Raw genomic sequence first — 72,089 nt, forward strand, 5'->3', positions numbered from 1 at the left:
GACAGAAGGTTTCTTATCCTACAGTGAAAACCAGCTGCACAGGAACTGGCTGTCTGCAGGGAGAAATGAGAATGTATTCCTCCACAGACCTGTTGAGCCTGCTCTTGTTTCACAAGAAGATGCCAGACAGCTGGACACCCTGGACATGTATGGGCCCCCTGGCCTGGCAACACTTTGTTGATTAAAGTTACAAGTACACGCAACACCCCCATTTCTTCAAATAAACTCCAGGCCAAAACAGGAAAACCAATCCCCACTTTCTTCTTGCAAACATCATGCTGTGAAAACAGCATGGCTGGGAGGCTGCCTGGGGTGCCAGACCCAGGGTCTGCTAGGCAGCTCCACAAGGGTTCTCTTCCACTCTGCCCACCTGCTCTGCCCTGCTGCATGCTGGTTTGTGAAGGTGTACTGGAACAAGATGTCCTAAGCTCCACCCCAGGGAGAGGCAGCCTTCACTCCCCAGGGTCTGAAGCAGGAGGTTAGTTAGCTTATATAGACAGAAGTCCCTGTCCTTGGTCTCTAATTGGTCAGAATAGAGCCATTCTGATCGGTCAGGGCTGCTCAGCGCCAACTGGAAAGCCTCAGTCCTATTGGTTGGAATAGGATTCCAGGAACTGCTTTATAAGGGCTGGCTCAACCAGCAGAAACACAGTCAGGCAGGCAGTTCTCTGCAGTGCAGTTTGTGTGAGGGTCCCTGGTGCAGAAATGGCTGCTAGGCTCTGCATTTTTTTCTGGAGCCAAATTAGCCATCAGGAGCCCTTCTGAATCCTCAGGGTTCATGTTCTGCTCCCTTCCAAGAGTTCGAGTGCCCAAGACTAGCCTGAGACTGAGCCAGAAAGTCCTGCCAGGGGCCTGCACCTTCCTTCTAGCACCCCAGCTCTGGAGGGGCAGGGGAAGTTTGTGAAGGTCAGGATGTGGCTCTGTAGAGTCATCTGAAGCCATGCCAGTTTCCAAGGCCCCCTCCCCCCTCTTCTTTGCCACTGACACACCCTCCCCAAATCCCATTATCAAATACTCCCTTGAGGGATATTGGATCAGGAAAGGAGCCCACACTTTTTCCATTGGTAGACTGGCCAGAAAGGTGTTTAGAGGTCTTTCTGTGAATATGCACAAGTGGAGATAAGTCATAATGTGGGGTACTTTCCAGGGCTCATCTGTGTGGTGTCCTGAGTATTTCCTTTCTCCTTAATTCTCACACTGGTGTTCCAGAGCATTTTTCCTTCCTCTTCCTCCTCCTTCCTTTGCAGAGATTGATTCAAAAGAGCCAGAAGCCTAAAGGCAAGGATAAAATTGAAAGTGTTTCCACTCCTAAAGCTAGAAAAGCAGAGGTGTAGGAATACAGGGTGGAGGAGGGGCAATAGGGATAACAGGTAAGATCAGGGTCCTCCTAGAAATTGGAGAAAAGGGATCCCTCTTCTCTAGTAGCCAGAAAACCAGCTCCCAAGTGAGAAAGAGAGGATTAAGGATGCCACTTCCCCTGAGTTGCCAAGAGGGATATGGAGGAGCAACTCCTGCCATCACCAATGCAAAAGCACAGAACAGGTGAGACTGTCCCATGGTTGTCTAGCTGCTGCCACTTAATAAACCAAAACAACCATTTGCAACACAGGTGGCAAAGAGAAGAGTAAAATCTTATTGCATATAGAGCTCTGACAAATCCTCCTGCAGTAATTATGAACACTCCAACAGGAAAATAGGCATGGGATAAAAACACACCTCCCCCAAAAGTAATACAATACATTATAGGTAATATGTGTATGGTAAACCGTTTAACCCCATAAAAATGAAAAAAAAAAAAAAGAAAAGATAAAGCAAGATGTCTTTTTTGTGTGCATGGCTTGTCAGATTGTCAGAAATTATTTTAAAAGTTGTCTGCTGCCATATGAATATGGGGAAACAAACCCAGGCACCTGGCCCATGGGAACTTCCATTGTCCCCTAGTCCCTGGGTTTCTGGTTCCTCTCATGAAGGCAGACATGCTACTGGGTTGGCAGGCCTGGAGCCAAAGGCAAAGAGGCATAAATAAGAGAAGGGTTTCTGGGCACAAGAAGGTGGCAAGGATTATTATAGCAATCGAAACCTGAACAGCAAGGATCTCTCACTCACCAGCACCTTGCCCTGGTGTGGGCTTGAAATCACCTCCTTTGCGCACTCTCACCCTAAGTTTCCTTATGGCCTCTTAAACAGCAAGAATTAAAACAAAATCTGTTTGATTTGTTTATCCTGGATCTTTGTACAAGGATCCTGGACTTTGTAGAAAACTACAGTGTGGTGGTGCAGAGCCAGGACTATAGAACTCATAATTAGCAAGATGATTAAGGATAAGTTGCCTTTGTAGCAAGAAGATGCACTTGTTAGGGGGAATGAATTCCCCTGGTGGTGGGGAGTCCCAACTTGGGGGTATACAGAGGGGCCCAGAGGCTTCTGAAAGGTGGTCCAGACAGAGAACAGCTAGTATTTGTTCAGTCAGCAAAATGCTGCATGCCAGGTGCTTTTCCAGACACTGGGATGGACCACTGAGCTTGCATGATAGCAGGGTGACAGACAGATGCTAAGCATGTGCCAACATGATATGCAATATGTTGATGGTTAAAAAGGAAATTAAAGCCTGAGAAGAGCACAGAGTTGGAGGAAGTAGGGGAGTGGGGCTGTGATGGCTGTGGAACTCTCTTGAAGAGATGACTTTGAATTGAGAAAAAAAATGAAATGAGGACCAGAACCTTGAAGCTTGTCCAGACAGAGAGCAAGGACAAGGCTGGGTAGGAACATGTGCAGTTTCAGCTTCTCTGATTGCCCAGGTGAGATGCAGCATTAGGATGGCATTAGGATGTCCCCTGACCTCTTGCTTTTTACCCCCGGGCATGGAGGGTAGACTTGGTCTCCACAGATTTGTGTAAAAAAGACCCTCTCATCAGGCTGTGAAGTCAGTTAGAGCCAGAGGCAGAGGCCCTTGGGAAGGCCTGTTTTTGGGTTAGGGCTGCTTGTGAGGTCAAGGGCACACCTCCAGCTTCACCTCAGTGCCTACTTGAAGGAGAAGAGGTGCATAGCTCCTATGGGGGTGGGATCCATCCACCCTGCAACCAGAAGATATTCTGAAGCACCTCTCTGTGCAAGGGTCTTGGTGGGAGCTGGAAACAGATAAATCAGCCAGGGCTCTGGTCTTCCACATGAAGCTGTTCTACAGTGTCTCTGCTAAAGAAGGAAGAAGCTATTCCTTTTGCAATTTGGTGCCACCAGGTGGCAGTTGTTGGCTCTCACTTAAATTGATAAGGGTGTGTGGGCAGCAGGCAATTTTGGGTTGGGTGGCTCCCTGTGACTTCAAGACAGCTACAGTCATTTTACAGCTTGCTCAGTTGGTCAGTACCTCCTTCTCAGCTTAGTCTGAGGAAATTGGGCTGGAAGAACAGGTGACTCAGAGATCCTCCTTCCTCTACTTCTTTGCTTCCAGAGATGGGGTTTCCTAGGGTTTTCCCTATCCATCTTCCTCCTGTGTTCTCCATTTGAGCACTAGTTTCTATTTTGTGGCATTTACAGAACTGACTTGTGACCCAGGAAGTATGGCCACCCTGGAGGAGCGTAAGCAGAGAGCTCTATCTGCTGATGGCAGCCTCCCATAAGACCTCTTGGAGGAGCTAAATGGGTTCCTGAGGACCACTGTTAAATGACTCTAACTTCGGGAGAAATCAGCCAGTGGCCTGGCATCTTGACTCTGCTGTAATTTAATATTGTGAATGAATATCTTCCTTCTTCACTTTGGAAAAAAAAAGCCCTGATTTTATGCCTGCTCTAGGACCTCTCTCTCCCCTCAGCATTCCCATATCAACTCCAATGTTCTTATGCCTTGGGTTTCCTGATTTTAACCTCTGCCCTCAACCAACCTCTTTACCCAAGAATCTGTGTGGAGGATCAGGGGCTTCCATTCAGACCTCTTTCCCCTGGCCTGTGTGTGGTCCTTACCAGAGGTACTTGACACCCCAGATCATCTCTGTGACTATGTCTGGTTGCAGTTGTGCCACCCTCAGATAGAGGGGGCTGATTCAAGCCTATGGAATTTGCATTATGGACCTGGTTTTCAGTTTGGGGTTACTCTTATTGATGTCTACTACCCAATGCAAACTGGTTCTCTTGGTAACGGATGGAGAACTGTAGGGTGCTCAAGGTGAATGGGAAGCCAAAAAAAAAATGTTTAAGTAGGTATATACTTTCACGGAAATAGGAGAGAGTGCAAACAATTCTCAGGAATGCTCAGTCTTTGCTCAAATAGCTCATCTACTAAAAATTTATTTTAAGAAAATAATAATGGGACTACAAATGTTCCACAACAGTCCAGATACTGACAGTTGATTCCTGCTCTCCATTGTAGTAGGTCTGAGAGCTGCCCTTCAATATCCATTCCCTTTTCTCCCATAATAATAGAAACTGATATTTGTCTGGGCAAATGAATGCCAAGATAAAAAACTATTTCTAAGCCTCCCTAATGGCTGTGTGTGACCACAGTTTGGCCAAGAAGATGACAGCAGGGGTAACACATGCAACTGCCAGATCCTTAAAGGGCTGTGCCCTCCAAGACAAGATGTGCCACCAATACCCCTCCTTTTCTATCCTTCTTGGTAGCTGCAATGCAGATACGGTGTGAGGTCCCCTTGGCCATGTGGATAAGGACCATAATGGAGGGGTAGTGGAGAAAGCACATTAAAGGGAGCCCTGTAAACAGTCTTGCGCCACTCTTTTGGATCTCCATTATAGCAACTGGGTACATATCCTAACTATATATAGAAACTCTCAGACTATTATGAAAGAATTCTGAATGACATGAAAAAATATTTACAACATATTGCTAAGTAAATAAGAAACTATAAAACCAGGTTGTGGTGTGATCTTGTTCTTTTTTCTTTGAAAAGTATCCAATAAATCATATAAAAATTAGTAAGCTATAGAATAAAATGATAATAATGATTGTCTCTAGGTTGTGAGATTATGGATGATTTTGATGTTGTCTTACATGCTCTTCAAAAACATTTTAACATTTAATTCATTGATTGATTGATTTTTCCTTTAGACAACTTTTTCTGAAGAGCACAATAAAAGGAAAGTCAGCCATAAACCCACAACTATAAAAAACCTATCCACCAACCACAAGGAACAATATTTTGTGGATAAGCTAAACTGGCATTCAAAAGCAAGTCTCCTGGCTTTGGTTTTATAATAGTGGAGTAGGAAGATCCTAAGTTCACCCCCCATTGACACCAAAACTATAACTACATATAGAACAGTTATCTCTGAGACTAGTAGAACAGATTTTTTCCAACTATGCACATTAAAAAAAAAGCCACATTGAGATGGGTAGGAAGGGTGGAGATTCAGTCTAGTCAGGATCCATCTTATCCCTTATTCACCATGTGGTGACCCACAAGTGGGAGGGATATCACAACCATAAAGGTCTGCCTTTGAAGATCAGGGGTAGGGGGTACTGGGCCCAGCCTGGGGAGCTGAGCCAGGAAGAGGAGACCCCATAACATCTGGAAACCACCAGGGTTTACATCTGGGAGAGCCAAAGGGCTATGGAAAACTGAGGTTGTGCTTTTTTCAACACCCAGCACAGAGGCAGCAGTTTGAAAAGTACTTGGGTCATGTGCGAAGGTGATACATTGACTAATTTTAGGGCATGTGCTGGAGGAATAGGTTTTTGTGATTTGTTGGAACTTTATCTAGAGTCTACAGAGTCAGAAGTGCTGGTGGGAGCCATTTTTTTCCCCTTTCTTTATTCTCCTTCCATCCAACTGGCCTGATGCTGTCAGCTGCCATTGCTGACACTTTCCATTAAACTTTTTAACACTACCCCACCCTGGCATTTCTCTGAGGACATACCCAGGCTGGCACCCTTCCAAAGTGATTCCTGCATTGCCACACTTGGTGGGCAGCCCCAGGAGGCACCAGCACACAGCAGTGTGTCTGAAATAGTTTAGGCTGGGCTGCACAGGCATATACACTGAAGTCCTGTCCTCTACACTAGTGTGCCTATAATGGTTGCAGCCAGCTCTCCCAGCCAGCTCTCCCAGCCAGCTGGAACAAGGACCAGTCTTGCTTGCCAGTGTGTCCATGGAAGTTGTGGCCCAAATACAACAGCAGGCCATACCTAGTCTACAAAGGAAACACCTCTGGAACACTTGGCTCAGGAGACAAGGGGGAAATTTCACCACTGCCCACAGGATACCTTTAAGTAAAGCCACTTTTTTTTAAGACTAGAGGACATAGCTAACCTACCTGGTACATAGAAACAAACAGGTAAAATAAGGAAAGAAAACAATATGTTCTAAAGAGCAAAAGACAAAACCCCAGAAAAAGAACTAAATGAACTGTAAGTAAGCTGTCTACTAGATAAAGAGTTAAAAGAAAGATGCTTACCAAACTCTGCAAACAAGTGGATAAACTCAGTGAGAACTTCAACAGAGACAAAAATTTAAAAAAAGAACCCATGAGAACCAAAGAATATAACAACTGAAATGAAAAATACACTGGAGGGAATCAACAGCAGATCAGGTGATGGAAAATAATGGATAAGCAATCAGGGATACAGGATAGTGAAGACTGTGGAAAGCCAAGCAGGATAATGCGTGCCAAGGGAGTTGGAAGCAGGCTTCGAGTTCAGCACAGCTGCTCTAAGCCACAGAAGACTGCCTGATAGATTGTTGTAAGAAAAGAATGACTTGGCTGTTTGCTATATCACTGTATCAAGAAGGAACAGCAAATATTAAAAAAAATAAATGTACCTAGCTTTGCAGTTTGTCTTTCTCACACTCTGCTTCAAAGCTGGCTCAATATATACAGCCTGACTTCACCAATAAACAGTTCCCTCCTCTGCATCCCAGAGAAGGGATTCCACCTGACCCCACTTTGACTCTGTCTCTTTATTTCTCAATCCCCCCTCACCTTCCGTCAGGACCTGACCAATCTAGCCACACTGGTCATGGCAGAAGTTCATCCACTAGGAAGATTAAAAAGAATGTGATAGCATAAGGGACCTCTGTGGCAATATCAAGTGTACTAACATTCAAATTATAGGGGTCTCAGAAGGAAAGGAGTGAGAAAAGAGTACAGAAAATGTAGTTAAAGAAATAATGACTGAAAGCTTTCTTGACCTGGGAAAGGAAACAGACATCAAGTCCAGGAAGCACAGACAGTTCCAAACAAGATGAACCCAAAGAGACCCACACCAAGACACATTATAATTAAATCATTAAAAGTTAAAGATAAAGAGAGAATTTTAAAAGCAGCAAGATAAAAACAACTAGTCACATATAAGGGGATGCCCATAAGACTGTCAGCTTACTTTTTAACAGAAACTTTGCAGGCTAGAAGGGACTGGCACTATATAGTCAACATGATGAAAGGGGGAAGCCTGCAACCAAGAATAATCTACCCAGCAGGGTTATCATTCAGAATTGAAGAAGAGAGCAAGGTTTTGCCGGACATGGAGAAGCTAAAGGAGTTCCTCACCACTAAACCAGCATTACAAGAAATGTTAAAGGGAATTCTTTAAGTGGAAAGGAAAAGGCCAAAACTAGAATTAGGAAAATATATGAAAGCAAAAATCTCACTAGCAAAGGCAAGCATATAGTAAAGGTAAATATAAATATAGTATAAATATAGTATAAACATATTATAAATATAGTATAAAAACAATGAAAATTGCAATAAATACATACATATCAATAATTACTTTAAATGAAAATGGACTAAGTGCCCCATTCAAAAGACATAGGGTGACTGAATGGATAAAACAAAAACAAGATCTTTACATATACTGCCTTCATGAAACTCACTTCAGATCAAAAAACATACACAGACTGGAAGTAAAAGGACAGAAAAAGGTATTTCATGAAAATGGAACCAAAGAAACAAAAAAGCTAGAATAGCAATACTTATATCAGAGAAAATAGACTTTAAAACAAAGGCTATAACAAGAGGCAAAGAAGGACTCAGGAATTCCACTTCTGGGCACTTATCTGAAGAAAATGAAAACTAATTCGATAACACACACACACCCCTGCGTTCATTGCAGCATTATTTACAATAGCCATAATATGGAAACAACCTAGGTGTCCATCGATAGATCAATAGATAAAGAAGAAGTATATATGTGTGTATGTATGTATGTATATAATATATTTTTCATGGCTGATTAATATGCCATTATATATATGAATGAAATCTTACCATTTGTGACAATATGGATATACCTAGAGGGTATTATGCTAAGTGAATGAGTCAGAGAAAAACAAATATTCTATCATTTCACTTATATTTGGAAAATAAAAACCTAAACAGGACTTCCATTCAAGATGGTAACATAGGTAAAGATGCTCACCTACCTGCACAACCACATCAAAATTACAACCAAACTACAGAACAACCATTATGCAGAGCTGCTAGAAATAGAGCTGAATGGAAGCCCTACAGCTACAAAATTAAAGGAGAAATCACATCAAGACTGGTGGAGACGTGAATAGACTGGTTTCTCACCCACGTGTGAGAGATAACAATCCAGAGAGATATCTCAGGAGTGAGGGATTCTAGCCCTACAACCAGACCCTCAGCCCAGAGTTCCAGTGCTAGGAAGAGAAGTCCTCATAAATTCTGGCTATAAAAACCTGTGGGGATCGAGGCTGTGGAAGATAAACTGCTCGAGTCCCAGGCAGTTCCTCTTAAAAGGCCCATGCACAGACTTACTTGGACTCACTCTCTCAGAGCTCCATCATAGAGGCAGGAGATTGAAAGGCACCAGAGACTTATGGAGAGGTACTGAAGTATCTGGCATCAGGGTGAGACTGGGGGGCTGTTTTCTCCCAGACAGAAGTGCTGGCAGAGGCCATTGTTCCTTTCTGAGCCATCCCCCAATGGAGTGGCCAAGGCAAGCACCATATCTGAGACTACATCAACCAGGCTCACACTTTTTGCCCCACCCTGTTGATTCCCTGAGGCTCTTCTCCACCCATCTTCCAGATCCACTCAAGCTGTTTCCAGTGGCTTTTCCACACGATAGGCTTGACTTGGATCAAGCTTCAAATTTTCCTAAATTCTTGCAAACAAGCAGTATCAGGCCTCAGCGTGCCCTCTGCCTATTGCTAAGTGACTCCAGGCCCAGCATTAGTAGCAGCTGGCCTTGGTTCACAGCTTGAACTCACTTGGGCACCTCTAAGCCCAGTACAAGTAGCCCCCAATGGCAGATTGCTTTGTAGCTTATACTGGTGGCCCCAAACAGAACACAGATAGTGGATGACCTTGGCCTGCGCCCACTGGGAGGCCCAGAGTGCACACCCAGTGGACAGCTACAGACCACATCAGAGTACCACCACCCAACCACCTCCACAAATGACACCTCAAGGGGTGGACTCAGCAGGCATTAGACCCTGCTGAAGTAAGTCATGCTCTGTGGAGTGGGCCTCTGTGGAGCTGAGCCTCCATAGTGGTTGGAGGTTGGTGGTTAGTGGTCACAGCCAGTCCTTGCAGCTGATTGCTCTGGGTAAATCCCTCCCATTGACCTGCTAATAATGATCAAGTCTCAACTACAACGAGGGTGTATATAGCCCACATGGTGGGCAAACTTTAAGTACCCAGATTGGGTGATGGGGGAGGCTGTGCCACTGGACCCCACAGGACACTTAACTACATTAGGCCACTCTTCCAAACCATGGAGTTGTAACAGCTCTACCTAACACATAGAAACAAACACAGAGAGACTGCTTAAATGAGGAGACAAAGAAACACAGCCCAAATGAAAGAACAGAACAAAACTCCAGGAAAAGAACTAAACAAAATGGAGAAAAGCAAAGTTCAAAACACTGGTTATCAGGATATTCAGTGAACTTAGCGAGAACTTCAACAGCATAAAAAAGATCATGGAAACCATAAAAAAGATCCAGTCAGAAATGAAGGCTACACTAACTGAAATGAAGAACAGTTTATGGGGAATCAATAGTAGAGTGGATGAAACAGAATCAAATCAGTGATTAAGAATAAAGGAAGCAGGCCTGGGTTGTGTGGCTCAGTGGTACTGAACATTGGCCTGTGAACCAAAGGGTCACTGGTTTGATTCTAGTCAGGACAGTTTCCTGGGTTATAGGCCAGGTACCCAGTAGTGGGTGAGTGAGAGGCAACCACACATTTATGTTTTTCTTGCTCTCTTTCTCCCTTCCTTCCCCTTGTCTAAAAATAAATAAATAAATCTTAAAAAATATAAGAAGAAAAAAAAACAATCAAAACATCAAGAAGAAAAAAGAATAAAAAAATGAGGATAGTGTAAGGAGGCTCTGGGACAACTCCAAGCAAACCAACATTCACATCATGGGGGTGCTGGGAGGAGAAGAGAGAGAACAAGAAATTGGAAACCTATTTGAAAAAATAATGACAGAAAATTCCCTAACTTGGTGAAGAAAATAGGTATACAAGTCCAGGAAGCACAGAGAGTCCTAAACAAGATGAACTCAAAGAAGCCCACATAAAGACACATCATAACTATTAAATGCCAAAGGTTAATGACAAAGACAGAATCTCAAGAGCAGCAAGAGAAAAGCAGTTAGTTACCTAAAGGGGAGTGCCCATGGGACTGTCAGTTGATTTCTCAACAAAAACTTTGCAGGCTGGAAGGAATTGGCAAGAAATATTCAAAGTGATGAAGAGCAAAGACCTACAACCAAGATTATTCTACCCTGCAAAGCTATCATTTAGAAGGACATTTAGAAACTATCATTGAAGGACAGATAAAGAGCTTCAGACAAGCTCTTTATGTCTTCAGACAAGCTCCAAGACAAGCTCCAGACAAGAAAAAGCTAAAGGGGTTCATGATCACCAAGCCAGTATTGTATGAAATGTTAAAGGGTCTTCGCTAAGAAGAAGAAGATTGAAAATATGAACTATAAATGGCAATAAATACATACCTATCAATGATTGAATCTAAAAAACAAAATAAACAAAGAATCAGAACAGAAAAATATCATAAATGAAGAGAACATTTTGATGGTTGCCAGAGAGAAGTGAGGTTGAGAGGATGGGCAAAAAGGTGAAGGCATTAAGAAGTACAAATCGGTTGTTACAGAATAGCCATGGGGATATGAAGTACAGTATAAGAAATAGAGTAGCCAAAGAACATACATGCATGAGCCATGGACATGGACAATGACATGGGAATTGCCTGAAGGAGTGGGGAGTCTGGGTGGAGGGGGACAGAGATGGAAATATTGAGACAACTGTAGCAGCATAAACAAGAAAATATAATTTAAATTAAAAAACTAAACAAATGAACAAACAAAACAGACTCATAGATATAGAGAACAAACTGATAGTTGACAGAGGGTTGGGCAATGAGGGATGGGCAAAATGTTGGAGGGGATTAGGAGGTACAAACTTATAGTTTTAACATAAATACCTTAAGTTTCAAGGATGTAAAGTACAGCATAGATAATATCACAGTAATTTTGTATGGTGGCAGGTGGTTACTAGATTTCTTGTACTGATCACTTTGTAGGGTATATAAATACCAAATCACTATGTTGTATACCTGTAACTAATATAATATCATATGTCATCTATACTTTAAAAAGTTTTACATTCAAGAATGAAAATTTAAAAAAATCTGTTCAGAGACTAAATCTGGATGCCTTCAGATGTTAGGCCGAAATCATCACTGTGTAAAAGGGCAAGATTTTATGAAAGGGTTTGGTATGGACCTTGGCCAGTTGTGTTCTGTACAATTGTTTTCACATTTTAAGCATTATCAAACAAAACTAGTATCGATTCTGATCAAGCACAAACTTGTACAGATAGAAAGGTGTCAAACTCTACATCCTCCACTCCTACCTCCTCCATCCAAATGCTATTTCCTGGTTAAAGGGCTGAAGGTGGTGAGAAGTAAAAGCCAATGAGAATGCTCTTGGGAGAGACACTGCAGAGATGGAAGGAAATAAGCATGCCTTGGACAGAGAGGAGTTGAACATAGGCATTGTCAGATAGAGGCTCAACTGATTGAGGGTGGGGCAGAGAAAACCAATGTCAGAGAGAGGCAGACATGCTAGACTGAGGACTGAGTAAAAGGGCTGTCACCTGCTTCCCTCATATCCTGTAGCTTATGAAAGGGAAATCAGGTATGTTAACTACCACCACATCCATGGGGCATTTTACCATTTCATAAAGGACTTCTGAGTGGGAATCATTTCTCTTTTACAGTTGAGAAAAATTATGTTTGAAAAGTTCAGTAGCAACAAGGATTTTGACCATAAAATAGCATATCCATTCTATTATTTTAGGCTGCATATTGGGGAAAGAGAAGCACTAGAATGGTGTGAGTAAAGTAGGGGAAAATAGGTTATAAGAAGTGCTCTTATACTGTTGTAGTTGCTACTATAAGATTGACAGAGTGTCTGCCTTGCTCTGGAAACCATGTGTCACTTATGATGGTCTTGAAGCTGATTGCTTGCGACTATTCGAAAGCCCTCAGCAACATTTAGTAAGAGGTACAGGGAAGAGAAGTCGATTGATTGGCCCTTGAGTCATGTGCTTATTTATGGCCTGACTTGTCCCAGAGAGCATCGAAGGACGTAAGACCTACACTGCTGAGAGAGGCATTGATTGCCAAATGCTCTGTTTATGCCTGTGTCCTCTAGTACTTGAGCCTATAGATCTTGTCTTATTCATTTATGCATTCAACAGATTTTTATTGCATGCCTACTAGGTACCAGGAATTGGGTTAAGGGTTTGGAATATCAGGATGAGCCTGAGCTGAACTGCTTTCTGCCTTTATGGCTTTACAGTCTATTTGGAGTGATAAAATTAATTTTAAAAATCACACAAACATATTAAAAGGTTTTAAACACAGTGAAAGAAAAGACATCTCTTTTCTCTTGTTCCCAGCATAAGACTGGCACAAATGTGGTTCTCAGTGAGCATCTGTCAAAGGAATTAGAGGGTGAAGTGTAAGAGGAATGTGCAGGCCACAGAATGGACACCTGGGTGAGGGGAAGCAGTGCTGAGGATCTCTACCCCACCCCCCCCATCAAAAGTGAGCTTTTGTCCATCCCTAATTTAGCTTCCTGTCTGCAACAATTGGGGATCACTCTCTCTGGCTCAGACACTCTGGGTCAAGCTTTAGGGGGACTCTAGGACAGCTTTGGACAGCTGGGATGTTCTCCAGGGCTGTAGCCTCTTACTGGAGACCTGGTTTTAGCAAGTTCCACTGCAATGGTTATGAAAAGGTTTCCTGACACACCAAACTCCTAGATCTCTGGGGTTTTGTACGCAAGCGCATCCTTGAATGTTACAGGCACTGGCACTCCACAGCTACTTGTGGAATGAATGAAGAAACAAGTGAATGAATAGTTAAATCGTGAATGCCCTCAGTGAGTCTCAGTGTGTCTCAGTGTGTCGTACTAAACCTTGTCTCTCACCAGGCTTTCCTGTTGGGGCTATGGGCTGGTTGGAGATGCGGCTGAATAAGGGGAATCGTCTGGCCAGCCTTGTTCAGGAATCAATTTCCCTCAATAAATATTTATGTTGGTATTTAAGTGTGCTCTGAGAGCATGCTGTTAGGTGAGGCTGAGGTCAGCAGGAAGGAAGAGATGCAGTGAGTGCCCTATCTCTGGAATGTGCTAAGAAGTCCTGCTATGCACATATGGTCTGTCCAGGCTAAGCAACGCCATGGTGAACCAAGCCACAGAGGGAACCAAGCAGTAGGAGAGAGCTGTGGAGTGGGTGGGGGTGGAGAAGAACTAATCATGGATAGGAGTGGGTTGTTCTGAAAGGAAGAGGGAGGGTCCTACAAGTTCAGAATTGCAAGGATATCCCAAAGAAGTCACAGTTGTGAAGCACCTACTGTATATGTGTGCTCACATGCATGGCAGAGAGAGAGGGAATAAGCTACTGATGGTTGGGTTTGATACTGAAATACAGGCATTGTCAATCACACTTCACAGACCAGGAAAGAGGGCTTTAAGAAGAAAGTATATTTGACCCCAAGCCCATCTGATTGAAAAACCACTCCCCTCCTGCCCTGGCCAGATAGCTCAGCTGGTGAAAGCATCATCCCAGCATACTAAGGTTTGGCGTTCTATATTTAGTCAGGGAACATACAAGAAGAAACCAATGGTTCTGGCTGGGTAGCTAAGTTAGTTGGAGTGTCATCCCATACACGAGAAGGTTGTGGATTTGATTCCTCATCAGGGCACATACCTACAACCTACTTAGGTTGTGAATTCAATCCCCAATTGGTACACATACGAGAGGCAACTGATCAATATTTCTTTCTCACATCAACGTCTCTCTCTTTCTCCCTTCCTCTCCATCTAAATTCAATAAAAACATATTCTTGGGTGAAGATTGAAAAAATAGAAGCAACCCATGAATGTACAAATAAGTGGAATGCATAAATTGATGTTTCTCTCTCTCAAATTAATAATAAAATTTAAAAAATTATAGGATGAAAACCCACTCCCCCTACCACAGATGTTTACATTATTCAAGTTGTTTACAAATTGAAAGATTTTCATGTGTTTACTAATTATTCACGTAGCAAATTTATTTCATTTCTTTAATAGTCATATCAATTAAATCTTGCACATTTATTGAGCACTTAGCATGGGCAATCTACTGTGTATTTTGTTTCAGAAGAAACATAGTAAAGAGGGTGCAGTGAAGAGTGTGGAGCTTGGAGCTGAGAGTTCGGGCTCCAGTCCTACTTTTGTGGTTTACTAGCTCTGCAAGTCCTATCCTTACCATTCTGCAACTATATTATTTCATTCTTATGGAAAACTGTTTCAAACCAAAGAGCTGACCTTGAAAGTTATTATTTTTTTCCAGAGGTTTATTAGTGAGATAATTTAGATTTGGAGACTGAGGTTTTTCTTCTATTTTTGGCTGGATCTTACTTGAGATTTCCTTGAATTGATTTTTGTTTTCTTATTAGCAGTTCATTATTACATCTTTAGTAACAGGCATCTTAGACTTACCAACTGAATATTTATAAAATGACTTTTCTCCAAGTCAGTGATTCCAGTAGATCCATTAGAGCAGTACTAGATGTTGGGGTCTTAGAAACTAAATCTCACAGATGCACCTGTAGGACATATTCCAGGCTGAGGTGTGGTCTAGCCTTCCACCCCCAAGATTCTCACTGCAGCTGGAACTGCAAAGCAAGAGGCTGAAGGCTGCTGCTGAGCCCTATCAAGACTCTTGGACTCTGGTTCGATGAGTTCAACACAAGGGAGAGATAGGAGATTGTCTATGGGCTCTAGGGAGAGAGGGTACTTCTCCAACTAAAGCTGCATGAGGATATATGAGTATGACAGCCCCTACCCCAGTTGGGGGTGTGCTGTGTTCTGAGAACTGCCCTTCCAGAAAGCCCTCTAAATCAGTGAAGAGAAGGCCCAGTAAATCCAGTACCTTCTGGTGTGGTACCACATGATGCCAGTTTTCCTTCTTCCTGCTATGTTTTCTCCTTTCCTAGATAGAATCTCCAGGGGCTGGGTCTTGAGGCCTAGAGTTAAGGTCTCTGTCTCCTGCACCTAACACAGAATAGGCCCTAGATAAGTGTTTGTTGAGATGGACTGAGCTAGACTCTTAAACTTCAGAGGCTGTGGACTTAGTCTCTTTCAATATATTTCTTTCCCATCCTAATATTAGACAAGAAGCTGTTATCAGTCTGGAAGTTATGATTGACTCACATAGATTTTATGCCAGGGATAGGAAAATCAGATGCCTCCAGGAACCAGGTGAGTCACACAAATGTAGGAGGTGACCTGGAGGACAGTAGTGTGGAATATTGAGGCCTGTGGTCAAGCGGAGATGACATGGTAGTCTATAAGAAATCAATTTGAACTTCTAAAAAATTTCTGTTGGTCAACTAGAATACCTCTGATCCAGTATAAGGGCCCTTGGTTTACATTTTCTGGCTAAATAAGTTTGTGCAGGGTGAAGCTGGACAAACCATACAGTGAAGCATGATGAAGGAGGAATGCAAGAAAACAAGCATGGCAGACTGGCAACAGGTAGGAGGAGCTGCAGAGGAGCTCTCTGAGGGTGCTACTGCTTTGACCTCAGCTAGGCTTGTCCTGGAGATAGCCAGAAGAAGCAGGTGTCATCTGTATGTACCCAAGACAGCTCTGGGCAGCAACTTTCCAGAAATGTAGCTCCCAGTGGGCCATGATAATGGCAAGACAATAATGATGGTTATAATGGAACAGTCATAGGTGGTGTTCATGGAGTGGCTGCTATGTGCTGGGCATTGTTTTCAGCACTGTCTGATTTTCTTTAGGAGACTTGATTTTTTTGAGCAGTTTTTAGTGCACAGCAAAATTGAGCAGAAATTATGGGGAGTTCCCATGTTCCCCTGCCCTATACAAGCACAGCCTTCTCCATCATCAATATCACATCAAAATGGTACATTTGTTATAATTAATGAACCTACACTGACACATCATAATCACCCAGAGCCCAGTTTACATTAGGGTTCATTCTTGGTGTCATGTAGTCTATTGATTTTCACAAAATTATAATGACATGTATCCATCATTGTAGTTCTAATAATAATTTCACTTTCCTAAACATCCTCTAGTATTGCTTTTAATGCTCCCACCAGCACTCAATGTAAGCCTTTTTATCAGAGGAAGTCACTGAGGTCCTGAAAGACTAAGTGATCTGCTCAAGCTCACCCAGCTCATGAAGGTGGGAGCATGCTTGAATTGAGCTATGTATGCACAGATTCTACAGATGATGGGCCTATCTCAGGTGCAATGCTTTCTTATTTTGTGAGGATTAGGTAGCCTTGAACTGAGCTGTGTGATTCCTCTGGAACCACATGAGAAAACACTTTGTCCTATGGCCACTCCCTGTGAAGTTATTGGAGGTTGGCTTGCATTTGAGTAGCTGCTTTTAATTTTTACATGACAGTAAAACTAATGAATGATAGGGAATTTCCAAGATAATAAAATGTATGTTTATCCCTGTTATATACATATATTTGCTGTTCATACTCCCCTGTTCATCTGGAATTTCAATTAACTGTTTTTTTTTCAGTTATTGTATTATATTCAGCTAACCCCAGCTTTCTTGGCAATTTCCAAAACTACAACATGACAACGGAATGCGGTGTCCATAGTGAGCAGGCATAAGCGGCATCCTCTGCCTGGGGAGAGCTGTGTGGCCACTGGGGACTGCACCAGAGAGGCCTTTAAAAAATTTAATAACAAAACAACATTACAAACCACCGGAACCCTTTCAATACACATAATTAGGAAATCATGTGCTTTTTCTCTCCCTGGAAATTGAAGTATTTTATCTGCTTTACCCCATTGTTATGAATTTAGATCATCTTTGCTGAAATTGTTTCTGCTAAAGAAAGTTTTTAAAGGAAGGTTGGAAAAAACTCTTCTGAGAACAATTTAAGTGTCATATTTAACATATACATTCATGCATTTGGACTCAAAAGATGTTGACAGTGGTGCCTCCAAATGTTTCTTCAGTTTTCCTAAAACAGAACAAATGGTAAAAAGTGAATACCATGTTTGGTGTTTGAGACATCAACCTGGAGCCTCAAATACCTATATTTTCTAAGGACTTAAGATTCTTTTGAGGAATCAATTTAAAATAATTCATAATTCAACTACAAGACAATTTAGGGCTTACAGGTATAGATGTTCCAACTTCTAGCATTTTATTGCTGCTCTCAGTGTTTTTGAGATGACAGTTTTCTCTTCATAGAGCAAGTTTAAAATTAGAAAAATCAAACACCCATTAGAGAAAGCAGATTTATGCTCCTATTAATTGATATAGAGATGTAAAGCTCCTTTCATCCAGGCAGGAGCCCAGAGCATTCCCTGCAGACATTTTCAGGGGCCCAAACCTGGGTCAGCAGTAGCCAGCCTACTGGCCTCAACCAGATCTGTCTGCCTTCGAGAGTAGAAGCTTGAATTTTCAATATAGGGATGTGCTGCTTTGGGGATGCTGCTTCTCCAACACCTGCACATAAATCTTAGGGGATGTGTGTTACTTTATTCCCACATTTATTTGTTAAAAAGCAAACAATCTTGAAAGTTGAACTCCCCACTCTGTTCTGGCTTCTCTCTGCTCTGCTGAACAGGAGGTAAAGTAGCACACCTGTTTAGTAACCAGAAAATTATTCTTCTAGGTAATGGAGACTCTGAGTACGGAGACAAGAAGCAAGAAGCACTGAGGACCAACCACAAAACTGTCTCCTTCTGGAAGCTGGAAGCAACCCAGGTGGGGGAGGGAAGGACCCCTGGGTGACAATCCGTTGAAATATGACCTGTGATTTTAACTTGAAGCATTTCAGTTCTAATAGAAGCCCCCTCTAATGTCTTCTGTAGCTTTGATTTTGGAACTCGTCACATTCCTCATTAAAGCAATCACTGTTAAAACATAAAGCAACACAGGATTTATTTCTTCATTAAACTGATGATCCGTATATGAAGCCAATTAACATTATGAGTCTGGTGAACACCAAGTGTAAAGAGGTTAGAGAAAATTAAAAGCAGTCACCTTGGTCTTTAGATAAAGAAAGTACACTTTTAGGTTGTAAATCATCAGAGTGTCCAAGCAGGACAGATGGGTGAATTTTGTTAATTTGAAAATACATTTTAGCGCACAAGAATTAAGGAAAGAATCTTTTCGTTACTAACGCCTTCTCCCTGGCCGAGGTTGTACTACATAATCAGAGGGGGAAAGGGGTTTCGCGTCATCAAAGTTTGCTGTAGCCTTTCGTTGCTAACATTGCTTAGTTTGTGTATTCGCTATTTTGTCAACTGCAACCAGCGCAGCCTCGCGATTCCGGCAGGCGAGACGTCGGTTGAGTCCAGGCACAGGGTCCGGAGCTGGCTCCGAGCCCCGCGAGAGGTGGGTGTTTTCCCCGCAGCCTCGTTGTCTGGCCAGGGAGGCGGCCAAGCTAGCTTCGGGGACGCGAGAGGGCCAAGACCAGGCGGCGACGGGCTGCGGGACGCTTCCCGGGTGGAGCCCCGGAGCAAGAGCCGGGCGCGGAAATGAGGAATCGAGATTTCCTGCTGGGAGCGCTGAGCGGGCGTCCGAAGTAACTTTCGCCGGTTTGGACTAGAGAGGATACCAGCGGGTCCCCGAAATCCCGGATCCAGTGGGGCGGGACCGGCCGCCGCTCAGCTCAGGGCCCCAGAAAGACCCTCAGACCGTCCTTGTTTCCCTCCGCAGCCCGGGAGGAACCCGTGCTGCTGTCTAGGGCTCAAACCCGCCCTGGGGGCGCAGAAGGAGTGCTGCCCACAGACCCAGTACGAGCCACTCGAGCCCTAGGACATTTCTGGACCTTGTTGCTTCAGCAGATATCGGGGATGGGGAGCTGAGACTTGGGCTTGAACCTTGTTGGTTTCTGCGATCAACGCGGCGTCTGGCGTCTGATGCCGAAGGTCCCCGCACAGATACTCAGGTGCGCCTGGAGCATCTTGGCTAAGCCGGCCCGGATGCTTTTTGCGCTTCGCTTCCCAGGCACCAGGCTGCCGGAGCGCACAGGGAGGAGAACTGTCGCTTAGAGCAAGCGGAAGGGAACCTGAGGGGGCTTTAGGCAGACTCAGAAGAGCAAGGGGAGTCTCAGGCTCTTAAAGAGGGCTTCAAAGAGCAGTGGTTCTCTGAGGGACACCGCGAGAGAGTGCGCTCTAGCTGAGCCTCTTGTCTGGAGCTGAGAGAGGGTCTGCTCCAGCCTTCTCTACGCGAACTGAAAACGGCTCTCAGCAGCCCCACTGGACCTGCCTGCTACCGCCTTCGCCACCCGACCTGCAGGAGTGCCAACCCCAGCCCCGGAGCCCACCGCCTGAACTTCTGGAGTCGGTGGTCCTGCCAGTGCTGGCTATCCGCGGAAGCTTTCCTCTCTAAACCGAGCCGGAGCTTCTCCGGGTTTCTTCTGTGTGTCGGGGCCGAATCCTCGCGCCAGAGCGGGCAATGCCCAGGAGGGTCCGCTGAGGTGCATCCGGCTCCGACTCGCCTTGGCAGGTGCCCCGTCTTCCTCCAGGCGGTTTTCGGAGGGGTGTCCGCTGGCGAGTCAGAGACCGGCACACGCACCTCGCCGGTCTCTACTTGTGGGCCCGCCAGGCCTTTTGTTTCCAACTCGCTGTGTCGTTAAGGTCAAAGCTGGATCCCAGGAGGTGCACGGACCCTACCCACCGCCTTGCCAGGGCTCCTGAATGCAACATTAGAATGTTTATAAAATATTCAATTTATGCAGTCTGTCCAGGAAGCCATCGTCCCAAAATAAAATCAGCAGTCTAGACAGAACACAGACACCAGAACTTATCAACAGTTGTCTGACTTGCATCTTCTGATGCATCTTGAGTGGGTCATAATACCAACTTTATTTTCAGTGGTGCATAAATTAATTACACGCATTTAATAACCAAAATATCATTATATTCCCCCTTTAATATCATAAAGGCTTTCCGCCAGGGAAGCACTTAATAGTGCAGGGGGCCGTAACGGGCTATTATCCTGGTGTAATGCTATTACAGAACCAATTATGCGTCATTAGACTTGCTTTTTTTGCAGTTTATGTGATTTGATCCAATCCCGCGCCCCTGACTTGAAAATTTCAGCCCGGTACTTTAGAGTTTAATTTTCACCCAAGCAGAGGGAAGGGCGGTCTCTCTCTGCTGAGTGTCTGCCTCGAATGCATTTTAAAAGTAATTGCGAAGGGTCCCATCGCATATCATTTGCATCGAAAAGCAACCATAAATTCAGGGACCCCTTGCTGAGAACAAAATCAAACTTTCCTTTTGTACGGTCGCTTGGAAAGGGAAGCCGTGTGCAAAGGGTCCCCCCAAAACCCACCCGGCGGTGAAAATTAGCAGCGCTTTGTCAATTCGCAGCTCGGGAGCTGCCAAGCCTCTGACAAGGGCGCGCCCAAATCTAAACTCCAAGGGAAAGAAGGTTTTGGGTCAGGGGACTTAAGTGGGATGGGGTGGAGTGGAATGTTAAGAAAATAATGCCTTTTGGGGGTGGGCTGGAGTGATGGTTGTTAACTACTCTCTTTTAAAAGAAGAAAAAGATTCCTGGTGTTTACTCAGAAAGGACTTTTTTTTTTTTTTAAACACCACGTGGGCCAGTTGTAAGGCCCAATAGACCTATCCAAGTTATTCGCTGTAGACAGCGCTGGAAATAATCAGATTAAGGCCAATTATGCGTGAGTTTATAAAGGCGAGTGCTGAGCGGCGGTGCGCTCTGTAGACAGCAAGACATCTGGCCACTTCCCGAGTCACTTTTCTGGTCTTGTGGGAGCCAGCGGCGCCGAGCCCCGCCCGTCTCCAGTCGAGACCCGCTTTCGGACCGGAGGCAGTCACGTTCCGCCTTCCTCGCCCGCCGCCCGCTGAGGTACGCCCGGCTCCCAACCCTCTCACCCGGCCAAGCGCACCAGGCCTGCGGGCTCCGCTGTGCCTTACTGGCCTGGACTGCCGCTCGTCCAGATGGCCTGGCGCGTTTGCCGGACCAGGCTGCAGTGACCTGGGTGCAGCGCTTGCGCAGGGGATCCTCGAGAGCCAGGAACTGAGTGGGTTTGCTATTGGGGCCAGGGTGGGAGCACAGCTGTCGGGGAGGTGGACCTGAACTGAAGGACTATCCCGCGGGGACTCGATTTGAAAAGGCACTGCCACCTCCCCTCCAGTTCCCACAGTGGGCTGAGGACGTTGGGAGGGGGTTTTCCGGCGGGGAGCTCCCGGTGTGCTTCGGGGCCAGACTAGGTCCCGGGTAGAGGGAGACTTAGACTATCGCTGTTTGCTTTGCAGCCAGGCCGAAGCCAGGCGCGCCTGTCGGTCCCGCGGTCACCTTCCCGAGTCCCAGCCGTCCAGAAGATCGGGCCGTCAGGAATGTTTTATTTCCACTGTCCGCCACAGCTTGAGGGTGAGTAAGCGCCGCTCCCGGGCAGCTCCGAAAAGGCTGAGCCTGCCAGAACGGACCCAAGCGACAGTGGGGCTGGCGGGTTATTGGGTACCGCCCCGCCAAAGGTGCAGCCACTGGACAGTGGGTAGGGGCGCCCCTGGCTCCCTCCGAGTATCCGACTCCGGCCTCTCGCCCCGTCGCCACCTGCCTCTCACCTCTCTCTCCAACTGAGCTGAGCGGCTTCGGGCTTTGCCACACGGATCGGCAGGGTCCTCCCAGCACAGATGCTGGTGTCACGCCTCTAATCGGTCCCCGCCCCCCACCCCCGGCTTTCCAGCCACCCAGGGGGCCGCATCAATCTTTCACGGTGTTTTGCCAACATCCCCAAAAGCCAAGGTGAACTAGGGAGTTGGCTGGAATTGTCCTGGGTCAGACGATGAGCCTGAATGACCCATTGCTGCCTGCTCTCACTCTGGCACAGGGCAATACTTCTGGGGGAGTGGGGGTGGAGGAGGAGGTGACATCTGTTCCCAGCCACTGTGGCCTCTGAGAGCCAAGAGCCAGAGCCAAGTGGCCCTGCCCTACCCCGGCACAGGTGCCCTGATTTGGCTTCATCTCTGTGATTCCCTGTGTTTCTGACTTCAAATGCTAGCTACTCCTTGCTCTCAGGGGCAGCCCCATGGCCAGGATTTTGGGTCTTTGAGGGTCTTCAGGCTTTAGAAGAAATTCCACTTCAGGATCCCTGGTGTGGTCTGCACACTGGATTGTTAGGTGGGGGTAGGTGAGAACAGGGCAGCTTGGATCTCTGGTACCCCCAGGGTGGAGAGGGTCCTAGAAATTCCCAAGAGTGAGTCCTCCACACAAAGGAGGATTAGCATGCATCTGGCAAAGGCAAAGCAGCACACTCTAGCTCTTTACCAGCACTCTCCTCAGAGCAGTAGTCTCAGCCACAGGACAGAAGGATGTCTATAACTGTGGGAGTAATACCAGTACCTGTCTTTGGCAACCTACTCCTTTGATTTATTTGTGGGTGGAAGAATTTTGGAGGCAAAGAAATCCAGGGAGGCATGGGACAGGATAAAGGTGGGGAGACACTGAGGGACCTAGGACATCAGAAGATGCTTGTCCCTCTTGCTCCAAGTTACCTTGAGCACTGGCTGAGCCTCAGTTGGCCAACCACACAAGGATTGCAGAAGTTTATGTTTTTACCAAGGAAGCTTTCAAGAGTTCAGTAGGATTTTCTAGAGGGGACTAATGAGGACATGTGTTTAAGACCTGCCAGCTTGGTCAGCATTTCTAAGGAGGAAAGGCCAGCCACTTGCCTGTATTTCACCATCTTTTACCTTCAATGGCCTATGGTGACTGGCTTTATGAAAGGTCACAGAGGTATATCCCCTGACATTGTACCTCAGGCCTGGAGGGACACCCTCCAAATATGTGGTAGACACAGATTCCTTTCACTTCTGAATTTTGAGTTTGGACTGATTGATACCCAGTGGCCCACCCTTCTAGTCAAATTTGAGGAGGCTGGGGTTTGGGGTATTTAGCAGGTGTGGGATTGCGTGGATGACTTAAGGGGAAAACCTTGTCTGCAGCTTGGGTTGCAGAAGCCACTTAAAGAGAGTTCTAGCCCAGCCTGTTATTTGTTCTAGCCCCAGCACACTGAGCTGCTTACTGCTGTCAGCTCAGCTCAGTCGGCTTACCTCTTCTTCCACACCCCAGGCACATCCTACCTGGATGCTGACTCTGATTGCTATAATCAGGAGAAAAGGAAATAGGTCTTTAAAAACCTTTTCTAGAATCGTTTTGCAGATGTGTTTTTAAGCCAGTTTTTGCAGAAAGGGGTGCTTAAGTGGATGTGATCTGCTGCAGATGGAAAGGCTGAGACCAGACTTTTGGAACATAAGCCTATCGGCTTTTTAATTTTTATTGTTTATTAGTCTAGAGAGGCGTAACTGAGAAAGCACAGTATGGTTTATAATCTCACTTCTCAGATAATTTTTCTGATATTAAATGAAAAATTACTCCATATATCTGCTTAAGAAATTAAACAGAAACCTATACATTGAAAAGTGTAACACCCCTTCACTTCTTCTTCTGAAGGCACTCCCTATTGTGGGTTTCTTGTGAGTCCTTGAAGGAAAACAGGTATTTGACCTCATTTATATAATTTTCTTTGTATGTGTTATGCTTTATTTGTACTGAGATCATAGTGACACATCATTCAAGACTTTGCTTTTATCATGGCATAATATACATAATATCCATGCTGATGTATATAGATGTAATGACTTCTTTTAAACAGCTGTGTAATATTCCATCAGATGCTGTATAGGAAGTATCCACTGATGGGAACTTTGGTTGTTTCCAGTTTTTTTTAATTGCCTTACTGCCAAAAACATTCTTCTCACCTTGTCACCCTTTAAAAGTATATTCATAGATTAAACGCCTGTATGTACACTTAAATTTTTTATGAAAATTGTCATTACCCTCTAAAAGGCTATACCAATAGATGCTACTACAAATAGGTAAATGGCATGCATGTTTGATTACACTCATATCTATACTAGGTATCATGATACCTCTGATACTTTTTGCCAAACAATATGGTGGAAATAGTAGTTAATTGTTCTGTTTTGTTTAATTATCAACAAGGTTTAACATTTTCATAGCATTATTGACCATTTTACTTACTTTTAAGTAAAAAGCTTCTCACATTTTTGTCTTTTCTATTAGGTGGTCAATCTTTGTTCTTATTAATTTGATGAAACATCAGCCTTTTTTAGGGTTCAATTTGACATGCAGTATTTCACTTAAGGAATTATGTATATACAAGATGAACCAATGTGGAGCAGCAGATTTAAATTAAAAGACTGAGGCTGATTGTGATTGGAGACCCTTGGAGATTTCATCCCATTCTCACCAGTCAAGTTCTTTGTTTCAAAAGGAAACAGTTTCGTATTCTGCAAAATAATGGAAATAAGGCTACTGTGAGGATGCTCTTTTAAGTTTCCAATGATCTGGAGAGAAATATTTTTAACTAGGGTTTTGAAGAAGAATGCAGTTTGGACAAGAAGATGTAGGCTTCTGTAGAGAGTGGGGCATTATGGCAGAGGACGTGGCACTGAAGGGTAGAGTATGATAATAGGGCAGACTCCCTTTAGTAGATGGGATTTTTAAAAGCCTAGAGGATCTTGCTTCTTTGGGACTTAGGTCCTTTTGAGGCATGTGGTCCTGGCACTGTGGCTTGCCTGCTCCTAATGCTAAAGGGGCAGTGATTCTGAGATCAGAGCCCATGGCAGGTACAGTGTTCACTGGCTAATGAGAACTTGCTCATTTGTTTTCCTAAGAAGTCATTTTGGATGGTCAAGTAAATGGCACACATTTGGAAAATGATCTGAATGCACATTTGGGGCCAGAGTCTGTTCTGGCTTTGTAGGAGCTTTGGAGGCTGCTGGGAGGACAATGGAAAGGATGCCTTTCTTTTCAGGGCAGTAGAAGCAGTGGGTTCTTTATGAACCTGGCAAGAGGGTGGGGTGCTCTTTGAGAATGGCCCTGTGTAAATCTGCTTGGAATTCAGGATAATGACTATTGGAGAAGATCTCTTGTTTATTAACATCTATATAACATATCCACTATGATGCTGATGAGCTGTGACCAACAATAGTTAATATTATTTATAAATTTCTTACCTCCTGGTCTCCTGAAATTCTAGGAGGGAAGTGCTATGAAAAGCTTTTGGTGTTTTTTTTTCTTCTCAACCCTCAGCTTTTAACCTTTGTTGTTTATGGAAACACAGGCAAGTAGACTAACAAGTGAGCAAAAGGAAAACAACAGGGTCTGAGGTAGGGAATGAAGTGCATTGGAAAGAGTGCTGCTGGGAGCTGGAGGTCAGATGAAGGCTTCATCTCAAGCCAGTGACCCTTCCTGCCCGAGTCCAGAATTTTTCAAGAAGAGAACTTGGCTGTCTTGGGAAGTAAGGTCACTACCCACCCTATGAAATAGGCATAGTTGGGCCTGGAGTCATAAGTTATTGGGAGAGAGAGAGAGAGAGCACAAGAGAGTGGAAAAGAAGGGGGTTAATAAGAGGAACAGAGGAAGATGCTTTGGAATGGCCAGGGTTCTATCTGGAGGGCATGAGTTATTGCCTCCAAATGAGCCTATGTAGTAGGGCATGGTGTATGAAGACTGGGGGGCCATCTGCTCAGGTTGATCCTGTTTGCTCCCAGCAGGCACTGCACCTTTTGGCAACCACCCTACCGGAGATTTTGATGATGGATTCTTGCGCAGAAAACAGCGCCGGAACCGGACAACATTCACTCTTCAGCAGGTAATGATGATGTTCTTTTTCTGAAAGTTAGCTGTTTCTTGAAAAAAAAAAGGAAAGAAAAGAAAAGAGAAAAAGAAAAGGAGTTTTAGCAGCTCTTCTTCATCTTTTCAAATAAGGCCAGCTGATCATGTTAAGTATATCTTCTTTTTTCTTAAACAACTTTTGTGTCAAGGAATTTGTTTGGGAAGAGGACAGAAGATTTTGACTTTATGATCCCAGATAGAAAGTGAAGAGGCAATGATTGCTCCCATTCACTTATGGTTGATAGTTTGGGGGCCATTTTAACATCAGTGATACCACTTGAATCTTCAAATAACCCTTTGAGGAAGGCAAGTGGCACATTCTTATTCCTGGTAGGTAGATGAGAAGGCTGGGGCCCAAGAAGATGACAGATTTGTAGAAGATATTGTTGCCCATAAATGGAAGGGCTGTGATTAGAATCCTGGTACTGTGTTTCCTGGACCTGGGCCCATTTTTTAAGATATGTTCAACTTCTAGAGCAAACTGGCACAGTCAGAAAGGTGACTCAAACACCTATGCAGCTTCTGTATGGTTGATGCACAGGGCAGCTTCAAACTGGTTCTCTTCTCCTGGCCCTATGGTGAATGCTGGGTGGATGACTCTAGTTCATAAGGCTATTCTTCCATTTTGATTCCTATGAATATATTTAAATGTAAGTGTATGTAAATATTTGCCCCTCTCTTCATATTTCTACTTCTTGGGAGAACTTTGAGGTTGTTAGCAAGATTTAGCTCCTAAGTTATCAGCGGTTGAAATTTTAATTCCATGGGATCTTTTCAAACAGCTCGTTTCTCCCTCTCCTTTCCCTATTTGATCTGTGAAACAACTTCCTCACCACTCTTAGCGAATTTGAAATATATGTCTGCTTCTTCTCACCTCGTCACAACCTCTCACCAGTAAATATTTCTTCCTTTTACCAGCTGGAAGCTCTGGAGGCAGTTTTTGCCCAGACGCACTATCCCGATGTATTCACCAGAGAAGAGCTGGCTATGAAAATAAACCTCACAGAAGCCAGAGTGCAGGTGAGCCTTCTGTTCAATTATTTAACTCCCTAATATTAAAACTGGCAAACTTTTTTTTGACATCATGACTGCAGAGTGCACATTTGGCGAAAGAAAGCAAATGAAGACTATCTGTCATTTTCATGATGCACTTTAATAACATCAACATAATGTGGAATATTAGATTAGGTTGATTAATCGGTCATTCATAATTAACTAGTGATAATGTTCTACACTAATTTGTCCGCGTCTCTAAGGTACTAAATTACATCAATGCACATCCATTTCCTTGCTTTGGGAAAAAAAAAAAGAGCTGAGATGCTATTCTCAAAGCAGCTCTGACCACTCTGGGCTAAGGCCGGTCAATTGCAGAGAACTGTATTTTCAGATGGGAACAGGGTTAGGATCTGCTTTCCAGAAATTGCATTATGTCCAACTTTTCCCCAGCATGTGGACACTTTTAGAGAAGTGAATCTGAAGAACATGTGCAATTTAAAAATCTTTAAACAGCAGCAGTGAAAGGGCTGCTGCAGAAATGAACATGGCCTTCAATGACTGTCTCTGAGCAGCATTTCTTTTTAGAAGCTACAGGGTGATTATGTTTAAGTGCACAAACCCATTGAGCCCAGCAGATGTGCCTGAGCACAGGAGGCACAGATCCACAGCACTGCCTCTCCAAGCAAGCTATTCTTTGAGCACAATTATATATTCATTTTATTTATGGGGTTTCCTCCATGCTGTTTCTGTTCTTTTTTTATGTAGGGGCTTGGGGTTAAGACTATGCAAAGATCTAATTGTAGAAAATATAATAGTTTGCTTTCAGTTCCCCTGGGTCATGTTAGTATCTCTTAAAAACCAATGGCTGAAGAGAGATAATGGAATTCTGAGCAGTAAATTGGGGGTTGTAAACAAATTATTTCCCCTATAATCAGATTATGTGATCCTGATTATTAAATCTGAACATGAATCATTGGTCATATGTGGGCAAATTAAACTGATTATTATTTGGAAATGAAAATCTCCTTTGGCCAGGATGCAGTCTCTCCTTTCTTTTTTTAATGCCAGCTTGCCAATAGCTGCCTAAAGACTGAACTGCAAATTGAGATAAATGACACAATTATTGAGCATTCAGAAGTGGAAGATCATAACTTCTCCCTGAAAGGTGCAAGGGTGAGATAGGGGTGGTGACAATTAAAGCTGGCAATTGTCGTTGAGGCTGTTGTTGGCTATTATGCAAACAGACAATGGCTGTGAAGCAATTTTTTAGTGAGCTTCCATGTGGGGACATTGGCTTCAGGCTTTGGTGGTGGCGGGAAGGGAGATGTGTTTACATTTACATAGCTTGCTCATTCAAATATGATTAATGTTCTATAAAGCGGGGTCTTAATCGAAGCTGATGTTGTCAAACAATAACTAAATAGGGAAATAAACGACTCCATCATGCTCTTTCCTCAGAAGCAGGCGAACTGTCAGTGCAAAGTCATTAAAATATGATAATGAAAAATAGCTCAATTAAATGTTGTCATAGCTGTGACCTTCATTCAATTAAGACGCAAGAAAGTGTCTGCATTTTGCTTTGCATTTAACTGCCCTAAATTTAGAATATAGATAAAATCATTATTCAATGGTTGCTGGTATGTGCAATTAAAAGCCAACTAGATTAAAAAGAGAATGGAAGCCTGATAAAGGAGAGTGAAAATTCGGAGGTGCAGTGCCTATCAGAGGGCTCAGCCTTGGGACCCAGGTGCTCTCCTGGGCAGGAGGAAAAGATGTCCCTAGAATAGGAGGGAGGTCTAACCAAGTATTGTTTTGTAAGCTAGGAATTATCTCCTAGGAGAAGGGAGAAGAGGTTTTGCTGGATGGAATAAAAAGCAGCAGGATTTCACTGACCTCTGGAAAAACCTCAGGCCTGGGCTGCCCAGTTGCCACGAGACTGTCCTGCAAAAATGCAGTCTTGCTTTCCACAGCTTAAAGAATTCTACACCAGCCTCTAAGAAGGTACTTAGAACAGGTGAATCATAAGCTATCCCCTAACCTGAGGATGGCAGAGATGAAAACATTAACTAATGTTAATCTAGTGATGGACTTCTATGCACCAGGTTTTTCATGCATCTCTGCATTAATCTTCCTACTAATGCTGGGGGTAGCCACTATTATTACCTCCAGTTTGGATCATGACTCCTAGTGAAGCCACTGGGTTTCAAACTACTGAATGACCTTGGGCAAGTTAATTGACATCCTGTGCTTAGATTTCTCATCTGTAAAGTGGAGGAGATAGTTGGACTGCCTACCACATAGGACTGCACTGGACTCTAAAGAAGATTCACCAGGGTTCAGAATTCTAGACCAGAAATGACTCCAGAATCAAGGTTTCTAATGGGTGTACTGGGCTGCTGGTCATGAACTTATCATGATGTGCAAGAGATGACTTCAGAGTTAATCACAAGTATTAGGTCAGATACACTCAGGTGCTCAGGACAAACATGATGGAAGTATGAATGAGTATTTGGATGAGAAAACCCCAGAACAGTGTTTTATAAATGGCTAGATGATCCCCCCTCCAACGCCAGGAAATATTTTCACATCAAATAATTGTACTCACATGCATTGAGAATTTACACAAAACAACACTTTTACCTTTACTAGGAAATGCATGTGGGTACTTTCTATGATTTAACACTCATTTAAAAAATGCCTGCTATGTTTTCTACACTGATCTCCAGACCTGTTTATGGGTCTGCAGCTGCAGTTCAGAGCACTACTTTGGCTGATCTCTTGGCAAAGGGAGGCCGTGCCTCTGCCTGCCTGCCTGCTGCTGCAAGGTGAGCCATGAAGACAGGGCATGGGGTCCAGGCATTTGCACTTGCATTCTGGTTTCCTTCTCTTGTCTGACTTTCTCCCTCTGTCGTATGTGTTTTTCCACTGGGGATTCAGGTTTGGTTCCAGAACCGAAGGGCCAAATGGAGGAAAACAGAGAGAGGGGCCTCTGACCAGGAGCCAGGATCCAAGGAGTCCATGGCAGAGGTAACATCACCACCTGTGAGAAATGTCAATTCCCCACCTCCTGGGGACCAAGTCCGGAGCAAGAAGGAGGCCCTGGAGGTCCAGCAGAGGTAAGGCTGGATGGATTCCTGGGTCTGAAGGGCTGGTGGGTACACAGGGTCGGGAACTCATGTGATTTTTTTCTCTGCTAGCCTGGGGCGAACAGTGGCTCCTACAGGACCTTTCTTTCCCTCTTGCTTGCCGGGGACCCTCTTGAATACAGCAACATATGCCCAGGCCCTGTCACATGTTGCCTCCCTGAAAGGTAAGTTTAGCTCTGCTGAACTCTGGGAATCCTGAGATTGTCTGATTGACCTTTCTCATCCTTTCCTTGCACCTCAGGCTAGTGCAACATCTTTTCCCCTTCTGTCAGTCACAGGCAGGTTCAGTTTCCACATATGCCATCTTGCTGGTTTTCCACATGGCCTGAGAACTAAGGTGAATGCACCTAGGTCTGAGAGGTGTGGTCATTGCAAAGTGACTGCTCTTTGTTCACTATTGCTTCTGGTCATAGGTAACAGTTTTAGGAACTCACTTGTAGTTCACAGGTGAGGCCCGTGAAGGGCAGTCTTCCCAGCTTGGAGGCCCCTTTCCATATGTAGAACTTGCCCATCTTCCCACCCCAGAAATTCCTGATGTCAGAGGTTGTCATTGTTTGGATTTGTGGTTTTCCAAAATTTGCTCTTCTCGGTGGCTGCTGTCTGGAAGATGGAAACCATGTGGAACATTTTTGTCAGGCTCAGAGAAAGGAACACTTGTGGGCTGTCCCTTAGGGATTTATGGGTACCCCTGCTGGACTAATGGGCCCATCCAATGTCATCTCTCAGTTCCTGGCTCCAAATCTACTCCTCCTATGTTGGGTCAGACTGCTGTGCTGGCCAGGAGCAGGGCTGGGTCCCAGAGAGGGTCTGGGGGAATCAGTGTTAGTGTTTCCCTGGGGCCTTGCCTATGACAGGGGTCTGGGAGGTGGGGGTACAGGTGCCACTGTAGGCTTTTTCCTGATAATAAGTGGTGGGACAGGCCCCCCAGGGTGTTCCCTGCTTGTCCTGTGTCAGAGTCTGGGGAATGATTGAGGACATTCATTCATGATGATGGATGATGGAGCCTCAGGAAGGGTGAGAAAGGCATTGCAGGCACAGGGAATAGCACATGCAAATAATGTGGGGCAGAGGTGGGGGTGTTGAGGGTGGAAAACCAGGCTTTTCTAGAGACTGGCAGGTATGTTGGGTGTCCATGGGAGAGTGTCCATAGGTGGAAGTGCCTGGCAGGGGCCAGAGCTTGAAGGACTTGAATGTCATGCTTCTGGATTTAGATTTTCCAATGTAGGATATGGAGGTCCGAAGCCTGAAGCCACTTCTGGGTGGTTCAGCTAGCTGGTCATAAGTGGATGAGGCTTGGCACCATCCAATTCTGGGTCCTGCACCCTCCTAGCACTTCCTTCAGCTACAGTGGCTGCCTATTCTAGAGGCCACATAGAGCCCTGCCTAGACTGTCCTTAGGACATATCCACAGGACATAATAGGCTGATAGGGAACTCCACAGAGGTGGAGTCAGCCAACTGGAAGGGGCTTCCAGAAGGAGATTACCAGTGGGACTTGGGTATCAGCCAAGGAGCTGGTTGGTCAACCTAGAGGAGCAGTCCTGTATCTGCCTGTTGAATCCTTTCTGCTTTGGTGAGGGTTAGTTCTGTTCCTGAGAGGAACCTTCTCTTTTACAAATGTTCTTTGATTGCCCACTCCAGAATTGGAAGTGATTCCCACATCTCTTTGCTGTGGCAACCTGTGGGGATCTTTGGCTAACCAAGCTAGCTAAGGTCCTGGCAGAGGTTGTGGTGACTGAAGAGTGGTCTAGAGAGGCACACTGCTGGGCAGGTAGGGCAGGGCAGCATCTGAGGAAGGCTGAGGTCAGTGGTGATAGGGAGACATAGCAGGGACTTGTGTCTCCAACACCCTGACCCAGAACAGAGGCAGGGACTAGAGGGAGAGGCCAGTAAAACTGTGAGCCCTCCTTCCTCCCCTCATTCCCACACCCCTGGCCCTTCCTGAAGCCTTTCTCATTGACTCCAAGGGGTCTGCACAGTACCTGAATCACTGGAAACACACTTTCCTTTGATGCTACCTTGCCACAGGAGTGGGGGCTTGGTGTGTTCAGGAGCCTGCAGAGGACGGAAATCACAGTATGCTTACCAAACCAGGGAACATCTTTGTGCACTGTGGTGGCATTGCTTGGGCAGCCTGCATGTCCCTGTGAGAAGTTCCTCCTAATTGTAGTCAGGGGGACAGGCATACTGGGGCAGATGACACATGCAGATGTTTCCAGATCCAGCAGGCAGTGGGTGAAGTGAGCACGTGTAGGCATTGCTTTTGCTTCCCCAATGCAAATGAGCTCTTGCTCACGTTTCTCCAAAAATGTGGCCCTCTTGGTCTATTTGTCATTATTCCTCTTTTGAGAGAGGCTCAGGGAAAAGGCACACTGCTCTTTTGTCAGAAACAATCCTTTTAGGAACATGGTAAAAGGTATCCAGGGATCCAGACTGGGCAAAGGCGGGGATGAAATGGACTGGGCAGCGTTTACCATTCAAGGGTCCACTGTTACTCAAGCCAGCTGACTGTGGCTAGTGGGAATGGGGACGCAGCATCACCAGAATTATTAAATTTTGATGAAACTGGAAATCCTGATTTTTATTAGAAATAGTCCCATCTTTCGAATGTTGCCTCTAAGTCTCTGGGTCCAAAGTGGAGCATCTTTGATCTGACCAGCCTGTGGCCTGATGCTCTGGAAGAGGGGGTTTTCTTCTGCCTGCTCTCATTTCTGCTTTCTGTGTCCTACTGCTTATGGACATAGCTTCTCCTTGGATCTCCCCTCAGCGTAGTTCCCCTGCAGTGGCTCATCCTGTTCCTGTCACTACCATGGCCCATTCCTAGCTGGCTTCTTTGAACAGCTGGTAAGCTAAGTCACACAGCAAAGGGAGGAAAATAAGCAGTTATTGAAAACCTCCTCCGTGCTTTGCCAGCTGGTCTTGTGTTGTATTTCTATTTTCTTCTTAAAGCAGGATTTACAGGAGGGGCTCCATGGTTACATGGTTACTCTGAGATAACAGCTGGCATCAGCTGGAGTAGCTCTGCATTTTAAAAGTGCCTGACCCCATGTGGTGACACTTCCGGAAGGCAGGTACTCTGAGCTGAAAGTCTCTGGTGCTGCCCGTGAGTCCACTGGTCAGCACAGCCCAACTTCAGACCAGGTGAGCCCAGCAGTCCCTGGAGAGTTGCTTGGGGAATGCAGCCTCTGCCTTGGACCTGGGGTAAGAAATGTGTACCTGCAAGTCAGGTTATAAACACCCCTGGGTTTAACACTCAGTGGTTTTCGTGGCATATTTTTAAAGTGGCTTGTGGCCAGGATGGCCTTCTGGCTTTTACAGCCCACATCTTGTCACTTCCCCAAGCAACAGAAATTAAGTACATAGCCCAATTTGGGCCCAGTGGAGGACCAACCTCAAGTTTCCAGGATCTGGCTCAGTGCCAGTGATCTCTGTGCTGGGACCTGGCCTCCCTCACTTTAACTGCACACTCAGAGGTGGCTGGGAAGGCAGATGCTGGCAGAGCTGGTGCCTCAGCGAAGCTCTTCTCTGTGATCCGAACATCCCAGCAGCTGCTGGACAACTAGGCGACTGCTTTAGCTAGCTGGGAGAAGCTTCATGCAGATGGTGCTAGAAGATACCCTTCTGGGCTTCTAAGCTCATCATTCTTTTTACAACTGAGAAACTAAGGCTCAGGGAGGCAGAATCACTTGCTAACACATCATTTATTCAGCGAGGTTTTCCCTTTGTGGTCTAGGCTATTCTTCACAAGATCCTGATGTGCCCCTTCCTCCCAACACCATTTTTTCATTCATTCCTCTGAATGAGCACTGCTGGTAGGGACCTTGGATCCTGACTCTGCTTCTCCCCAGCAAGTGAGGACAGCTATGAGTCCACAGCTATGAGACTCACCCAGGACTACCAAGACCAATGTGAGCTGACTACCATAGCCCCTTCCAAGCCAGAGATTTTAATCCACTCCTCCAGGCCTGTGGCAACCTGCAAATATCCAAAGAAATAAATCAAAGTGATTTTCAGTTCCCAGATCCAAACCAGTGCTTGTGTCCCCTTGCTTAGACTTTGTGGTCCTAGAGGGACGACATATCCCTGGACTGAAGACAGCAAGTATTCTAGGAGTGTCACCAAGGTGCTGGCCTCACTGTAGACCTCACTCTAGGTGCTGCTCCCCTGAGGCTATAGACCTGTCTTTAGCCCAGACTTGAGGGACCAAGCTGAGTCTGCCAGCTGTACTAGCACCCAGCCAGGGTGTGAGAACAATGCAGGACTCCTGGTGTGGGATTAGTTCTCCCAGGGGCATTTGGAGCACCCCAGCTGGTAGTCCCAGAACTTAGGGCTTGGGCAGCATTACATCTACTTACAAATTCAAGGGATTCATGTTGGAGTTCTGTTTTTTTGGTTCTAGGCATTGTTATAACGGATGTGAAGTCCTTGCCTGAGACATACTGAGAGAGTATCCAGGAGTGTTTGTGGGGTAACTTGAGGTTCACTGAGTTACAGTTTTGTAAGTTTTTTAAGTAGTGATCCTTGAAGTCCTTAGGTCCTTTAATGTAGTTTTATGGGAATTCAAATTCAGTCCCTAGAAATTATTTGGTTTTGAATGGGCTCTGAAACTGGGAGTACTTTTGGAATACTGGCTATCAGCTCCTGAGCAGGTAGCCCTACGGGGAGAAAAAAACAGGCATGGGCAAATCAGGGGCACAGATACATGCTCTGGGGGCCCCAACCCCTGGACTCTAGAGCACAGAGTTGCTTGCGTGGCGATGCCAAGCCCTGCCTCCCAGATGAGTGGGGTGGGCAGGCTGGGCCCTGTCAGCTCTGTGAGTGGTCCAGAACATGACAGTGTATCTAGGATCTGCTTTAAAATCTTCAGATCATGAGGGAAAGTAACCCAGAAAATGTGAAGGGGAGCAGCCACTTTGCTGAGTTTTAGCACACAGACTGAGAAGTCAGCAACAGGACACTCTGAATTATGGTTTTCTTAAGAAATTAGAATAACTTTGATTCCTTGAAAATATCTGTTGCAAGCAGGGGCCTGAGGCAAAGAAGCATTGGGAGAGTGGGAGAAATAAAGATCAAACTGGAATGACTTTGTATTTGGACAATCTGCCTAACTTCGAACTGCCATAGCACAAGCCGCAGACTCGATTTCGTGTTTCTGCCTACAGCCAGGGGGCTATGGCAGAGATGTGGAACTTTGCCCTTGGCCACAGCACTGTTATTCTGTGCTGGGGGGTGTGCTCTGCTTCCAGGGCCTCCAGCTTGGCCAGGGTCTGAGAAGCAGTGCTGAGGCTGCTCTCACAGCATTCTCAGTGTTGGGGTGTGCAGCGGCCTGTGCTCTGAGGGAAATGTCTGGAGAGGTCAGCAGGGCTGCTCAGGCACAGAGAAGGGTTGGAGGTGGGGGAAGCACCCTCCTGGAGTGGCTGGTCAAGCAGAGTGCTCCCACAGGGAGTCTGCTCCACAGGGAGCAGAGTGTGTCAGGCTAGCCTCCAGGCTCTTGATGCACAGTTCCCTAGATGGACATCAGGCTGCCCCATCAGGAAGTGGGGCAGCTGGCTATCTCAGGCCAGGAATCTGCCTACTGGGAAGAGAGCAAGGTAATGAAAATCAGGCACTTGTGGGGGGTTTTGCCTTTAATTATCCTTTAATTATCAAGCAGCTAACTAGCACAGTGGCTTCAAGCAAGGACTCTGGGTGGCCTGCCTGTGTGAATCCTCATTCTTCATTCTCTAGCCATGTAAGTGTTGAGAAGTACTGGAATTCTCTACCTCTGCTTCCTCTTCTATAAAGTGGAGATCTAATCATCCTAGAACTCAATTCATAGAAATGAATGAGAGCACATGAGTTAGAACATGTGAGGCCCTTAGTATATACACATTAGAGGTACTCAAGAAACACTATTAGTTATATTAACCAGATTCTCCATTCTTATTTCCAAGTTACTGGGTCCCACTCATTTGTAAAGGACTCAATGAAATGTCTGCTTCTCCCAGACTCCTCCCATTTCTCTGAACATAGTTGCAGCTGACATTCACCTGTTCATTGTATTTCCCACTGTTCCAATTTTTAGCAGTGACGGGGGTTCCTCCCTGTCCCTGGTGGGATTTCCTTGTAAGGCACCCAGTCCTTCCCTGGGGCTTTGCAGGTTACCGTGTGCTTTGCACTCTGGGCTGGTCAGAGAGGACTCATCCCAGCCAGGCATGCAGTTAGTATGTTCCATGATTGGCTGTGCCATGGAAACTGTCAAATAAAAAGGCAGCAGGATCCTACCCCATGCAGAGAGAGTTTGTATAACAATGGTGAGTGTCCAGACAAAAAGCAACACAAAGAATTTCCTCAAGCTGTCTTAATGGCCAGCCTTGTGTTCACAATTCGTTAATACAGAGGAGGTTATTAATGGGCAGGGGAGGTGCTAGGGTTTATTCAGGGAAAGTACTGGCCATAGGATGGGCAGTGTGTTGGGGGCAAGAGAGCTACAGTGAGCGGAGGCCTGTTCCCTGGTGCACGTAGTCTGGCTGTCTCTAACCTGTGATTCTGAGAGCTGGGTGTGATGTGGAGACTAAATATAGCTGCCAGGGAAGAGCTTTCATTGCTCAGTCCACACTCAAAACCTGAGTCATAGCCCATCTCTGTAGCTGGGCAGAGATATCATGGCTGACTTTCCCTAAACAGAGCAGGCAGGAGGAAGGGTGGGGCAGTCTACTGGGCAAGGGGTGCCTGTGGGGCCACTCAGTCCCTGGTGTGTCTCCCTGGAGTTAGGCTGGAGGTAAGAGAATAGCAGCAGAACAAGGGAATGAGGTCTGACCTCTTCTTATCCTCCCCTCTCCATCTCCCTCCTAGGGAGGGGAGGTGGCTTCAGCTGTCCCAAATAATGCTTGGGGTGGGTGGAGCCTTGAGGCAGACAGGCTGCACCTGGAATTCTGGCTATACCTGTCCTCCATGGCTGAGCCGGGTCAATCCAGGCCTTGGAGACTGTGAGAACTGAGGCAGATGCTATGTGAGGCACCTCCCTTGGTGCTGACATGCAACTGTGCTCAGTGGATGTTAGCAATCAGAGAGGCAGTCTTGGGCTTGCATTGCATTTGTGAGGGCAGGAGAGGAGAGGGACAGGGCGTGCACTGCTAAGACAGAGTCTGGCTATGTCCTTCCTGAGAGCAAGGCCCTGTAGGTAGCCAAGAACATGCCCTGTGTGTTTCACGTTTCCTTGGCCCTTGGGCTTCCAGGCCAGGGTAAAGTGTTCATATTCTGAGACTACAAGGGTTTTATTGGCTAATAAACATTTACCCACCAAGGTGAAACTCAGAGCCAGGGATCTCTTCCTTCTCTGAGCCCTCTGAGACTGTTCCGCATGCCCCTATTCCTCTTTCATCACTTTTCCCTTAGTGTTGTGATTTTTTAAAAAACATAATTTTAAATATAAAAACTGCTTTATTGTGAAATATAATAATCATTAGAAACATTTCATAGAACACACATTAATGATGAATGAATGGATGAATGAATGATTTTAAGTACCTATATAGACTGTCAAGGACTTTGCCTACACCCCCAAAATCCCTGAATCCCTGTGGTCCTTTCCACTCCCATCACTTTCCTCCCCCTAAATTAAATCCTTTGCTTTTATGGAAACATAAGTATATCTTTGGCAACCTCCTAAGTAGGCTTTCTGAAACACCATTGTTTAGTCTTGACCTTTTCAAACTTTATATATGTACATATATAATATGTTTATAACATACATATAACTGGAATCATAAAATATGTATTTTTCATGTCTGTCCTCTTTGGCTCAGCATATGTTTGCAAGACTGATTTATATAATGAGGTTTAGTTGTAGATTCTTTATGATAACTTACTTACCAGATCAGATCATAAAGACAGTTTGTCTCTACCTTTCCAATCCATTTTTTAAATTCTTGTTTCACTATGCCAGCCAGAAGCTCCAGTACAGTACTGAATGGAAGTGGTGGTAACAGTTTATTTACTTTATTCTATTTTTTATAATAGCTTTATTGAGATATAATTCACATAACATACAATTCACCCATTATGGTGGACAACTCAATGATTTTTTAGTATATTTAATGAGTTGTGCAATGAGCATGACAATCAACTCTAGAACATTTTCATTACCCCATACCTATTAGCAGTCACTCTTCATTTCCTCCAAATCCCCTGACCCAGGCAACCACTAATCTTTATGTCTCTATAGATTGTGGACACCTTGCAGTTGCTATTGTGGAAATTTTATATGAATAGAATCATACAATATATGCTCTTTGTGACCAATCCTTGTCTTAGTCTTGATCTCATGGGAAAATTCTCAGGGTCTCACAATTGTGTTTGCTGTCTTTTTTTCTAGATACCTAGTATGAACTAAAAATTTTTTTTTTGCCCTAGTTTTTTAAGAGTTTTTGTTTAATTATTATTTTAAAAATCATGCATATGAGTAGATGTTGAATTTCATCAAATACTTTTCTGCTGCTATTGAGATGATCACATGATTTTTCTTTCTCAATATATTAATACAGTAAATTACACTGATTAATTTTTTAATGTAAAACCAGCTGTGCATTCCAGGAATAAACCCAAATTAGATATGACAAGTTATCTCTTTTATAGATAGTTGCACTTGGTTTGCTAATATTTTCTTTAGGGTTTTTGCATCTTTGATCATGAGGAGATTGCTTTGTGATTTTTTTTCTAAAAAATATACATTCCACCTTTAGTATTATTTTAATTTACCCTAAAACTTGGTATAATAAGATCAGTAGCAGAGCTCCCCAGCTCTTTTATTATCTCTCCTGGTATGAGGACTGACTGGGCTCAGCTGGGCAGTGCTGCTGCTGCTTTGCCTGGGTCTCCTGAGGTTGAGTCAGATAGCAGCTGGGGCTGGTCCATATAAGGGATTGCCTCTGTGTCTGGTGCCTGGACAGGGATGCTAGGAGACTGGGAGCTCTCTCTCCAAATGCAAGCCTGTAGGAAGGGGTTAGATGGTGGCTGGCCTCCAAGGGTATAAAAGCAGAGATGGTAGGCCTTCTTAAGGCTTACTCTCAGAACAATTGTTTCTTCACTGCATTCTAGTGATTAAAGCCAGTCACAGAGCCAGCCCAGACTCAAGTGAAGGGGACTGCATCTGGTTGTGAATACTGCGAGGGTGGTTCATTGAAGGCTCTCTTTGGAGACTAACTGGCACAGATATCAAGGATATTCTGGCTTCATGACATGAATTGGTGTACTTGTGTTTGAACCTACCATGCTTCCCAGTCTTGACTTATAAGTACTTTTCAGGGAAATGGAAGTATTTGAGTCACTGCTAGATCCTTCTAAGTCACTCACTTCTGCCTCTAACACAGAGTTTCGTACAGAATAAAAGGTAGTGGAGTTTGGGTAAAGAAGAAAAGAAGGTCATACTGGTCTAGGCCTGGAACACAGGCCTCACTTGGGAGACTCCAGTCTATGGCCCTGTACCACTGGCCACCTACTGGACCCCAGAAACTACTGGGACCTTCTGTTCTCCACAGCACCCACTAAGAACCCCACTTTGTGTGACTCTGAACCAGAGGCTGAGTATCTGGTGAAAAATTAGACCCGTCATGCCTAAAGGGCTTGCAGGTTGGGGATAAGCTTAGACAAATAGGGCAACAAAAAATTCCGTATCACGTGGCATAGTCATCTGCTCTCATAGAGGCCAATAAGGACATGTAAACTCTGGGGAGTGAGAAAGACTTTCCAGAGGAGATGCTTGAGTTGGGCTTGAAGGAAGTGTAGGACTTGTCCAGTGGGCACAAGCACTCCAGGCAGAGAGGACAGCGTGAGCAAAGGCACTGAGATAGGCAGGGCTGGTATGCTAAAGAAAGGTTCGTGGAACCATCGTTCTGAGAGAGGAGGATAGTGTGGCCTTGAGATGAGCCCAGGCTCCAGAGTCAGACCAGCCATGGCCAATAAACGTCTTCCTCTTTTTATAGGTTCAATTTAAGGTGGACCCTGGTCTCCATATCTGTGAAATGAGGATCAATATGACCATCCCCAATAGTGCCTGTGGTTGATAGGGTGTGTATCTGTGCCTGGCACATCCAAGTGTCTCATAGTTGCTGGTGATTATTGTTAGGATTATGATGGTGATTAGGTTTAGGTTTACAAGAAAAGTGGTTGGATCATCCTATGGGTGCCGATGGGCTTGCTCTTCCTGCTAATCAATGGGGCCCTGGAGTGCAGGGAGCTTAGTGGAGGTTTCTGGCCTGGGCCCAGAGGCAGCAAGAGGAGCCACCTGCCCATTTGAGTTCTGGCTGCTGCTGACAGAAGTGGGCAGTGCTCACTGGTATTGGACTGCCCAGGACTGATGTCCCTGCTGCTCCTCTGGTTGCACCAGGTCCTTGGATCTTGGTGCTGTCATTATTTGTTTGCCCCTTCAGAGACACTCAGGCTGAAATGGGAGCCTGATGCTGGCCCTCAGACTATATCACAGCAAAAGGAATGGTTGGTGATCCCACTCCCACCAAGGAGTATTTGCTGAGTGAATGAGCAGATGTCAGGACAGTGGATGTACAGTTATACCTGGAATAAAGACAGAGGTGGGATTTAGCATCACTTCCACAAGAATAACCTGCCAAATTAACCTGAAGAGATTGGCATTAAGCAGATTGGGTAACTTTGTCAGCACTACAATTTTCCTTACCATGGAGTATTAAGAAACTTGGAACCTGGGAAATAGCAACTTTGTGGAACTAAAATATGCCGACTCGGTCAGGAAAGTTAGCCCCTCCCTCCCTTTCTCCCTTTCCCAAATTTTCAAGTATTGTTGTGTACCAAATGGGACATTTTAGTTTTGGGATCTGGAGTGTGGGGTGAAGATGGGCAAAGAGCACTTATGGCAAGGTTGGGAGGCAAGTTGGGCACAAAAATAAACAACTCATGGTCAAAAGGCAATAAGAATCACCCAACAGAGACAGGAGAAGTACTTCAGGAATTCCATGGTAGAAGATGTCTGGACGTGAATTTGACCTTGTTGTGAGTTTGATTATTGGTAAGCACACTTAGCCACAGCATCTAAAAATCTATGCTTAAATATTGTTGGCATTGTACCAATATTCCCATTCAAATGCTCCTTGTGAGTCATAAAACATATTTTATGATTCACAAAATGTTTATTTTTTATTTGTTTTACTATAAAGCAAGAACAATGAGCTACATCATCTGTGTTAAGCATTTCATAAACCCACACATCCATTTCCTTGTTCAATTCTGTACCCTTTGTCTGAACATTCAACCAGAAATCCGTGTGTGAGAGCTCTACCTATAACAAAAATTGCAGCTCACTTGCCTCTAGGGAGAAAATGTGCCATCACAGAGATGAGACAGAACTAACTTAATTTTTTTCTGTCAGTCTCTGTAGTAGATCAATTAAACTTCCAAGGAGATAAAATATTTCAGACTGTATTTATTACATTAAGTATTTATGTTCAGGCCAAGCCTTTCAAGCATGATGTCATATAAGAATGTAGGCTGATTAGATCAATTCAGCAGAATTTGCTGTAACTTATTGGAAATCTAATTGTGTGTTTTAATTTAGTGTCAGGAGGTATTACATTCTTCAAATAATACAATTTTCAGGCTGCATTTAGTAGCCAGATGGGTCCGTCACAGACTTTGGTGATGGCATGTTGGTGGGGTAGATGGAAGAAGTTGTGGCCTTTTGTCTTTTGGGCTACCCCATGCAAACAGACTCACTGACTTCGAACTCCACAGAATGGAAAATGGACCAAATGTTTCTGGTGGATTTTCCATGGAGCTCCCATCAATAACTCTAGTGTAGACTGAAGCGATTAGCAGTCATGGAGTCTCAGCAGGGTGCTGAGAACATCTTTATTCTTTAGCAATTTCAGTGGCACTCTGTTCTATTCCCACCATCTGAATAAAAGGAGATGGGGAATCATGAGTCACAAAAAAGAGTTTGAAGTCAGTGAGTTCCCTTTTAAAGAAATGTTTAGAGAGAGTAGAAAAGACAATGAAACACAAGAAAAATATTAATGTCATTCATAACTTAGTACTCAGAACCAACCACTGTGAATATTTGGTATTGGTACATTTGTTTTCTTTCCATTTATAAGTTTACATCTCTAATAAATTTGTATATTTCATAACTTGGAAATTTTAAAATTTTAAATTAAAACATTTAAATTTATAAATATTTTCTATTTCTAAATAAATTTATAGGTGTACATATGCACTTATGATCACATATGGATATGGTACATGGCTATACATATACATATATATTATGTGTATATATGTATTATATATACATGGATACATAGGTATTTACACATATATATCATACCAAAGGCGATCACATTTACTTACTGTTTTTATTTTATTTTTTAAGATATATCTTATTGATTATACTATTACAGTTGTACCATTTCCCCCCCTTTATTTTCCTCTGTCCTGCACACCCCCTCTCATCCTCATTTCCCTGTTAGTTCACGTCCATGGTACCCTGCTTTTTAAACTTAATATTTTATTATTTTTTTTTTCATGGCACTAAGTATATAATATAGTTTTGTCATAGCCTCACGGTGTTCTGTTTGGGTGACTATAACTTGACTGTTAGGTTACTCAGAATTTTTTGTTGCTATGTGCCATTCTAGGATGACTTCCTTTGTAGCTAATTTAATTTTGAGCCCATTCATTATTATAGCTTTTCAATTGCTTAAAAAAAAAAACCCTACAATCCCAAATCTAGAAACCTAGTAATTAAAACATGAAGCTTTTAAAGTTTGTTTGGCTTATCCCTGAAAATTCTATTGGCAGAATAAATTATTTTACTTTTTTGTCAGACAGGAAGGTCTTCACGAAGGAACCAGTATAGCCATGGGAACATGGGAACTGTGCGTAATGCAGGGGGGAGGAGCAAGACTGGTGAGGACACACACGGCACAGTCACTTTCTGTGGCAGATCTCACTGCTTTTCCTGGGTGGACTCTGGGGTGGTGCTCAGAACAAATCGAGTTCTTCAGCTGATTATTGAAACGAGTTAGTAATTGGAACAAACTGTGAGTTGTGATTTAGAATTGCCCTTTAATTTGTATGGGGTTAATAGAAGTAATAATTGTTTGAGGACTTAGTACCTGATGCTTTATAGAATTTCTCCTAGGCACCTCTCTCAGGTGAGAAAGAAAAACTTGGAAAGGTGGATAGATGCCCCATGACTGTAATGGTGGAGCCAGCAGCCAAAGTTCAAAGCCCACTTCCTCCCACCTCAGCAGGATGCACCAGCTTTCCTACCCCAGAGACATCACTCTCATTTGATAGGATTTTGATTATGATGACTTGGTTTTGGGGCCAAAGTTTTCTAAAACATCTTTGTTACCTCCCTGATGTAATAAAAAAAAAGTGCTGAGCCTCTCTTTTGGCTGACTCAGCGTTGCCCCATCACTAACAGTGGCATATGTGGTGTGCTTTTCAAGGCCCTTTCAAACATTGTCACTTGTGACAGGTCCTGACTTTGCCAGTGTTGACATCAGGCCATCTTGAGTTGTACTGCTGTGCTAGTCCTATACCAAACGGAGCCTGGCTACTGTACATTCTGAGTTTTTGCTGTCTTATAAATTTTTGTCTCTTTTCTCAATATTACCCATCAATATGACTGCCATTGGCAGCCACATTGTTTTCTAGGTTGTAGCAGTCTTGTAAATCAAACAATTTATGTTAGAAGTGCAATCGGAACAATCTTTAAGAACTTGGTTAGGGCCTTGAGTATGCTTTTCACAGGCAAAGTGCATGTGTTTTGGCATCTGGTTTTCAATTGGTAACTATTTATTCCCCTGCTGGCCTGAGTATCACAGAGGATACAACTCCATTTTATTGCTTCTGGTTTTCAGTAGTGTCCAGAAGTTGTTTGGGCAGAAGACATATGGAGAAATCTGGTGATGCTATTGGTATTGTGAATTATGGAGAAAAAAAAAGAGTTAGTTTTATAAAGATCCTATTTTTTGAAATATTTTTTTCTTTGTTAAAAATGGTTATGGGAGTTAGAAAGATGCTGGTTATAGAACAATTTATATTTAATTTCAATCATTGAAATTCCGAAAACGTATGTTAAAGTTGGAAGAAAAATTCAGCTTTGTAATTCACATATTCTAAAACTATTCCTTTTGTGTTGAAAGGGATTTAAACACTTGTCTACTACAGTCCATACTGTGTATAAAGTTTCTGTACAACATCACGTCAAGGGGTCTTCAGGGTATTATGACCACAAACACATCACTCCCAGAGAAAACCCACTGTATATGAATAGCATGCTGATGGTAAAAAAAAGAAAACCCCGCTTACTCTTACTTCCATCCATTGCTTCTATCCCACCTTCCATACTTAGCAAGATAGCCAGAAGCTGTTACTTCATATCCATTGTGCCCTGGAGTAAAATCAGCTAAATCATCCCAGTTCTTTTCTTTTCACACCTCCCTCCCTTCTCCCCCCTGCCCTCCCTTCTTCCCTTTCCTTCTCTCCTTTTACTCTGATGACCTGACCATTACAGAAAGGAAAAGAAATTTATCCTCCTTTTTTCCTACAGGTTCGGTCTCTGTTAAGGCAACCATGACCAAATTTTGTCACAGTGAGCTTATTGTGAAGTCATATTAACCACATGCTCTATCGCTGAGCCATGTCCCCTTCTGTACAATTGGATTCCTGGGCACAGATCACAGACTTTACAGTTTTCCTTGATAACTATCATTGCCTTAGATTTGTCTTCTTGTTTGCCTTTGATCTTGTCTATTGTATAGATTGCCTCTCTCAGTCTTGCCCCTATCAATATTCTAGGTCTGAAAATCTGTATTCTCATTCAGGTAAGGATAGGATGAAGAGAAAGTGACTCTCACTGGTTCATTTTCAGCATTGTTCCATGTGACTGTTTAGATGTTTAGGAGTCCATCTATAAGCATCAGCCTCTGTGATGGACACTTAAGCTGCTGTTCAGACTTGGGGTGTAGAAGAGGAAAGAGGGTGACACTTGTGATGGGCTGTATCCAAAAGAATTTTGTTGGCCTGGGTGTATCTCTCAGGGTCTTCTGCCCTGCTGTAGAAATACCCACCCAATTGGCCCTGTGCAGAGTTTTGGGACAAAGGCTGGTTCCATGCATATGTAAAAATCATGCAATGTTCCCTTAGCCAAAGACATGGCAAGTGGAGTGGATTGAGGGTGTCAACCCATGAAGGTAAGGCAGTATGTTGCTGGGGTGAAGGGCCTTAAAAGTCTTCACCTACTGGAGGAGCCATAAAGAAGTCTCGAGAGCCTTGGGTGTGCCTCATTTTTTTTCTAATAAACTTGATGTGAAGTCTTTTTTAAAAAATGTGCTCAACTTTATTTTTAAGAATTTATTTTTTATTTTAGTTTAGTTTTAATTGTGGTAAAACCCATGTAAGATAAAGTTTACCATCCTAACCATTTTAAGTACAAAAATGCTAGATACTTTCTTATTGTTGTGCAACCAACACCACTTCCAACTCTAGAACTCTTGTCATCTTCCCAAACTGAAACCCTGACTCCATTAAACCTTAGCTTCCATTGCCCCTGTTCTCACACTCCCTGGCAACCATCATTCTTCTTCTATCTCTGTGAAGTCGCCTATTCTAGGCATCACCTATAAGTGAAATCATACAGAGTTTGTCTTTTTCAGACTAGCTTAGTTAATTTAGAAAAATATTCTTGAGGTTCATCCATGTTGTAGCTTGTGGTAAGATTTCCTTTTTTTTTAAGGCCTAGTAATACTCCATCATATGTATAGCCCTTACAGTTTTTAACCGCAGTCTCCCAGAATCATTTTCTTCCTCTAGTCCTCAGTTTCCCATCTGTCTAGTGTGGGGGTTGGTGCACAGAATCTACTCTCTCCCACAGCCTCAGTTCTGTGAGTTAATTTATTTCTCTTACCTCTGAATCTGGGTTTTGCCAGGCAGTGGTGTACTTACTGGTGTCTTTTGTGGTGTGTGACCTAGCAGGCATAGGCTGTGTATCCAAGGGAAGGAGTATCTGTCTTACTCAAGTGGTACTTCTTCATACTGCAGGTGACACATCCATTATTGAGTCACAAATCATCTAACTCCCCTTTGATGCTTACTTACACTGAAACAAAGCCTTGCTGTGGGGCAAGAATCAGCTTTAGACATGTTGAGCTAGCTCCTCTTGGGCTGGCCTGACTAGGGATGGATGCCCAGGACTGAGCCTGAAGACAGTGGCCCTTTCTAGGCCCCTGACATCCCAGTATCCCAGTCAAGTTCCCTATGACTCTCAGCACCTACACAGCTCAGACTCCCACCCCTCACTGACCCTCCTCATATTTGCTAATAGGGTCTAATTCCAGTTTTCCTTCTTTTTAACATTCATTTAAAATTGAAGTTAAGATTCTGAGTTTAAAATAAGTTTACATTCGTTGTAGAAAAATGAGAAAAACTCTAAATGGACACAGAGAAGATAATCTTTAGTATTCCTACTGCCAAGCTGGTTCACCTTCTTCATATTTTGGTGTCACAGCATGTGTGCTCCCCTATGGGAGGAAGATGTGGAAGAAAGGCAGCCTACCCTGTGCGGTGGCTCCCTAGACTCCTGGCACTAGCACTATTTCTAGCAAAGACTGCAGCTTCTGCCGAGTCAGGCCTAGTGTCAGTGTGTGGCTGTGTCTGTGTGAGAGTCACTAGGAGAAGTGGAACAGTCAGGACTGGGGATCTGACACTGTAATTCTTTGTTTGCTGCTCTCGGTGTAAATGTCATCAGGCTTGAGGCCTGTCAGGGGCTCAGGGTTATGGACTGTACTCTCAGAATTTGCTTTGTAAACTTGGCATTTGTGATTTGTCTTACACTCATCTGCTGTATCAGCCCATTGGTCAAAACTGAGGCAGGAAGTGACAGGTGCCTTTCAACCTCCTGTTCCACTGCTGGAAGGCCACCAGGAGGTTCTGGTCCCACCTCTGCACTACACTATGCAAGCTTGGGCAGTTACTCCCGGAGCCTCAGTTGCCTTACCTAGAGTGGCCTTGAGTGATGCTCACCCCTTAGGGGAGCCAAAATGGTGATAAGAGGAAGCAGTGGGTGCTGGTGAAGATGAGCCTCCTATTGCCTAAGCAGCCTTGAAGAAGAAGAGAAAGATGCCCAAATGTGCTTGAGAAAAGAGTGTGGGAATGACCCAGCTGCTCCCATAACCATTGCTGCTGAGGCTGCCTCATGAAGGCTGATTCCACAAGTGGGCCCTGGGGCCAGGCAGCCCTCCCTGTCTACCTCCCTCCTTTCACAAATACTTCCCAAGGACCTGGCCTGTTGTAGGCACTGTGCTAGGTGTTGGGAATAGAGTAGAGAATAAGACAGAAGGGTACTTTCCCCCTTGGGAGCCTACAGTTTTGGCATATGTGTGGGGGGATACAGACAACAAATAAGTCAACAAACTATGAAAAATTCATTTACTCTTTGTACCAGTGTGGGGAAGATGTGAGTAGAGGGCTCTAAAGGAGCCTCACCAGGGAGCCCTGAGGAGATGGTCCTCAAATGGAGCCTTGAAAATACAGATGTGAGAAAGCTTCCAAGGTGGAGGGAGGGTCTCTTCACTCACAGGCAGTGCCCAGAGAAGGGTGCAAGGTAGGGGGAAATGTGTCCTCTTTTGAGACAGAGGGACTCAGTGGTTAAGGAGCAAGTCCTCTGCCTGGTGTGAGGTCCAGCTCTGCTACTTATTATTAACATCAGTCTCGCCTTGGAGCCTACTTCTGAGAACTGTTCTGAAGTTCTAGTCCACACAGCTCCCCAGCAGGGTTCTGCTGTGCCTGGGATGTAGGCCTCTACAAGGAGGCCTGGCTGGTGACATCCCAGAGGAAGGAGCAGAGGGTGGTGGCACCCATCACACAAGGATTTGAAAGCCACGGGGAAGGATTTAGATACATTAAAAAATGTGGATTTTGGTCCAAAACACTCTCTATTTGCAATGCTGCTTTTTCCAAAGTCACTGAGTACTTTCAGAAAGAGCCAAGGGACTACCAGAGCACAAAGGGAGGGGCTGGCTTTGCTGCCCTCTCCCAATTGTCAGGCCTCAGGTATAGGCACTGTACCTGAGTAGAGTAACTGAGCACTGCTGAGCATTGCTCAGTTCTCCCCTCGAAACTCAGATGGCAGATAGAACCACAGGATTACATGATCAGACTCTCCATATTCCTCCCCCACCCCTCAAAAACAAAACAAAACAAAACAAAACAAGAAAAAACATTTTTTGTATTTGTCTTTATCTCAGAAATGGCACCTCCATTCATTCAGAGGCTTGGCCCAAACCTAGGCATCATCTGTGACTCAGTCTTTCCCATTCCCCTTCTTGTAGTCCATGAGCAATCTGTACAGGTTCAGACCTTCATAGAATCCCAGAATCTGGCCACTTCCCACCCCCTCCCCTCTAGCCTTCCTTGGGCCAAGCCACTGTCAGGTGGGACTGCATTATTATAGTAGCCTTCCCCACTCCCAGATTCAGATAAGTTTAAGACTTTCTTTACTCAAACCCACTGAGGCTTTTTCTCATGGTGCCCTGCATGGTCCATAGGGCAATATGAACTTGGTTGCCCCTGACCACCCATCTGCTACTCTCTCTTGCTATAATCTCTGGCTTTAGTCCATCTGAACACCTTGTTGCTTCCTGAACAGATGACTTCTGTCCCCATATCTATGCTGTTGTACTGCTCTTCTCTCTAGTTGTCCTGCTCTTCTGGATAGTCATATAGCTGTTTCTGACTGTCACACTCAGGTCTGCCAAGCACTGTGCTTTGTTCATGCATCCATAGTACTTACCAGAGCCTGATTTTTCCTCTCCATTAGAATTGTGCTTCATGAGGCTGGGGTCTAGCTGCTTTATTTCTGCTCATTAGTCACTAGGGCCAAGAACAGTGCCAGAAGCTCATGGGCTAGTTGCTAAATACATTCATGACTGAAGACAACCAGAGAAGATGGCAGTTTCTCAAACTTAGTATGGCAGAGTGTTGTCCTGTCCCTGTTCCTGGACAGGGAGTGGGCCATGCAGGGCTGGCTGGCATGCTGGGCCAGGCTATTGTTCTGAAGCCCCCTTCCACACATGGGGACTATGCTAAGTGATTGCCAAACCAGCTCCTTCAGAGCTTCTCAACTCTCAGTCCATAGCACCCTTAGGTTCTTGCTTAATTTTTCAGGACATTCTTGGGCCATAAGAAATACTCAATGGTTCTGTTCATAAAATGGTTAGGCCCAAGCAACTCAGTAAGCACTTACATCTCAATAACTTACTAATTATTGGAAGAATAATAATTATTAGAAGAATAATTAGAAGAATAAATAAAAAAAATAAATAGTTACCATGACTTTCTAATGGATGCAAGCCTGGTAGGCTCTGCATGGCTTCTGTGACTCATATTGGAGGTCACCACCCTCATTTTATGATTCATGTGGATTTTTGTGAGGTGCTTGCAAAACAGCAAAATTCAGCTTCACAAAATATATAACGTCCTTGAAAGACATACAGCATGAGCTCATGTTAAAGCTGTTAGCTGCCTTTTAGCTAGCAGCTTGAATGGCATCTGACATGTGGCTGCATTTCCTTTGGCTTCGAATATTTAAAATCTCACCGGAGTGTCGTTCTGGGTTCTTAAGATTCTTTGGCACATAGTTTGGGGATTGTAGGGTTATATCACTAGATCCTCATAATGATCCTGTGAGGTAGGTATCATCTGATTTTACAGAAGTATGAGTTAAGGCTCAGAAAAAACAAGATATTGGTCTAAGGCCATACAGGGAACCAGGACTGGCCAGGTCTCTCTGGTGCTCTTATAATCCCTTGGATTGTCAACTGGATCTCTTGAGTTGTGCATTATTGGAATCCTGAGCATTTATTACCTCTCTCTTTAGTGTCCAGAACCAAACAGTACCAATCAGCCCTTTGTTCCTACCCCAAGTCCTGAGAAACAGAATATGGACAGTGATGATAGCCTGTTGTTTTTTTTCTTTGCAGGGGGCCCACTGTGCTCTTGCTGTGTCCCAGACCCCATGGGGTTATCTTTCCTCCCTCCCTATGGCTGCCAGAGTAACCGCACGGCCAGCGTGGCTGCCCTGCGCATGAAGGCTCGGGAGCACTCAGAGGCTGTCCTGCAGTCAGCCAACCTCCTGCCATCTGCCAGCAGCAGCCCCAACCCTGTGGCCAAGTCGTTGCCCCCTGATGGCAACCAGGACAAGACCCCTTCTGCCAAGGAACAGAGTGAAGGTGAGAAGAGTGTATGAGGGTCCCAGGGACCAAGCCTGGCACCCTCCCCCACCCCTGTTTCTTCCAGCCTCAGCCCCATGGAAAACTCAAAAGAGCAAGGAGAAGCCTGCTGCCCCAGAGCCTCCTCTTGGACTCAGAAAAGGAATGAGACCCTCCGCTCCCTTGCTTTCTGGAGAGTGCCTCTGGCATCCCACCAATGGGCCTGTGTTGCCCTGCTTTCTTTGGTCATAGGTCCTGATGGTACTGGTGACACTGGAGCCAACTCTGGTGAGACCTGTGGGGTTTTCTTCTAGTCCCAGAAGTCTTAGGGGGAAGTAGAGTTGCTCACCTTGTCGTCTTCCTGTCTGTTTCCTGGTCTGTTTTTGAAGGTCTTGTCAACCCAAAGAACTATGACATGAGATGCCCAAGGCTAAGGCTCATGCTATGAATTGGGATTGTCCTTGTTCCATTAGGAACCAGGAAACTGATATAATCCCAGCCAACTCCTATTCCCCTCCACCAAGTCTAGCAGCCATGCCCTCCTTTCTTTTGTTGAAATATATTGGTTGTATATTGGTTGTAGGCTTGGTTAGGTTAGAAGGTGAGAAGATATAAGGTGGGGAGAGGCTGACAGGACACAGCCTATTTTGAGGGTATATAGTGGCTCTGCCCCCAGCAACTCTCATTGGGAATCTCAAGCCTGACAGGCTGTCAGCTCCATGAATTGGGGCCACCATCTGGACACCGCAGACATGGAATGAACAAGGCCCTTCCAGCTGAATCACCTACTTGCAAGCCCTTTCTCTCTGGACTAGACTGCTAGGTCAGTGGAAAGCAATGCTCTGGTCCAGGGAATGCTGAGGGCCCCTGAAGGAGGGCTCCCAGGAACACCTCTGAAATAAGTATGCATCTGGATGGACTACCTTTCCTCAGGTTCCTGGCACATGGAGGGAACACTCCAGTGGTTTATTTATTTATTTGTTTATTATTATTTTTTTTACTGAAGAAAAACACATTAGAAAATGAGATGAGAATGATGTATATGCAGAAATGGAGCATGGGAAGAAGGCTTCTTCATGGTATGAAGAGAATTAATTCCAAAGGGCCAAATTGCATAGCGATTTCACTTGTAGTCTGGTGTGTCTGTCTATTTTGTCATTTTCTCTTGTGTGGGTAGTAAACTTGAAGAGATCAAAGGGAAATGTGCAATAGCATGAGCTCTGTCCTTCCCCACCAGGGTGTCTGGTCCCCAAAAGATGGCAGTCTTTGATGGCTTACTGAGGGCATTTCCATGCAAACCCTTTTAGCTTTTATGATGATTATTTTCCTTTCAGTTGTCATAATCAAAAGGCTCTGTTCCTTTTTTACCCACTCCTATGAAGTCCCCCAAATAATACTCCCGAGAGTGTTGTGTCTTGTCTCTGATTACTGCAAAGCATTTGATAAAATACACTGTCTTAGAAAAAAAAATCTAACCCTTCTTTCTGCTGTATTTTGCTTGTTGAGTACCAAGATGAAATGATTTGCCAAAAAGCGGCAAAGTTGCTTCTGTTTCCCTGTAATTATGAATGTTTGGTTGAACAATGTAAGCTCAAGCCCTTATGTACACTAACTCTTCAATCTAATTGTTTGATTAAACTCGTATTTCCTCCAGAAAGGTACATAAATAAGTGAACTGTTGAGCAAATTAAGAATACTTAACAGCATTGCATCTGAAAAGTAGTTATGCTGATTAAATTTTGTGTCCTTGAGGACTTTCAGGAAATTACTTTTGATCGTCAATAACACAATTAAGTAAACTACACACACATTAGCATGAATAATTGATAAGAAATTATGTATTACCACGAAGTACTGATTTAATAATTCATGATGCGACACTCTAGTGACTGTGCAAAACTGGATAACATCAAAAGTCTGCCTAATGTTACTGAAAGGAAGGAAAAAAGATGAGCACCAAACCTCCGCAGAGATATCGAGTACTTAGTTTTGTTGTACAAAGGCAAAAAGTAATTATGCATGCTGTAGCTTCTGTTTGTTTAAATACCTGAATAAATTTAGAAGAGTTACAAAGAAAGACATAAAGATCTCAGGTCCTGTCTCTGCTCCTGGCCCTGGGCTGAAGGCTTGCGTGGGGCATACTCCTTGACCAGGCCAGCATGAAAATGGAAATCTCTCTGAAGCTTCCAGGCAAAGGGCTGGGAGGCCTTGGCTCAGGAACCTTGTAGCAGATGCTGGGACAAAACGGGGCTGCTGTGTAGGCCACAGCTGCCCCCTAGAGCCAGTACCTGCAGGAGTTAGCCCTCCTGTCCTGGGACAGATGGACTGATGGATGGGCATGGCCATGCTGAATCACCTTCAGGACTGTCCTTGGCGAAGTTTCCTTTCTGGCAATGAGAATGGCTGTCGATGGACCTCCTATAGGCTGTCCCATGTATAGAATTTGATAATGTGACTATAAAAAGGCAGCCAGGCTTCAGTCTTGGAAGAAGGTCTAGGCCCCAGGGGTCAATTGGTTATTATTATTCATCTATTAGTTTAAGGCCTCTGAAGAGCTTTCCTTAATGTCTCCATGTTAAGGGAAAGGAGTCTGAACCCATGACTGAGCAGCAGCCCAGCCATATTGGGGATGACAGCCTGCTTACTGCGATGGGGAGCAACAGTGGCAGTGGCAAGAAGTCAGAGTCTCCCTTCTCCATTCCTCAGTTGGCACTTTATTTAGGAATGTCCAGTGCCTGGCCTTTCAAATGGGAAGCAGGATCTCCCTTAGTAAATAATCCCCATTTATTAAGACTATCTCATTGTCTGGAAACTTTATAGAGGATAGTTCATTTAATCCTAATGGTCAGGTCACAAGGTAAGTATTACTGTTCCCAATTCACAGATAGAAAAATGAGGCACAGTAATATTGGACAACTCCTTCAAAGTTACATGGCTGGTAGGCTCTGATGGAAAGAAGGAGAGCTTTGTCTCATGGTATATCACACAGGGAGGGCTAAGTAAATGAATTAATGAGATTAACTGGGCTCAGTCTTCAAGGCCCAAGAAGGCAATGGAGGCATAATGAGGACCATTTTTTTCCTGTGGGCTTTATCCTGGGTGGGCCTGTGGGAGGGGAGGACATGCCACATAGCGTCTCCCTCTCCTGGGTCCAGCCTGGCCGAGGCAGAGGTCAACCTGACCCCATTTAATCTGCCCCTGAGCCAGCACACCTGGCCTTTACGTTCATGTTAGCCTAAGTGCAAGCCCATTAGGGATTCCCAATGTTGACAGTCCCCAGATCTCCCAGACCCCTCAAATGGCTTTTCTAGGAAGAGGGGCTCCAAGAAGGAGCCAACCACAAAAACTCATCTTAATTTTATGGCCTCACCAAGAAAAGTGAAACTGTGTGAATTCAGAAGTGGTTAACAGCATGTTCTGACTGTTCAAAAATCTCAGCTTGTTTTTTGGCTGTGTGACTGTGGGTGAGTCACTTAACCTCTCTGTATTTCAGTTCTCATATAAAATGATAACAATACCAGCCTTATAGATATCTTTGGAGATAATGTGAATCAACTGCTAACTGGTCCCTGTCACAGAGGAAGTGTGGTGGAAACACTAGCTCTTATTCTATCTAGCTTCACACATATCAAGGACTTGAACACCTTTTCAGGTGAAAAAATGGCATTTTCTCAGGAAGGAAACAGGGTGGGTTCGTCTTAGCCTGAGGACACGCTGAGCTCTCCTGGAACTCATGCCATCCCATAGCCCACATAATTTGCTCATGGGATGGGTGTGGTCATCCCCAGTCCCTCTGCAGTCTGGTTCATGGCTGAGAGCATGGCATCTTGTTAGCTGGGTCTTGGGATCTGAGAATTTGGATGGGAGCCTCTGGTTCCAGGAGGCAGAGGTGGATGGTAGGGGGTGGGGTGGTGCGGGGAGGCTGTGGGGAGAGGAAAACAGAATGTCTTAGCAAAACCTCTTTTAGTTGTAAGTAATGGGAACCACTAAAGCTAGTTTCAGTCAAAAAATGACTTTGTGAGAAGGGTATAATATTTTCCATGGAGCTCAGGATGTCTAGGACTCTAGTCCTGAGACTCCAGTGGGATAGATACCAAGGGCCAGCAGCTCTTGGACCCCTCCCTTTTTTCTGTTTCTCTCTGGTCATCCAGTCTGTTTTGCCCTCTGCTGCTCTGCCCCTCTGCTGTATCATTCACAGAGCACCTCACTCAAGTTCACCCTGGGAGAGGTTCACTGTGGTTTTGGAGTCCCTGACAGACCTCTGGGAGAAAAAATCTGCTTGGTCCTGCATAGGCTGGATGTCCACCTCTGGTCCTATCAGGTGTGACCAACTGTGGCTGCCCTGGCCCTACCTGAGGAGGGGACACTGCTCTCAAACACAGGGCATATGATCTGGGCAGATGATTGAGGTATGTCCCCTCCTGGGAGGCCACATTAGAGGCAGAGAAGGGCACATAAGTGGACAAACCAACTCCTGCTGAGGAAGTTAAATCCAAGGATGATATTTATGTTCCTTAGAGACAGAGGCTGCAAGGAACTTAAAATATTTATTTAAAAATTTTAATACAGCTCCATTTCTGGGCTCTATTCTTGGACACAGTTAGCCAGGCCTCAGAGAATCCAACATTTGGTGGTTTTCTCTGTAGGACTTGATCAAGTACCTTGGCTGTGTACCAACACATGGGGGTGTACTCTGACCCCTCACCCATGGATCCTTGGGCTGTAGAACTCCCCAGGTGTCCCCTTGAGCTCTCCTCTGTTGCCTGCCCACTTGTAGAACCATCCACCAATGAGCAAAGCTCTTAATTCTGAGTTTGGATTCCCAGGGCTCTAGCACCACAGACTGCTCTCTGAAGGAACAGTGTTGGGCTGGTAGGCCTCAGGGGTCTGCAGCTTCATGTCCCAGAGCAGTATCCACATCCTTTCTCCCAGCATGCTCTCCTGGCCAAGCTAGGTCCATATACTCCCTCAGTCCTATGGAGAAGGCAGGGTGATGAGTTTGGATAAAACAGGATCTATCCTGTAACCCACGAGGAAGAGCATTTTATAGAAGGGGGCTGCCTACTGCCTGGATGTGGGCTTTTAATTTACTTCTTTGTGAGCTATCTCAAGGCAAAGCAAGGCATTTTGAGGGAGAGCAGCATTGTCTGGGTATCCAGGAAACATCTAGGGTCCTCTCTTTTCGTTCTCTTGGGGGAGTCTGGGCAGACTGTCTGCCACCTGCTCTCAGACCTCTAATCTGGGACGATGACCCCAGCTGGGCTCATCTGCTTCTTTCCAAGCCTGGCTGTGTGCAGGAGATGGGCTATTACTCCTTAGTGCTCTTCTTTGGGACTTGGGCACTGTCCTCACCCACCTGCCCCTGTTTCCCCCAACTCTGCTGGATATGTCCTGGCTCCAGTGCCAGGCCAGGAACCAGGGCACATTGTCAGACAGTGCTGGGGTGTGGCTGCAGAGCCCTGTCCTGGAACAGCTGAATGCCCCAGGTGTCACAGCCACTTCTATCATGAGATGCTGCGCTGTGGATGGTGACAGGAGGTTTGCCAGCTGTTACATGGCTCAGAAGCTCTGCCTGGGGACTTGAGTGGGAGGGCACACATCCAGCTTGACAAAGGGCCCAGAGAGTGTGGGAGGGGTAGCATGTAATGACCCAAGATGGAGGCCCACCAGGTCAAGGGCTGCCTTAGCTCTGCCAATGGGGCAGGTATCCCTTGGGGGCAAGGCTGCAACATCTGGCAGCCTCATACTTTTGATCAACAGAGAAATGTAGCCCTTGCCCTATCCTGGCCTTGGAGTCCTGCTTTGAGGCTGTTTGAGTTTCCCATGCATGGTAACATCTCAACAGGATCATGGTAGTGTGGGGTGGGCAGGCACCCAGGTCTGGGAATCCGAGGCATGAGGTCACCCCTTCTCTGATTAGCTGTGTGATTTTGGGCAAGCTACTTAACCTCTCTGTGTCTCATTTATTTATCTGTATGGTGGAAATAATAATCCTAATTTTGATTTCATAGGGATGTTGTGAGGATCAAGAGAAATGATGCCTGTGAAGGCAGTTTGTGGACAACTCTCAGGAGAACAAGGTCATTGGCAGCACATCAAAATCAGGCTGTCTGAAGCTGCCTCCTGCTGCAGCAACTGGGCCAGCAAAATGCAGCCTAAGGGCAAAAGGAAGGCAATGGCCAGAAAGAGGATCTCATGGCCCCTCCTGGGGTTTTGCAGGCCTCATGCCCCTCCCCTTTCCAAGGTCTGGATGGGGCAGCTAGAGGGTCTAAGTGATTGTGTAATGGCCACATCTGTCAGCGTGCTGGCCAAATGGTTTTTCCAGGAGTTGGTGAGCTAATGGCCCTGTAGCCATGAGAGAGCTTCTCCTAAATAGAGCACTTTATCTACCCAAGAATATAGGAGCAGTGTGGCCCCAGGCTGTAGGGACTCAGAGAACAGCTGCTCTTCTCAAAGCCTTGAATTAGTGCCCTGTCTCTATTGGTTTGCCACTCACTTGCTGCCAGAGGCCAGTATGCAGGGGGAGCCCTGGTGGCCTGCGGTAAGTTTGGGAGCCCTGCTGAGGGTGTCACTGGATCTGGCTATGAGTCCAAGACCCTCTACCACCCACTGGTTTGGGGATCTTGGCAAGTCTTTCCCCTCCCCAAGTCTCAGTTTCATAATTTGTAAAACAGAAGCAGTGAGGATGAAATGGAATGAGCTGACGTGGGACCTTGTGCCCTCTACCCAGAAGTTCCTGCTGCAGGGGGCCCTTGAACTTGTCCAGGTGGCAGTGATGATGAGTAAGAGTCCCAGACCAACAGGGCAGGAGAGCCCTGTGGGCTGAGAGAGAAGCCTGTAAGTGGAAGAAAGGAAAGAATGAGACTAGTTTGGACACCGAGTGTGCTGTGCAGACAGGCCTTCTTGTCACCCTGGGGGCACCTGGGGAGGTATGAAAGTCCTGTGTACAGAGGCTGAACTGCAGCTACACCATATAAGGTGGGTTCTGTCTCCAGAGAGCTACAAATATAACACATTCTTCAAATATTGGGAACATTCACAAATTCTTTTTTATTTTGAAACAATTTTAGATTCACACTCAAGTTGCATACGAGTAGATTTTCTGTGTATCTGTCACTGAGTTGTCCTCAAAGATAGCATTGACATAACCCTAGCACAATGATCAAAACTAGGAAATTGACAATTTGTATAATACTATTAACTAACTTACAAATATTGTTTGGATTTCACCAGTTTTTACATGTGCTAATTTTTTTTATGGGAGTGGATATTGAAACCTCATCACATGTGTATTTTTCTGTAACCATACTATAGTCAGGACACAGAACTGCTTTAGCACCCAGAGATTCTCCCCCTTACCCTAACCCCTTACCCATTGGTCTGTTTGCCATTTCTACACTTTTCTCATTTTAAGACTATTACATACATGGGGGTCATATGATGGCTACATGATTTTAAAAAGACTAGTATTAAACATGATGTATTATTCACAGTGATTTAGAACATTGAGTTAGAGAGAAAACATCAACTGTCTACAACATAACTTCTGAGGAGCTCTGTCAGATAACAGATGTTGTTTATGGGACAGAGGAAATTTGGTTTATTTATTTTTATTCTGATTAAATACATATAAGAAAATTTACTGTCTTAATTATTATGCAATCTCTTGATGTTTTTCATTTTGCACAAGTGAAACCCTATATCCACTCCCTATTTTCTCTCCATTCCAGCCCCTGGCAACCTCCATCCCACTTTCTGTATCTATGAGTCTGACTACTTTAGGAACTTCATGTAAGTGGAATCATGAAGTATTTGTCCTCTTGTGACCGGCTTGTTGGACTCAGCATAATGTCCTCAAGGTTCTTTCATGTCGTAGCATGTGTCAGAATTTCTTTCTGTACTAAAGCTGAATAATATTTTGTTGTATGGACAAACCACATTTTTGTTTATCTATTCATCCACTGATGGACATTTTGTTTTCTTCCACATTTTAGCTATTATGAATAATGCTGCTATGAATATAGGTGTTCAAGGAGAGAAGACCCTGCTTTCAATTCTTTTGGGTACATACACAGAAGTGTGATTACCGAGTATGTACCATGTGGTAATTCTAGTTTTAATTTTTTGAGGAGACACCATATTGTTTTCCACAGTGGCTACATCATCTTACATTTCCACCAATAGTGCACAAGTGTTCCAAGTGTTACAATTTCTCCACATCTTCACCAACATTTATTTTGTTTAATTGACAGAGGCCATCCTAACAGGTATAAGGTGGTTTTGATTTGCATTTCCCTAATGATTAGTTATGCCAATAATCTTTTCATGTGCTTGTTGAAGAAAATTATATTTAATGTGAAAAAATCTTGCTGATGGGGATTCTGTAAAGAATTGTGTAGGAGAATGTGAAGTTGATGTTGATGCTGTTCTATTAACTTTTTGGAATAATTTGTCAAGAGGACAGGGAATGCTAGCTTGCTTATCTTGGCCAGGGAATTCATGACAAGCTCTAAGTATACCATATGGACACAGGAATTTTCTCTGCATTTGGATCATTATAATATAACCTACAAGCACATGGTGAGAAAAAAACATAAATGGGCTAAATTATATCTTCTTTTACTGACCTTCCCTATTTCAGCTTGTCACTCTGGAGATGTCCACTGCAACTGGGTTCAGCATCTGCCTGGAGATCTGCATATATAGTACACGTGCCTTTCCCCATGTAAATAGTTGTGTATCACACATACTGTTTGGTCTTTGCTTTTTTCTTCTTAAGTACGTATTTTGGGAAGAGTTTTATGTTAATGTGTATGATTCTGCTTCTGAAATGTGGTTCTGAAACTGATTCTCAATCCACATGTCTGCATTCCCTCCATTGATGCACTTAGCCTCTAGTAGCTTCGCTCCAAAGTTCCTCATAGTGTTTGGCCAGTGCCCTTCTACAGGCTTATTCCTTATGCACAAGGACACCCAGTGCCAAGAGTGGTCCAATGAGCATCTGAGTGAAAGCAGAAATGTGTTGGTAGCAGCATGCCTAATGATTTTTAACTTTTCCTGCTTTAATTCCAGTTAGCAACTTGATCTTTCCCTTTACAGTTTTTCTTTAAGACAATAAGAACCAGTAGTCAGTATAATACAAACACTGCTATGTTGAATAACATATTGACTATTTATCTTCAAATGTCCATTCATCAGCTCATGTTCCAAAGTCATAACTTTGGCACAAGAAAGTTGATTTAGAGGCTGTAGTATAATGTATGGAAATTTTGCTTGTGGGAAAGTTGATGTATTCATGTCAAGAAGAGCAAAGCTGAGGAGGGCTGGGCCGCAGGGAGAGGAGTGGAGAACACAGGCCAAGGATAGACAGAAGTGACCTTGTGAGCCAGTGTGAGCTTTGCTGTGTAGAATCAAGGGTGTCAAACTCATTTTCACCTGGGGCCACATCGGCCTCGTGGTTGCCTTCAAAGGGCCAAATGTGATTTTAGGATACAGTAGTTACTGTATAAATGTAACTACTCCTTAACTAGGGGCAAGGAGCTAGTGTTGCTGTCTGGTAGAAAACAAGGTGCCGGGCTGGATAAAACAAGATGTAGGGCCGGATTTGACCCTTGGGCCTTGTGTTTGCCACCTGTAGTGTAGATAATGCTGGAAAGTATTGGAGTATAAAGGGATGTTGGGTTGACTTTGTCTTTTATTACAAAAATAGTACTATTTATGGATACCATCTATGTGCCAGGCATTCTACCAGATGCTTCTCATTTATTATTTCTGATTCTCACATAAATTTATAAGTATGGTTTTTATCACTTTAAATATGAAAAATGTAAGGCTAAGTGGGTTTAAGTGACTTACCCAGAGTCATCAACCAGGAACTGGTAGAGTCAGAGTTTTCACTTGGGCTCATGTGACGCAGATGCCCTGGCTATGAGCCTTCTGCTACTATACTTTCTTTCTTGCTGCCACTGTCTCAAAGTGAAGGTCTGTTCTTTGGTGAGCACCAAGCTGCTATGAGTACTGTATCCCTGTTGGAGGGAGAAGAGCATCATGCTGTCTGTGTTGGTTGGCAGATTGATGGTATACCTTCCCCATGGCTTCCAAGCAGAGGCAGGCCCTCAGCCCTGCCCACTCTAAGGCAGTTGGCTTCATTCCCTTTCTACTGACAGGCATCCCACTTCCCATCCCTCTGAGGTTGCTGCAGGGATCATGCCTCTCCCTGTGATCAGATCAGGTGATAATCCTGGAGCTGGAGCAGAGCTTTCTGGAGTGTGGGCTATATTGCACACTGACATTGTCAGAGGTGGGCACGGGTAACCAGGTTCTTGGTGATCGGGGCAAAGAAATGAACCAAACACACAGAGTATATAGCATAAGGAGAGAGAGAGAGTAGATTTATTAAGTAATATTACACTCCACAGAATATGGGAGCAGGCCAACTCTGAGCAGAGGTTGATCGCATGGGCTGGGGGCATTTTATTCTTATAGGGCAGATCCTTCTTGGCTAGTTTTGGTGGGCTTTTGTTATGAATGTACAAGTAGATGTATTACTTTAAAGCTACTGTGCATGTGGTCTCTCATGATTTTCCTTGATTGGCCACTGGAGAAGGGGGTTGCACAATGTTAATTTATTATAATGCTATTATAATGAAGCAGGGGTCATGTAGCATCTTCTGCACAGGTGCATTCATGAGTCACCATAATTCAGCTCTTTTCCAGAAAGTAGGAACAACCAGTCTTAGAACAGGGTCTGTCTCTTGTACCTATGAGCTGGTCTAGGGCAGTCTGTGAGCCCATTTGTAATTTCTGAAGCATCCTGTGAATATCAGGGGCATATTGACTTATAAAATGCTGTCTTATCAAGATTCGACCCTCTAGGGATTATGGATCCAAGTTTGTATATTTTTGGAAGGATTATACTAGTCTGTTTCTGAGGAAAGGTGGGTTCTCTTCCCCCCCGCCCCCAGACCTGAATACAGGTTCCCTTAGTGCCACCTGGGCTCACCAAAACTGTAAGTGTGCAGACAGGGGAAACCCGGGAGCAGCATACTAACCAAACCATTATCCACAGCTCCATTATTCCAAAACAGTGATCAGAAACAAGTTTTCAGCCAAACCATTTCACTTCTCTATTTCCTTCCCCATTCTGTTTCCTTTTCACCTTTCTAGGCATGATTAGGTAGCTGATGCCCTCAGGAGGAGTGCAGAGAAATTCTCCAAGACAGGGAAAATCTCGAAGTCTCACTCTCCCACACCTGAGGGGGTTGGTCTGCCATGGGCAATACTCAGTCCCACAAGAGTTGCTCAAAACTGTTTTTACCGAACAGACCCGTGGTGGGGAATGATATACTATTACTGAATGGACCTGGGGCCCCCCTGTACTAGGTTCACCTTGACTGTTGCCAAGGAATTATAGCTCTCAATGTCAGAAATTTGTGAAAAGGAAAGGAATTATTTATTCAAAAGTTATACAGATGTAAGGGTAATGACCTAATGTCTTCATTAAAACCCCAAAGTCCCTTAAAACACCCACAAACACACTCAGTCCTTCCTTCCCCCTTTTGCCTGGGCCAGAGTACCATATCTCAGTAAAAGAAATAGAAGTCCGTGGCTCAGGTATCCCCCCATTCTTCCCAGTAATCTGTGCTCAGCTGGCAGGCCTCCCGTGGTTTCCAGCAATGTCAGCTATGTTGCTGGGATCTCCAGTTCTTAATCCAAACCCGCATGGCACCTCCTCCTGGCCCACCAGCAAGAGTCCTTTCACCCCTTTCCTTCCCTCAGCATCTCTCCTGCATTCTTCCAAACTGCTAAGAGAGAGCTCTGCATTGCTGCTACATCTTGCTTTCCAGCTGCCTAAGCTGTGTGGCAAAGGGAGCCCCAAAGCTGCATGGTCCTCTCTTCTAGCCAAGGTTGCTTGGGCCCAATGCTCCTGGCTGCTGTGCCTGGGTTTGAATCCCAGCACCAGTCTTCCTCTGCAGCCCCATTTCCAACTCCTCTGACAATTGGCTATACCTGCCAGCATTCCCATATTTTTTCAGCTTTTCTGGATTGCCATAGTAAGTCTAGGCAGGCATGGTCCCATGATATGGAGCAAATCATCTCCAAGCTCTCATGCAGGCGTTGTAACCAGGGGGAGTTGCCACCCAGTCAAATCTTGGGTGGCAGTCACTCCCAAATCCCTGGCTCAAAGCATGGCCACAGCTATTTAACATATCCGCGAAACCAGGTAAAAGTTATCAATATGTTAAATGACCATTCCTGAGGTTATTTGCAAAACTGTTCCTATGCAAAACAACTCTCAATGGCCTCACTGTGTGTGTGTGTGTGTGTGTGTGTGTGTGTGTACCATCCCCTAGTTCAGACTTGTGGGGGTGAGGACATCCCATATTTTTAATATTTCCTGGACACCCTAAGTTCTGGACCCCATTGCAAATCTCTCTTTGTGCGGGGGGGGGGGGGCGCTGGCTGCACCCTGTTACAACATCACCACATGAAGGCATCTGCAGAGCCATCACATATGCCTGGGTGGCTCATCCCATGGTCACTGTGGCCTTCCTCCTCTTCTGTCCATCATCACTCCTGCCCTGGCTTTTCTGGGTTCCCAGCTCTGGGCTGATTCCAGCAATGTCTGTCAGTCAGAGTCTAGCAGGTGCCTCCCATGGATGATGAAGAGAGCTTAACACAGGGGCTACTTTCAATCATGTAGGTAGGTAAAGGGAGGACGATAAGATGTGATAAAGCACCCAGGGGTTGGTGACTATAGAAAACCATTGCCGCCACTGGATCTAATGGAATGGCACTGAAAACAGTGGGCCTGTGCTTTGGAGAGGCTGCTGGACCAGAGCCCTAGTCCTGGGAGAGGAACCCAGACGCTGCCGACCCACTGTCTCCCAGTGAGAGAGACAGAGGAGCAAATATTCCTGCCTATTTTGCTCCGCTTTGGATTCCCTGCTAGTTCTCCATTGTCCCAATGGGAGCCAAAGGACAAAGAAGCCCAAGGGAGCACAGTGGGCTGGAGAACATGGAAAGGGATTTTGTAGTCATCTAAAAGCCAGGTACCATGCCACCCCTCTGGTGCCTTTGGGATGTGTGTCTGATTCAGTCTTCTAACCTGTCTTGGCTGGTCCTCCTGCCATTCCAACATGGTGAGAAAAACTTTGACTCTAGTCAGCCTTCCCACAGACTCTTTGGAGGTTCATGAATAAGTAGAAAAATGTGGACGAATCTGAAAGAAAATGCAAAACTATGGGGAAGCCCTGAGAAGATTTACAAGAGTCTTTGGGGGCACCTCTCTCCCATCTTTGGGACACACAGAGGCTGTCCATCACTCAGGCTCTGTTAACTTCCAGAGCCCTGGCTCTGCTCTGCCCTTCCTTCCCTCATGGCTTAAGTGGTCATCAATTACTCATGAAAATAAATGGCATGTCCACTCTCTTGCTTTTATTAATGTCCGTGTCCTTTTCTCTAAATGTCTGTTTAGAGCTGGCTCCCCAGTGCTGGTCCTGGACCAGAGGCCTGTGTTCCTTCTGAGCTCCTTTCTCCTAGGAATGAGGAAGAGTGACTGACAGCTGCTCTGGGATGAACCTTGTGTGGGGCCAGTAAGATGAAGGGCCAGTAAGAACAGAGGAGGGACAGCTTGACCGCAACCTCATGAGACCCCTTGAGCCAGATAACAGCCAAGCCATGTCTGATTTCTAACTCATAGAACTGGGACACCGTCAATGATTGTTTTATACACCTAAGTTTTGGGATAATTTATTTGACAATAACAGGGAAGACTCATTAAAATATGGAAAAGAGGAGCTGGACAGGTTGTTAGTTGGCAGTAAGAAACATGGGAGTCCTGCCTGCCTCTCCAGGAGTGGGAGACAGGGAGAGGGTACCTCCCCCTAGTGGGGCATCATCAGACAGCTTCACCAGTCTCTGAGCTAAAAGCTATAGCTCAATGCCAAAGTTGAGGGAAGGTAGAAGACTATTGGGGTGGTGGAGGCTGTGGTCCTTTTATAACTGAACTCAATGTCTATTTTATTAATAATACATGCCTGATGGTGATGTCTGTGAACAAATATTTGTCTCCCAAGTATAATTGTTCTGTTGGGTGTCCCTCCTGCTGACTTATCATTCCATCTCTGTTCTTTATTTAGTAGTTTTATTGCCAGTGATTAGTAATCGCATCAGTTGGAGTCCCCCTTTATGGAGAAGATTCATCTCTGCTTAATACTGAGATGAATCTGAAATGAGCAGGCTTGTGGGGGCAGTAGACTATTCCCCAGCTGGCTTCCTCACCTGGCAGCTCAGGTCCCCTGGTGCCTCTACCACCTCGGCTGCCACCCTTTCTGCCTGGGTCTCAGATGCCCCTGCAAGATTGGCTCTGCCTCATTGTCATTGGGTGGAAGAGAGTGTGAACAGCCTTATGATTTTCCTCCCCTCATCTCTATTTAGGGGAACTTAGAATCTCAATATCCCTGAGTTTTCTTCCCTGCTCCTCCCCCAGCATTATCTCCATCACACTCTTAGTAGACTTTTAAAGCTGAGAGATTCCCCTGTGGCAGACCTGAGGGTATGGTCCTTTGCTGCCAATACACAGTCTAAGATTCTCCTCCACCCAACCCACTGTTGCTGCCCAACCAACCTATGTCCCAGGGATGGAGCTTTCTAACTTTGGGTGAACCTGACCTTCTGTCGCAGCATCACCTGATGACAATGATGCCTCTGGGCATTGCCCAAAACCTACATAACCCAAGGCCAAGGTCCAAAGTGTGGACATCTCGTCTCCAGTATAATCTACCCAAGCACAGTGCCTCTTTCCTGGTGCACTGTTCCCTGTCTGATTCCTAAGAGCTAAATGAGTAGTAAAGTGAGCCCATCCTCTTCTTATGAAGCAGATGTATGGTGAGCTGTAGCAGCAAGGCAGGTTGGCAGTGAGGGTTCTGTGGGGAGGAGCAGGTTTCTGTGGATTGTTAGATGGAGTTAAGTCTTCTTATGGGGGGAGTGGAGGAGCTAAGCAGGAGTGCTCTAGGCTGGCTCCCAAGCCAGCCTCAAGTTGCACTTTCAGATCCTTCCCCAACCCCTTCTGAACTGGTGCAGGCTGTATAGCATGGCTGGGCTCTTCCTTGAGAATACACAGTGTTGGGAAAGCAGCTTGAGCTTTTCATTTGGACAAAGCTGGGGTTCAGATTCCAGCTCCACTTTGTGTACGCACCGAACAGTTTGGACCTCAGGTTTTTCTTTATCACAATGAAGATAGTAACAGCTTATTTGTAAGGGGCTTCACCTAAAAAGTGAACCCAGCTCTTGGAGATAAGATAGTCTGGGTGGCCAGAGCTTAGGGCCTTAGCTCATGCTCCTAAGGTTTCCCTTGTTGTTCTCTTACTGATCTCTCACACTCTCCATGCTGGTTCCAAGGCATGCTTCTCTTTTAACTCAAGCACAGACACTCTATCTTTCCTTATTCTTTATAGAATAATGAAACAGCAAAAACCAGCTGGAATATTTCCTTGTTTTGGTGTCCATTGCTCAAAATTAGTGGCTTAAGACACTAGTACTTTATCTCATGGCTTTAGTGGGGCAGAAATTCAGGAACAGCTTGGCTGGTGGCTCTGGCTCTGGATCTTTCAGGTGGTTGCTGTGGGACAGTCAGTGGCTGGAGCTAGATGGCCAAGGGCTGGAGTGGCTTAGAGTTGGTTGAGCATCCCTATCCTCCTGTGGTTTCAGGGCCTCTCCTTGTGGCCTGCTACGTTGGAAGGGAAGCTAGTTAGGCTTCCTCACAATGTGATGGCCTCACACTTCTTACTTGGCAGCCCTGGGTTCCAAAACATCCAGAGAGAGCTGAGTGGAAGCTATACCACCTTTTGTGACCCAGTCTCTGAGGTCACACAGAGTCACTTACACCATGCTCTATGAGTGGAGACAGTCACAAAAGTCTGTCTGGGGCAAGGGGCAAGGACATAGACCCCCACCTCTTAATGAGGAAATAGCCAGCTTTCCGGAGAGCTTGTGGAATAGGAAACACTTTTGCAACATTTGGGGGCAAATACAATCTGCCACATTCATTACATAGGGAAATGGACTGCAAAGAGACCTGGGACCTAGGGCCATCAGAGCACAGAGTATTATACCTTCTTTAGCTTGGAGGCCACCATGATTGCCTTCTGACCTCCACCACAAGCAGCAGCTTGGTAATCCTCATTGGGACAGTCCATGTCTTTAGGAGGTCAAGGTAGAAAGAGGTCTGAGAGCCAGGCAGGCCTTGTTTCCCTGTTCTAGGTCTTTCTTTCAAGACCCACTTCCTGTCTGAGGACCTGCCTCTTTTCCCATGATTGACACAAGGGAAGTCTCTCTGCTTAGGAAGACCTGTTCTGACCAAAGGTGTGTGGACTGACTCTGTGGCCTCCACTGGTCAGAAAGTGCTGGTCCAGCAGGGCACACAGCTTCTTTCTGGGGTTCTACAGAGGATGCTGAACTTTTTATCTGACTGGTCTACATTACAAGCAGGGAAAAAAGTTCCTATTCCTCTGTCCTTTTGACAGTTTCCCTAGTGAAGTCTATAGCCTTTCCCTTTCCACCTGGCTCTGACCGTGACCTTTCCACTTTACCCAGGGCCTGCATGGGTAGGGCTTCTGCTGGCCTGTCAAGCTGCCTCCTGATAACTTTCTTCCTTTTCCTTCCCTTCCTTTCCCTTCCTTTCCTTCTCCTTCCTCCCTCCCTCCCTTCCTCCCTCCCTCCCTTCCTCCCTCCGTCCCTTCCTTCCTTCCTTGTCTTTTTCTTCCCTGCTTCCCTTCTTTTCCTTTTCAATGCATATTCACTGAGCATCTGCTATGTTGTAGGCATTGTGGGTAAATCAGGGAATACAATGAATGTCCCTACTCTGTGGATTATATAATCACCGAGGTGAAAGTGATATAACAGACATGATTTAGTCTTAAATTACATGGTATATTAGCAGGTGACAAGCACTGTGGAAAGAGTCACAAAGAGGAATAGAGGAAGGGAGCTTGGTGCAGGGTGGGCTGTATGCAGGCTTTGGTATAAAGTCGGGTAGTCAGAGTAGACCTGGTTCAGAAGGTACAATCAGAGTGAAGCCTTGAAGGAGGGGAATAAGAAAAAAACAGATGGATGTCTGGGGAAGGATATTCTTAGCAAAGGAAACAGCCATTGCAGTCAGTGCAAAGGTCCTGAGGCCACAGTATTAGAGGACTAGCAGGAGGCCATTGTGGCTGGGTAGGATGTAGGAGTGACTAGAAATAGTCATAGTGACAGAGAAGGCTGGGAAGCCTTTATGGGTGGTATAAGGGGCCTAGTGGAAGCCTGAATCCTTCTGGTAACTAGCTTTTCTCACACCAGACACTGGAGAGTCCAGAGCCTGTCCTGGAGCTTTGGACAGAACATTAGCCTCCATCCCTCAGAGAGCACCTGTTACAGAGAGCTTATGGAGGTTCTCTGCCTAGGCCTGAGCTTGAACCTGAGCCCTGAACATTGTTCCAGGAGCAGGGCTCTAGCTGGGCCACAGATAGGGCAGTGTCTCTGGTTCTGCCTCAGGAGCAAGGCTACTCTAGGGGGCCATGGCCACTCTTACTATGCTTGCTTCTCAGATTCTGGTCTTGGAGTTGGCACAGAGAAGGTGGGAGTATGTTTTTCCAATTAAGATGCACTTGCTTTGTCATCTGAATCCAATTCTCCTTTAGTCCCTCAGTCTAGGAATCATCCTTTATTAATCTTGGGCCTTCCTGTGCACACGAGGCTCAAACTACTGTAGTGGCAGAATCTGGAACCACCCCCCAGGTGCTGTGTGGCCTTGCCTCCTGCAGATTTTCCTCTCGCAGCTGTTTCAGGCCTGCTTGGTCAGGGGAAGCCAGTGAACAATGAACTTCCTGGCATTCAGTAATGGGAATTATGGGTATACCTGGCTCAGCCTGGAGGGCCCAGCCAGGCTCACTGGGGTCACCTGCAGCCAGGCCACCCCCAGACAGTGGGACCTCTGCTAAGCAGTAAGGGGCTGTCATCAAGGAAACCAAATCAATGAGTTCTTAGTGTTTGCTGAACAATGGACTAGTGCTTTACATGTACTAACTCACCTCAACCTTATTATCATCATATGAGGCTGGGATTAGAATGATCTCCCTTTTGCAGATGAAGATACTGAGGCTCAGAGTTGCCTGCTCAGTCACTGAGTAAGTGGTCTAGTGTGGATGTAAATCTGATTTCAAGGCCTGGGCCTTAGCTCCTCATAGGTGGGGACTCTTCTCAGTAATGCCTGGGAGGTGCCTCTGTGGGGTCAGGGTAGATAGTGTTTTACCACCATGGTATGCTTTGGTTATAGGTTTTCAGGGCTTCCCTTCTGGGGAAAAAGGTGAAGGAGTAGCCATTACTTTCTCTCAGATCCCTTGACTAAAGAAGCCAGGTGAATGCATCACCAACAGAAATCTTGACTCAGTTTCATAAAACACATGCAGCTAAGGCACTCCAGCATTCCTGACCCATGATATTGTGATAAAATAAAGGCTTGTGGTTTTAAACTACTAAGTCTTATTGTATTTTGTTAATATCAATATATACTAATACAGTGTTTATACTAGTTTGTATTCTCACAAGCAATGTATAAGAATTTCTATTGTTTTGTATCCCTGTCAACACTTGGGATTGTAAGAATTGATAATTTTGCAAATCTGATGGGTAGGTAATACTATTCTACTGTGACTTTAATTTGCTTCATGAGTGAATTAAAGTAAGAGCACATGTATGATTATTATGTCTTCTCAATTAATTTGTCCCTTTATCATTAGGAAATGTCCCTATTTATTCTTTGCTCTAAAATCTACTTTTTTAACAGTATGTTTTATTGATTATGCTATTGCAGTTGTTCCATTTTTTTCTCCCCTTTATTCCCCTCTGCCCTGCACCCACCTTGCACCATCATTCCCTCCCTTAATTCCTGTCCATGGGTCACACATATAAGTTCTTAGGCTTCTCCATTTCCTATACTATTCTTAACCTCCCCCTGTCTGTTTTGTACCTACTATTTATGCTTATTCCCTGTACCTCCCCCCTCCAACCCTCTCCCCACCCCCTTCTGGCTGATAGTCCTCCATGTGCTCTCTCTTTCTGTGATTCTCTTCTTGTTCTAGTTGTTTGCTTGGTTTGTTTGTTTAGATTCAGCTGTTGCTAGTTGTGAGTTTGTTGTCATTTTACTGTTCATAATTTTTGATATTCTTCTATTTCTTAGATAAGTCCCTTTAACATTTCATATAATAAGGGCTTGGTGATGATGAAGTCCTTTAACTTGACCTTATTTGGGAAGCACTTTATCTGCCCTTCCATTCTAAATGATAGCTTTGCTGGATAGAGTAATCTTGGATGTAGGTCCTTGCCCTTTATGACTTGGAATACTTATTTCCAGTTCCTTCTTGCCTTTAAGATTTCTTTTGAGATATCAGCTGACAATCTTATGGGAACTCCTGTGTAGGTAACTGTCTCCTTTTCTCTTGCTGCTTTTAATATTCTTTCCTTGTTTTTCACCTTGGGCAATGTGATTGTGATGTCCTTTGGTGTGTGCTTCCTTGCATCCAACTTCTCTGGGGATCTCTGAGCTTCCTGGACTTCCTGGAAATCTATTTCCTTTGCCAGATTGGTGAAGTTCTCCATTATTCTTTTAAATAAGTTTTCAATTTCTTGCTCTTCTCTTCTCCTTCTGGCACCTCCATGATTCCGATGTTGGAACGTTTAAAGTTGTCCCAGAGGTTCCTAAGCCTCTCCTCAATTTTTTGAATTCTTGTTTCTTCATTCTGTTCTGGTTGAATGTTTCTTTCTTCTTTCTGGTCCAAACTATTGATTTGATCCCAGTTTCCTTCCCTTCATGTTGGTTCCCTGTGCATTTTCCTTTATTTTACTTTGCATAGCCTTCACTCTTTCCTCTATTTTGTGAACATACTCAACCATTTCTGTGAGCATTCTGATTACCAGCGTTTTGAACTGTGCATCTGACAGGTTGGCTATCTCTTCATTGCTTAGCTGTATTTTTTCTGGATCTTTGATTTGTTCTTTTATTTGGGTCCTTTTTTTGTCTCAGTGCACCTGTTACATAGTAAGGGGAGGAGCTTTAGGTATTTTGCCAGGGTAGGGCTACCCACGTCCTTGCATTGTGGTGCTATATGTGGACAAGGGATCAGAGAGGGAACAGTGCCACTTGCTCAGTTCTTGGCTGGCTTTCAGTCACTTCCTCCACTACCCACAAGCAAATTGTGACCTTCTAGTGCTGATTCACGAGTGGGTGGGTTTGTGTACATTTTAGGACCCTGTGGGTCTCCCCAACAAACTTTTTTGTGAGGCTAGGAGTTTCTCCTGCCACCTTAGCCACCAGAGGTTTTTTTCAATCAGATTTTGAGGCTTTATTTCCCCACACTGGATCTCTAGGTTGCATGGTCTGTCTCACTCCCCAGTAGTTCCTCCCAGCTTATCTGCACGCAAATGTGGGACCACCTGCTCCACCAGCCACCACCTTGCCCGTTCCAACCAGCCTTCCACCTGCCTTCTTGCCACGAGTTCTCTCCACCCTAGCTGCCCATCTCCACCCTGGATGCCCATCTAGACCCCTCACATCAATCTGGATGAATATTTCTTCTTTAACTCCTTGGTTGTCAGACTTCCATACAGTTTGATTCTCTGGCAGTTCGGGTTATTTTTTTTTTAATTTGTTGTTGTCATTCTTTTGATTGTGTGAGGAGGCAAAGTGTATCTACCTATGCCTCCATCTTGGCCAGAAGTTCTAAAATGTTCTTTAATTGATATTAACATGGCTACTCCAGTTTTTTTCTTTTTTAAAAATATTTTATTTTTATTTAGTTTTAGGGAGGGGAAGAGAGGGAAGTAGAGAGAGAGAGAAACGTCAATGTCTGGTTTTCTCTCACAAACTCCATACTGGGGATCTGGCCTGAATCCCAGGCATGTGCCCTGATTAGGAATTGAGCCAGCGACTCTTTGGTTCACAGGCTGGTGCACAATCCACTGAGCCACACTGGCCAGGGATAGTTTTCTGTCTTTTAAAAAATGTTATTCTTTTAATACTTGATTTTATTCCTGAGAACATTAAACCTGTAAGTCATCAGTGTTTCTATGTGTAGTTTAAATTTATTCATGCTTATTGCCATACAATATTCAATTGTGGGAATATTCCATATTTCTATTCCTTATTGATTTATAATTTTGTTTTACTTTAATATTTGCCACTACAACCAACTTTTGAAAGTATTTTTGTACTAAGAGAATGCAAAGTTTTAAGCATGAGACTGTTTCTGTGGATCTTTATAGTTTAACTTTTTTGTATTAAAATGTTCATATGAGAGACCCAACCAGTACAGAATAGGTGGAGTGTGGGTATGCTGGGGGAGGTCTCTATAGTGAATAGATTGGCACATATCAGCCAATTCTAATGCACATGAGTAGTTTGGAATCACTCAGTGAATAAAGTGGTTTAATCAGATATTTGTGTA

The 72,089-nt window shown here is 44.8% G+C and overlaps 1 protein-coding gene across 1 annotated transcript; it reads left to right on the top strand.

Moving 5' to 3' along the window:
- Positions 1–21,258: 21,258 nt before the first annotated feature.
- Positions 21,259–50,661, top strand: DRGX (dorsal root ganglia homeobox). The gene is made up of 7 exons (XM_045842350.1): positions 21,259–21,384; positions 21,795–21,909; positions 26,121–26,218; positions 27,160–27,261; positions 30,175–30,353; positions 30,435–30,547; positions 50,380–50,661. The coding sequence occupies exons 2-7, from the start codon at positions 21,876–21,878 to the stop codon at positions 50,643–50,645; spliced, it is 792 nt and encodes a 263-aa protein (XP_045698306.1). The 5' UTR covers positions 21,259–21,384; positions 21,795–21,875; the 3' UTR covers positions 50,646–50,661.
- Positions 50,662–72,089: the final 21,428 nt, after the last annotated feature.

Source organism: Phyllostomus hastatus, unplaced genomic scaffold, assembly GCF_019186645.2.
Source record: "Phyllostomus hastatus isolate PE091 unplaced genomic scaffold, TTU_PhHast_1.1 phas_contig_38, whole genome shotgun sequence".
NCBI lineage: Eukaryota > Metazoa > Chordata > Mammalia > Chiroptera > Phyllostomidae > Phyllostomus > Phyllostomus hastatus.

Coding starts and splice junctions, on each gene's coding strand:
- DRGX (XM_045842350.1), top strand. CDS start 21,876: ATGTTTTATTTCCACTGTCCGCCACAGCTTGAGG. Junction 27,262..30,174: donor TCACAGAAGCCAGAGTGCAG/GTGAGCCTTCTG, acceptor CTGGGGATTCAG/GTTTGGTTCCAGAACCGAAG. Junction 30,354..30,434: donor GCCCTGGAGGTCCAGCAGAG/GTAAGGCTGGAT, acceptor TTTCTCTGCTAG/CCTGGGGCGAACAGTGGCTC.